General features: G+C 41.2%; 1 long non-coding RNA gene across 1 annotated transcript; it reads right to left on the reverse strand.

The window, feature by feature from the left end:
- Positions 1-52,432: 52,432 nt before the first annotated feature.
- On the reverse strand, positions 52,433-54,601 carry LOC120556302. The gene is made up of 3 exons (XR_005638837.1): positions 54,365-54,601; positions 54,146-54,252; positions 52,433-53,137 (listed from the first exon to the last, which is right to left on the reverse strand). It is a non-coding gene; the product is annotated as an uncharacterized LOC120556302 (long non-coding RNA).
- Between the last annotated feature and the right edge of the window lie 17,488 nt (positions 54,602-72,089).

The following is a 72,089-nucleotide window of genomic DNA, read 5'->3' on the forward strand; positions in this document are numbered from 1 at the left end:
GAAATAGGGCAGACGCACAACAGAGTTTCCGCTATGTAGCTACATGTAGTATATAAAGTCATAATTACACGACTTTATAGAGCCGTGTGCTCTACTGAACTCAAGCGAACCGTCATCCGCTGTCTCTCCCCTCAACTGGAACAGTGACAGGACGTCATCATTCATGAAGTCATGGCAACCAAATAAACAACAGGGCGAGTACACTTGTCACTCAATCTTAGGCAAAGTCACAAACAGCGACGAAAGCCGCAACTTGAAATCCGCACTCACTCAGCTGGTGCGTGGCAGGCACTAGCGGCGCCAGGATTTTGATTGTAGGTGGGCCTCCAGAAAACTGGATGGGCCAATTAAAATAAGCCAAAAAAAAATTTACTCAGGTTCCCCCTGCATTCAGACAGCCAGACACTAATAACGTTAAGACACTACTTGCCTTGCTGGTGTGAGGGGGTGGCTACGGGAGGACTTGATGGGGAGAGTGCGGCCGAGCAGGATGGTAACCGCGTTACTTAAAATTTCCTCCTCCTGCTCCTCGGAGCGTTTCTTGCTGAATTTAAATGAAAACAAGCTGCTGTGCCTCACTTTGCGTTTCATATTAGCTAGCTAATAGCTACACTCTGGGCTAGATTTATCAAGCCGTTTGCGCCTGTTTCCAGGCGCTAATTGGTCGCAAAGACGGACGTAACCGATGCAGGCTATTTACAAACAGGGCGCACTTAGGTAAAATCGCAGATTGTCTGCCATATGAGCGAGAAGAGACAAGTTGCGCTTTCAATATGCGTTCGTGGGAGGGTCGTGGAGAAAGTGGGAGTTCCACCCAAAAAGGTGGGAGGATAAGCGCAAAGTGCACCTAATTATATATTCCGTGGTATTTACAAAGACTGTCAGTAAGAGCGCGCTTCTATTCTGCGGGGGAAATTCTCGTAGACCTTTATACCGCTGGTGAAATGGCAACAGTAATTTGAGCAAGACGAAGACATAGGCGAGGCTGAAAATATTTTTAACACAAGAATCACACTTTGTCAGTGAACACAACATCATTTAGCGTTACAGATCAAGCAGCCATGCAATATTAGAGTTACTGGAAGAAATCAAAGATGAAATTGAATCTCCCACTCAGCATTCACATCCCATTCCAGCAGTTGTTAAACTCCTCGCTACATTACAAATACTGGCATCAGGATCATTTCAAACAGTCATAGCATCAGCAGTGGGAATATCGCAGTCTGCACTCAGCCATATCATAGCACAAGTACTGCTTTACTACAGCGCAATTTACGTATAGTGGGCGGAGAAAGACGCTGATTGCCTGATGGGTGTCAGGGTTGATAAATACTACGCAAAATGTGGAAGCATGGCGTGCGCTATTTCCGAACTCGCATAAACAGACGCAGCGTAAACTGCGCTAGTGTTAGTAAATTAGGCCCTCTGTGTCTGTCTCATTGAGCTTGCTTGAAAAGCTTGCGCGCAAACGTCATTCATTTCATTGGATCACTGGTGACGATGCAGCCTGTGGGCAGACTTAAGAGTCCACACGTGGGGTAGAAGCCGCTCAAAGCTTTCCTCGGGCTGCTTATTGAAAAAAAGCTTTCCTCGGGCTGCTTATTGAATGAACTGCTAGAATTAAAATCACTCAGCACTACAGGCCTGGGTCAAAATGGGCGGGCCCGGACCTAAAATGCCCAATGGTAGCAGGTGGTGGCAGGGCATTCTGAACTCTATGGGGAACTCACTTGATTCCTATACCTGTTCCACTGTTAAAAATAGCGGCGCAACTTGGTGGGTGTTATCCTGGTAATTTCTCTGCGTGAGAAATACAAGGTGTGGCGTGTGAGTGTGTGAACGGGTTGAAATGCGTGTGTCTCACGCCCAATGCGTGAGACTTGACAGACTGGTCTCACTGAATTCCGTAAAATGGGCACGGACTGGTAACAGTTCATTCCGTGGTGGTGGTACGGAATGTGTGAAAATTCCGTGTGGCCACCACGGAAAACAATGCCAATGTAAAGTCAATGAGAAGATGACGTAGCACGGTAGTGAGCAGTATGTAAGGCCGGAATTCCGCGTGAGGAGATTGGTTGGGGTGGTGGATGGGTAAAACACAGGACTTTCACCCAGGAGACCGGAGTTTGCGTCCCGCGTGTGGCGTTTGTCAGTTGTGTTTTATTTTTGTGGTTGTTTTTTTTTTTATAAACATGTCCCGCGTGTGTCACAGAACCGTAAGCCCACCCACGACCTTTTCCTGAACCCAACCGCTCCGTTCTTCTTGCGTGTCACGTAAGCCTGTGTTTCTTTTTCGGCAATCCGTGTTCATTTCACGGAATTCTTCCTTGGGCCCATCACAGAATTTGACGATCCGTTGGCAATCCGTGTTCATTTAACGGAATTATTCCGTGGCAGTTTAACGGATTTTGTTGCAATTCCGTGAAACTGCCACAGATTTAGAGTTAAGGGCCCGTGTTCATTTTACGGAATTCTGTGAGATCAGGTTGGACTTGAGAGCCCTGAAAATGTTAATACATTTATGAACTGTAACCAGGCTTTCCGTGGAGTCAAAAAGTTTAGGCCTTAAAAAGTCGCTGAAGTATTGTGTTCTAGGTGTTCAATAATTTCAAACAGATATTAATTTTACTACATCCATGCAACGCTAACTATAATGCTTTTTTTTTTTTAATTCCGTGGTAGTTCTTTCGCTAGTTCAAATATAATTTTGCTGTATTATGACTACAAATGAGACCAACATGCAACTTATATTGCAGCCAAAAAACTGGATTTAGGGCTTAGTTTATGTTGTGATAAGGTCTTAAATTTCATTCATAATGGTCCTAAAAAGGTCTTTAAAAGGTCTAAACTTTGACTTGGTGAAACTTGCAGGAACTCTGGTTACACTTGCACATGTACACCTCACCTCCGAAATCTCCGCACAGACTGTACATTTTCTTTGAGTACTTTGATAAGCGCTATATAAATAAAACTTGTAATTACTATTATATATTAAGTTTGCTTTGTTTAGGGCCAGGTATAGAAGGATGTAGCTACATACAATACTAAATACCTGGTTGGAGATTAGCCATGATGTTTAATGTGAAGCAATTATAGCACAGCTCCAGTTTTTATTAGTTTTTTAACCATTCAATATACAGCAGGGAAAATGAGTATTCGCGTCAACATTTTTCTCAGTAAAGATATTTCTGATGGGGCTTCATGATATGAAATTTTCACCAGATGTCAGTAACAACCCAAGTAATCCACACATACAAAGATATCAAAACAAATAAGTCCATAAATTAAGTTGTGTGTAATAAAGTGAAATGACACCAGGAAAAAGTATTGAACAAACTTGCTGAAATTTATTTAAAGTTGCCCTGCCATACAAAACCGTTTTTATTTGCATTTTTTGAAATATGTTAGGTCCATATGTATTTGTGTTATGTTGTGAATGTGAAAATGAACTGCTACCTCCTTTGTCAGCTCTAGCCACTGAAAAGAAATAAGCAGCGAAATCAGGCCAATTACAAAAGCTGGTCATATTGCCTGAGCTTATTACTATTCACTAGTTCGCCCAGTTGGGCTGGGTAAAGGATTCTGACAGCCAGGCTCTCATTGGCTATCTGTTAGCCAATCAGCTGCAAACAGTTTAGTTTTTTGAATATTAATGAGAACTGGCAGAAATCAAGCTAAGTCTTCCTGTAAGCTTTCTATACCACGGTAGAATGGCTTGAAATAAGGTAACCAAGGCATTCTTTCCACAAAAAATGTCACAGAGGTGACATGGTAGAACTTCAGACATTACCACAAAGTAATGAAATACGTGTGGCAGGGCACCTTTAATACTTAGTAGAAAAGCCTTTGTTGGTAATGACAGCTTCAAGACGCCTCCTGTATGAAGAAACTAGTCGCACACATTGCTCAGCAGTGATTTTTGCCCATTCTTCCACACAAACTGTCTTCAAATCTTGAAGGTTCCGGGGGGCATCTTCTATGAACTCTGATCTACAGTTCTTTCCAGAGGTTTTCAATTGGATTCAAGTCGGGTGATTGACTGGGCCTTTCTAATTTTCTTTCTCTGAAACCAATTGAGAGTTTCCTTGGCTGTGTGTTTGGGATCATTGTCTTGCTGAAATGTCCACCCTCGTTTCATCTTCAGCATCCTGGTGGATGGCAGCAGATTCTTATCAAGAATGTCACGGTACATTTCTCCATTCATCGTTCCTTCAATTATATGAAGTCTTCCAGTGCCAGATGCTGAAAAACAGCCCCACACTATGATGCTCCCACCTCCAAACTTCACTGTTGGTATGGTGTTTTTAGGGTCATGTGCAGTGCCATTTCTCCTCCAAACATGGTGTATGCTATGACAGCCAAAGAGTAAAATTTTGGTCTCACCTGACCAGATTATATTCTCCCAGTATGTCATTGGCTTGTCCAGATGTTGTGCAGCAAACTTTAAGCGAGCTTCCACATGCCTTTTCTTCAGCAGTGGTGTATTTGCGTGGTGTGCGTGCATAGAGGCCATGGCAGTTGAGTGCATTACTAATTGTTTTCTTTGAAACAACTGTACCTACTTCTTCCAGGTCTTTCTCAAGATCTCTGCAAGTGGTCCTTGGTTCTTCGACAATTCTTCTAAGTATTCTATGGACTGCTCTGTCAGAAATCTTGCGAGGAGGACCTGGTCGTGGCCGGTTAATGGTAAATTGATGTTCTTTCCACTTCCGGATAATGGCCCCAACAGTGCTCACTGGAACTTTCAGAAGTTTAGATATTCGTCTGTAACCAATGCCATCCGTATGTTTTTCTACAATAAGCTTGCGAAGGTCTTGAGACAGCTCTTTGCTTTTACCCATCATGAAATGCTTCTTGAGTGACACCTTGGTAATGAGAAACCTTTTTATAGGCCATCATTCAGGACTAATCCAGCTGATATTAATTTGCACTAATAGGGGACAGGATTGCTTCCTAAATACTTACAGATTTCAGCTGGTTTATTGGCTTCCCATGCCTTTTTAAACCCCTTTTTCTTCATGTGTTCAATATTTGTTGCCATTATCATTCCACTTTATTACACATAACTTTGTCATGGACATACATGTTTTGATTTCTTTGTATGCGTGGATTACTTGGATTTTTAATGACATCTGGTGAAAATGTTATTCCAATAGCCCCATTGGAAGTATATTTACTAGGAAAAATGTTCAATACTTATTTTCCCCGTTGTAGTTTCAGTTTCAGTTTTAGTCTTCACTGCCTATTTTAGTTTTCTATTATAACCCTGGTGCGTTACAGGGGAGAGAAAAGGTGCAGCACAGACGGACCGAAACAAGTTACATTATATATTTTAGCCTATAATTTTGTTTATTATTCAGGTTTTATTTATTTTTTATCTCGCGGCCTGATTAGCTTCCTAATGCTGGTCCATGGCCCAGTGAATAGGGACCACTGCTCTAACTGACAACATACAGAAATAGTGTTCTAGGAAAGCATGGGTTCCTTTTGCTATAAGTAGAGCTGGCCAGATAATCGTTGCATTGGACAGGTGAGGATGTTCCTGAATGAGGATATGTAAATAGTTCAGGGTGGATTCCTTTAAGTATGATAAGTAGAGAGCAGAGCATTGTGTGAACTCTGGAATGTGAAAATAGGATAAGGATTAATTTGCATTTAAATGACTGAGCCATACAATTTGAGATGTGAATAGACTTTATACGTACACAGTACTATACTATATTTCTTTTGACCTTTGACTAGCCTTTACAAAGTACAAAACAGTGAGCAGAATGATTTGCATTCTCTCCAACCTGAATGTTCGGCCAATTCTTTATGGATGAACAAATCCACAGAAAATGTGAATCTGTTCATCCCAACACTGTGTTGTACTTCAGTCTCTCATCCTCTGAACACCACAGGATGGCGTTAACACACAAGCTGCAGGAAGTAAGTTACACTGCCTTTCTGAACTGACTTTGTTTCACAGCGATCATCTTTCATCCCATTCACTGTCAGGTTGCTACTTCAGGCCGCAGTTGACAGTAACGTTACACATGGAGGATCATCTGTTCCTGAAAGTCTCGATATTGATTTGGGGACAATGACATGGCTGATAGCTAGATTTTCTAGTTGTTAAACATACTGTTACATTATATGTACTGATTTTCAACACCTACACAATGTTATTGACTTTGAATCTTGTTAGCATAGCGTTAGCTTTCTGGCTTATAGCTGTCTGAGCTTATGGAGGATATATTTATTCATAATTCAAATTGAAAGTCCAAAGAGAAACCAAAAAGAGATCAAATAAAAATATAATTATTTTACTACGCTACTGGGAATAATCATGCCATAATTCAATTTAAAAAAGAAAAAGGAAACTGAAAAAGCAAGGATGAAATGTAAAATGATAATTTGAAAATGTAAAGTGACAATGTAAAAAGTCAAATTCAAAATGCAAAGCTTAAATATAAATACTCAAAGTGAAATCTTAAATTGAAAGATGACATTTGAAAATTGCAATGGAAATAAACCAAGAGAAACATTTTCAAAATGTGAAATGGAAGAACTTTAAAAATTGAAATACTTAAATTAAAATAAAAAAAAACTATTTTATTTTAGCTTTTGCACTTTATAATTTTCAATTTTATCTTTTGCACTTTATAATTTTAAATTTTATCTTTTGAATTTTACATTTGGCAATTGCCCTTTGACATTTTAAGATTCACCTTTTCCATTTGGATTTAGCATTTGTCTTTTCAAAAGCATATGTAAATGAGGAGGCGTGGCCCAAATGCTGGTGGGAGGGACTGAAACAGAACGGGTGCAGAGGCGCCTTAGGGACAGCAGGGGGAGCTGACTGCTGGGAAGCACACAGTCTGAAACTACTACGGCAACAACAGCAAGTTGAGGGAGCAGGGCTGTATTTTAAAAGGCAATGGCTTCAATTTGGTGAAAGTGTTCTTACATGTCTGCTCACACACCAACTCACCAGGACTACAAAAGAGCATTAACAACTCCACGCAGTTCCCTATCGGTGCGAGAAAGCAGCGAGCCGTACAGCAGGTAACAGGCTGCCTTTTGCGACTAGCTAACATCAGCTGTTATTTGCTTACATGCGTGACTAGTTAAATTGATACCATGGCAACTTGCAGAATAGAACACAGGCAGTGTCAAGTCACTTAGGGCGCAATATGCTCTGTTAAAAATATAAACAATAATCAGCTTCCCACAATTGTCTGGGGCCTACCTGGAGATGCTGGCTGACAGATAGGACCAGCCGATTGGGCTAACGTAACTAACTAACCTGCATCTGATTCAGTTCTGTGTCATATCAGTGTTAAGATTACCTGTTTGGCTTCCATCATTAATGTTTATTTGATGCTAGCATTATAGCTGCTCTGGTTGAACAGTGTATCTGTAGAAGACACAGACGTTAACCAAAACACTTTAGTCTAAAAATGTAATACTGCCGTGCAAAGCGAAAAGACCGTAACTCAATTTTGGTCGAAAATGAGTTATTGTCATTTTTGGAATATTAAAGATCTGCTTTATCATGTGGACAAATATCTTGAGTCAATTTGATTGTTTTGGGGAGAAAATTGTGTGTTGTCTTTGCCGTAACTTCAAAAGCCATAGAGAAGCCAAGGCAGAATACCGTAACATCAGTTACGGTTCTTTGTCTTAGTTTCATGGCGCTTCAGAATGTTCAAATTGAGTTGTACGTACGTTGTAAAGCGCGCCGCGCTACACGCTACAACACACACACACACACACACACACACACACACACACACACACACACAACAGAGGACGACGCGACGCGCAGCACATGTACCTGACTGGGAAAAATATCGCTATGCTCGTTACTGTAAGTAGGCTACAATAAAACCTAAACGTAAATGCGTATCAATACCCACTCACCTGTCTACAGGCACACATGTAGGAAGTAGGGGTGCACCGATCCGATATTTGGATCGGATATCGGCCCTGATATTGCAAAAATAGCTGGATCGGTGGATCGGAAAACTTAACAGATCCACGGGCCGATCCAGTTTTTTTTTTTTTTTACACTCCGTCGCAGCACCAGGGCCCCTGTTAACTGCATACCCTTCTCACTCATGGTAGTAACTTTATAACACAACAATTAATAACCCACAACTAACTCTCTTAAAAGGATAAAACACCATAGCATATAACAATTTGAGACTTTTCTAACACTAAAAAGTTTACATTCACAAATGTAGCTACACCGCCGAATGGCATGCTGGGTAACATTACAGCTGCTAGCCTAGCTAGCCAGGTAGCAGAACAGTCTGTTAAGCTGGGAGAGGCTACGGTCGCTACTGCACAAGAACCTAGAAGAAAGTTAGCTAGAGGATGAAGAAAGACCGGAGATACACCAGAACAACGCGTGCTCAAGAGAGGAGCCGTCTGTTGTTCCCAAGTTTTTTTTCTTTCTAACAAATCGAACATAATTTAGCCACGGTTGTTGCCCGTCGCTCTAACGTTACTCGGCTGTGCTAACGTTACTGCGCTAACGTTAAAGACCTGTCATTAAGCATGCAGCGGAGCAACGTTATGAACGCAATCCACCTCCGGTCCTGCTACAGGCCGTTGAGAAAGACGGGTTCGGAGCAATGATTAAAACTCTGGATTTAAGATGTCTTGCCTCGCTGAAATACGTCCGCGTACGCGAAGGAGGCTGACAGCGGAGCTACGTTCAGTCCCCCACTACAACCACACTACTAGAACCTAACTTACCTGTGGCCAAGGTAGTTGTTATACAGTACTAGCTTACAACTATTTAGTTTTGAAAGGGAAACGGTTTTAAAGTTGTTTGTATGTGTAGGCTATTCATACGATTTGAGTTTATTTTACTACTTTGCAGTTTGCACAATACAAATAGTTTAGCTTCTGTAACTGTTTCATGGATTCCCCTTCATACAAAGTTATTGTATAATGTTGTGGAGCCAAGCAAACCCTTAATCAAAGCTTTTAGTAAACATGATGACATTAACATGTTTTTGTGATATTCTATGTACTCCTGATGGTAGAATAAGCCATTATAAACCTATATAAAGGTGGCCCATTATTGAAGGCCCATTATTATGTATTTAAATTTATTTTAAGAAGTTTGATTACATTATATTTTCGATTTGAATGCACAATTGTTTTTTAAATAACAAATAAATTAGAATTCAATACATTACATCTATGTTATTTTGTCTTAGTTAGGAAAGTAATGTTTAGTTAGGAAGGTCTGGTGCCTTTAGTGTCTTCCACATGGTGGAAGGAAGGTATGATGTGGAAGGTATACAGTTTATTATTAATTCATTAACGGTATCGGATCGGTATCAGGTATCGACAGATACACAAAGCCCTGGCATCGGTATTGGTATCGGGACTGAAAAAGTCGGATCGGTGCACCCCTAGTAGGAAGCGATATATTTAAATCTCTGTCTGGGCAGTCCACTCTTGTCCACCGCGCTGTTTATACAAACTCAGCTCTACTCTACTCTAAATAGCGAATTTTGACAAACAAGCTAAAACAAAAGCTGTCTGTTTGTAGTCTAACTGTTTATCTTAGTTTGCCACAAATCTTGAAATGTGGACAAATTCTTGTGAAGTTAACTTCTGGTTAAACTAACCATCCTCTCTGCAGAGCATGGATGTATTATAAGATCAAAACAAACCAACGTGGCTACTTAATATGCACGTGAATGACGGCATCTTTATGTTCACGTCTTCATTCTTGCAATGAGTCTAAATTAGTGCCTCATATCCAAACGAAGAACATGCTTTATATGCATTAAAACATCAAAACACTCTCATGCTTAATTCTGTCTGTCTGTCCAAGTGTGTGAATCAATCATGCAACTGCCTATGTGGTAGTATGAGTATGAAATACAGAAAAAAACGTATTGATATATAATTTTCATATGATGTTGATAAATGTGAAGCCATTTTTATCATAGTGAGTGCAATAGGATTAATATTGCTTACATTTTAAGTAAAATGTATCATTGTTATCATAACATTCTGCTATAAAATAGAAGTTAAGGTCTTTTGCCTTGGTATGACCGATTGTCATTTTGTGGGCAATGCTAAGGCAGAATACAGTAACTTCCGAAAAAGGGTCAAAGGTCACATTTGAGTTAAAAAAAAATTGTAGATAGATTAATACAGGTATACACTACAAAATGTGAAAATTACAATATTATACCTATAACTCAATTGTCAGGACATTGACATAACTTTAAAGTAATTTTTCTCAGTTTCACACTCTGGCGAGTTAAGGTCTTTTGCCTTTGTAGGGCAGAATAGGCCTGATATAATGCAGGCTGAGACTGATTAAGCAGTGCAGTGGATGAGGTTAAGACAAGCTTGACTGTTTTTCTGTTGCACTGACTTGTCCTTCTCTCTGCAGAAAGGTGTTTCACCTGAACATCACAGTGAAGGAGCTCTTGGTGTCACAGCTTTGGATCAGCGGCCAGCTGCAGAGTTTCCACAAGTGCTCACTGGGTCACATCACAAGCTGGACTTGGATAAACAGCTGATTCTGTAACCACTGGATCAATGGACACCACTAGACTCAGGACTCTCCCTCTCTCTGACACATTGCCACTTTATTAAATTCTTATATTTTATTTTAGCTTGTACATTTTTTATTTTATGATATAATTTCCGTACCCTTTTATATATTTATATTCCATACCACGGTTCATATCTGTAATTGCTGCTGTGACATCTGAATTTATCCTATAGGGAAGCAATGAAGTCCAATTTTATCTTATTTGGCTGCCAACTGTAACTGTTATAATTCAGTTATGATTATATAGTTAAACATTTGTTATGTGGAAGAATATCAATTTCTTGAGACAGCAAAAATTATATGTATTTGTATTTCATTAAAAGTGAAATTAGGCATAACAATACTGTTTTTTATTTTTTATTATGCTTCAAATTATAACAAAATGTTAAAATAAGTGTTCTTTAATAAACAATGAAAGGTTCCCACCTGTCTTGAAATCTGGTCTCCCAGACAACAGTGGTCTTTGCTAACCACTCAACCAAAGCATGCCTGAACTGTGAACTTTTATTTCATGGGCCAAGTTTACTTTTCATCCAAGACAATGCATTATTTCCTCTTTTTGAGAAGCACAATATAATATTCACAGTATATATACACAGTATACTGTATATACAGAATTGTTATAAAATAAAAATGACAGATCTATAGTAACTACAAGCAGCGATACTGTGGAAGTTGTGGAAATGAGAGACAAGCAGCTTCTTTCTGACTATACTTCATGCTACACCTCTGTGTAGTGAACAGCATGGCAGTGATACAATTTCTGAATTTCAAAGCAATGCTCCTTTTTAGTCCTGGTGAGTTTGTGTGTGAGGCCACATGGTCAGACATGTAAGAACACTTCCAACATCAAGTTGAAGCCATTGCATTATAAATAACAGTCCTCTCTACAGCCCTGCTCGCTCAACTTGCTCTGTTAGTTATCCTACAACTGATTTTGATACTGTACTGTATGGGTGGCCAGAGACTTGAGACTTGACTCGAACTTGCCCCTCAAAGACTTGAGACTTGACTTGGACTCGAGCTCAAAGACTTGAGACTCGACTTGGACATCCAAAAAATGACTTGTGAACATCTCTGCTGTCAATATAGCCAGCCTCTAACGTTAGCTACTCGGCTGTACTGTGGAGTAATGTCTGGCTATGTGAGACAAGCATCTAGCAACATTGTTGTGGATGCTGCTCAGCCTGGCAACCAATGTGAACTTTGAGTCTGGGGAGGAGGGGGCGGGGGGAGACGACTCTCTCCAGTATTTTGAATTTGTACTGCAGTGACTATTTTAAACACCAGCTGTCAGTATTACATATTGCACCTTTAAGCTTTGTATTTTAAATTTGACTTTTTACAGTGTCACTTTACATTTTCAAATTATCATTTTACATTTCATCTTTACTTTTTCAGTATTTTTCTTTTTTAAATTGAATTATGGCATGATTATTCCTAGTAGCATAGTAAAATAATTATATTTTTATTTGATCTCTTTTCGTTTTCTCTTTGGACTTTCAATTTGAATTATGAATAAATATATCCTCCATATGAGCTAAAGGGTTCTCTGAACTGAGTGGACTAGAAATATCTCCCGTTCCATTGTCAGGAACCATCCAACGCTCAATGGACACCTTGTTTTTCTTTTGCCTGTTCCTAACTATGTGTAAACATGAATTTTACTTAATCTTGTTGGTCACTAAATCGTGGTTCTGGTTTCAGACTGTTTTTCACTGAGCCTTTACAATTTGGTTTCTCCGTATGGACGACCTCAGAGGTTCCCAATCCCTGTGTCACGTCCCACGTCAGGAAATAGGTCATGTTTTCATTTTCTACTCAATATTTGTCACTTCCTGTTTTATTTTGAGACTCACACTATGGCTGTTTCTCAAACTCAAGAATGCAAAGAACAGACTCGTGTTCATGTCATTTTAATAAAATAGCGTCAGTTTCCCCTCATAATTAAGTTTTCTTGATTCGATTTGTACTGGTAGCTGACCAGTTAGTGAGCAAGTGAGCTAACATTAGCCACAATATCACAATATATTTTACATGTCAATGTCACCTTTTGGATGATTTCCAAAAGCATCGCCCCTGAGATACTCGGTGGCCGAGGATACGTCTGACTATCGGATAACTGTTAGGTCCAATGTCTGGTGGCATCCCCATGTGTTGCTGCCGGAATTATCCGCACCTTTGTTAAGGTTAGCTGACTTGGACTCAAATGCAGAATTTCAGAGACCAGGAAGTGAATGTGAACAAAACAAGATTTATTAAACTGAATAATCAATTGTGCTAGGGGCAGAGTTCAGTGAGGGATCCAGGTATGAGGGAACAGAAAGAGGGGTCTAGTGAAATACGGTAGATTCTGAGATTCCAGGGGATAGGTATCGAAAAGGGTCCAGGGGGTGTCCAGAGATGGAGTTTGAGAAATCCAGAGCTGTGTGTGCAGGAGTGGAGTGGAGGCAGGAGTCAGGACAAGCAACTAGGGTATAGGGAAACAGGATTAGAAAGATACAGGTTAGTGATGGGACAACCGACTCTTTTACGTGAGTCGGTTCAACCGGACGGTCGTTGGTTGGCCTACCAAGTTAATAGATTCGGTCACCAGTTCGCGTGCCCTCGGCGGCGGAGGGTGATCGCGTTCCCCCACCAGGAACCAAGACACCGTGGAAGACTCGAGCGGTTGCGGTTACATTCGGTCTCGACATATTATTTACACACTCATACTGACCGACACTAATACAGATCAGGTAACAAAATATATATATATAATTTTTTTTTCAAAGGCTGAAGCGTAACTGACTGGTAGAGTAGTTTACGATCTGGCGGCGAGTGTCGGAATGAACTGGGTATATACAGCAGAGCAGGATGAGGCTGATGAGTAGCAGCTGGCCTTAACTCCTGCACACCTGACTCCACTCCTGTAATCAAAAAACACACGGGGAAGGGGGGGAGGAGAGAGAGACAAGGCAGACACTACTACACTTCACTACACCAGGGCAGAGGGCCTAACAACCATGACCTTTTTCTTAACTTAATTAGTCGTTTTGGTGCCTTATCTTAACAGTTGTCACCGCAGGAAAGACACCTTTTGTTGGTCAAATTTAACTGTAAAGTAGACCGCTAAATAAGAAAGGGGGGAGAATTTTAGCACAACACCCCGGCCTGCCTGGGGTGAAATTGTCTGTTTCCCCAACAGATCATTAAAACTTTGTTACTGCCGTTAGCTTCGTTAGCACCTGGCGCTGGAGATTGTGCTTGCTGGGTTTGGATTGCTGTTAACGATATTGACTGGCTGCGGGCTAACTGTGGATGTGTCGTGTCACTGGGGCTTTTGTCTGCTCTCATCCCGACTGAAGTCCCTTAGCGGCGGGGAGTGAGGCTGAAAAACCAGGGTAGGATAGCTGGCTAAATTAGCATTAGATGAGTTGTCTATCTATACAGCTACAGTTAGTCATGAGTTAGACCAGTGCTGTTCAACATTACCTTTGTCAAAATAATCATACTTTATGAACGATGTTGTAATTATGTTACCCACCAAGCATTAGCATTAGCTTCTTGTCAGCGTAGCACGCAACAAGCTGGATCTATCAATATCAAAATGTATCAATAAATTAGGTCTCTATTAAAGTGTTGCAAAGTGACATGTAATCGATGAAAAATGATGCCGTATGGCAGAAAAAAGCAGAAATATGTTTACTGAGTATTATTATAAATAATACCGTGTTTTGACGGAAGTTAGAGGAACCAGAGGGATCAAAGGTTTTATGACACCATTGACAGGCGACCAAATGAAATGTCCCATATCATCATGGGTTTGAAAATTGTTGGAAACATTTAGGATAGTGTAAGTACACAACTCAACAAAATATAAACACATAGGTATAGTAGATTTAGACATTTTAATGCATAAATATTACATATTGTACCTTTAAGACCCTTCTGTCTGTTTTTTGGAAAGCCCATGTCTGAGTGTGCCTTGTACAATAAATCTGTTGAACTGATTTATTGGTAACACTTGAAGGTATCTACATAATAGTGACATGACACTGTCATGACACAGTCATGACACATGAACCCTTACCCTAACTCTAACCCTAACCATAACTTGTCATGACAAAAACAGAATGACACTTACTAAAAGAAACGTTACGTCATAAACGTTTATGACTTGTTTTTAATGTTTATGACACATTCATGACAGTCTCATGTCACTCTTATGTAGATACCTTCAAGTAAAGTGTAACCGATTTTTCTTCATCGCTCCCAGTCATGTCCACATCAACAATATACTGGTTTAATAAATATACTGTAGATCATCAGTAACCAGCCCACCGTTCAGCCTTCAGCACTATATAAGGTCTATCTGTATTTTTTATTTAGTAACAGCTTTGTTCCTGTTTAGTCAAAATTGGCTGCCAAACACTACACAACAGTTCCCAGAGAGGATTTCACAACTTTGGAAAGTTATCACAGTCGCAATTATTTTACTTTTTATCAAAACTAGTGCAGTGCCTGTTGAAAATGTGCCTGTTTGGAACGGGCGATTGCTTGGCCTGTGGTATTGCTGCTTGTAGAATTCTTCAAAACCAAATTGTACCCCAAAAGTACTTAAAGAAGGACATTACATTACATTACATGTCATTTAGCTGACGCTTTTATCCAAAGCGACTTACAATTAAGTGCTTTCAACTGTGAAGGTTCAAACTCCAGACAACAAGTAGTAAGTGCAAGTACATTAGCTTTAAATAAGCAAAGCTACAAAGAGACATATGAAAGTGCAGGTTCAAGAGTTTTTTTAATTTATTTTTTTATCCAAGGTGTAGGCGGAAGATGTGTAGGTTTTCGGCCATCCTGATGTCGATGGGGAGCTCGTTCCACCATTTGGGAGCCAAGACAGTGAACGGGATTTTGTTGAGTGATTAGTTCTCCCTCGCTGTGAGGGGGCAGCAAGCAGTTTGGCTGATGCAGAGCGAAGTGTGCGGGTTGGGGTATATGGTTTGACCATGTCCTGGATGTAAGCTGGGGCTGATCCGTTCGTGGCCCTGTATGCAAGTACTAGAGTCTTGAAGCGGATGCGGGCCGCAATTGGTAACCAGTGAAGAGAGCGGAGGAGCTGTGTAGCGTGAGAGAACTTGGGGAGGTTGAAGACAAGCCGACAGGCCAATCAGGAGGGAGTTGCAGTAGTCTAGACGTGAGATGACTAGAGCCTGAACCAGAACCTGAGCCGCCTTCTGCGTTAGAAGGGGACGTATCCTTCTGATGTTATGCAGCATGTATCTACACGATCGGGTGGTTGCAGCAATGATAGATGACAATGTGACGATTGACAGATGATATCTGACAGGCGAGGCGAATGCTGCTACTTGAGTTTCAGACTCAGGAAAGGAGATAATTAGTTGGGTGTCATCTGCGTAGCTGTGATAAGAAAAGCCATGTGACTGAATGACAGACCCTAGAGAGTTGGTGTACAGAGAAAAGAGGAGGGGACCCAGGACTGATCCCTGAGGAACCCCAGTTTTGAGTGGGCAAGGTTCTGAGCTAGATCCTCTCCAAGTTACCCAGTAGGTTCAGTCTGTCAGGTAAGATGTGAGCAATGAGAGCGCAGAGCCTGAGACACCCAGATTCTGGAGTGTCGAAATGAGGATCTGGTGGTTCACTGTGTCAAAGGCAGCAGAAAGGTCCAGAAGGATGATGATTAAAGAGAGAGATGTTGTTCTAGCGATGTGAAGCTGCTCAGTGACAGCAAGGAGGGCAGTTTCTGTTGAGTGACCAGCCTTGAAGCCAGACTGGTGGGGATCAAGAAGGTTGTTCTGATGGAGATAGGTAGAGAGTTGATTATAAATGGCACACTCAAGAGTTTTAGATAGAAATGGAAGAAGGGAGACGGGTCTATAGTTATTTACATCAGTGGAGTCAAGTGTTGGTTTTTTGAGTAGTGGTGTCACTCTTGCCTCTTTGAGGGCATAGTGGAAACAGCCAGTTGACAAGGAGATGTTAATGAGATGGGTGAGGAAAGGAAGGAGGTCAGGTGCAATGGACTGGAGAAGGTGAGAAGGGATAGGATCCAGGGGGCAGGTGGTTGCGCGGGCAGAGGTAATCAAAGTAAGAATTTGATTTGGAGATAGAGGGGTGAAAGAGGAAAGAGTACTGGATGTGATGGATGGTAAGGTGATTTCAGGAGGTGTGGTGAAGAATGAAGAGCGTATGTCATCTATCTTTTTTACAAAGTAGTTGACAAAGTGGGTTGGTAGGAGGGAGGAGGGAGGAGGGAGGAGGTGGACTGGGGGAATCTAGGTTAGAGAAGATGGAAAAAAGTTTTTTGGGGTTCGAGAAAGAAGATTCAATTTTGGTTTGATAGAAAGAGCTTTTTGCTGCAGAAATAGAGGCAGCGAAGGAGGAAAGAAGAGACTGATAGCTAAGCAGATCATCCGGGTGTTTAGATTTCCGCCATTTCCTTTCCGCTGCCCGTATGGTTGATCTTTCTGCACGTACTGAGTCAGATAACCACGGCGCTGGGGAGGACTTGCAAGCCTGTCGTGAAGTAAGAGGGCAGAGAGAGTCGAGAGAGGAGGATAGAGTAGAGACCCCAAACCACTTAATATGCACCTCCACTGTATAGCCTACTACTGACTTTACTACTGTATTTACCTGACAGAGAATGGGGCAGATTCAGAATGTAATCTCAAAATATCTCAATGAAAATGTGGAGTAATCAGACATTAGCGTCATGGACTCATGGCAGTGTCCTACCCATCTGACCCGTTATGAGAGCTAATCAGCACACATCTGCGCTCATCAACCACCAGAACCGGACCGTGTGTGTGTGCCCGTGCACGCACACACACACACAGCAGAGGTGCTCTTTTCCATACAGGTTTAGTGGCTTGACTGTTAACGGTGAAGTAGGGGATTTGATTTGCAGGGCTGTTTTGGCGACGGTAATGTTATTAGTGTTGTAAGTTAGCAGTAGACTTAATTAAACTGACCCAGGGCGAGTCTGATGAAAACTGATGTGTCTGCCCGATTCAACTCTGAGATTTTTTACGCATTGCACAGCGCTGTGAAGGAATAATCGCCGAGATTACGTTATGTTCTGACAGCTCACAGCAACTTAATACAATAGCAGGAAAAGAGACCCCCCCCCCCCCCGCCCCAGTGCGAGTCTGATGAAAACTGATGTGTCTGCCTGATTCAACTCTGAGATTTTCTCGCATTACACAGCGCTGTGAAGGAATAATCTCCGAGATTATGTTTTGTTCTGCCAGCTCACAGCAACTTAATACAATAGCAGGATTGTATTGTATGTTGTAAAGCGCTCTGCATGTGGCGTCTGCGTGTGATGTGCAGTTTACCTTCCCCCCCAAACACAGACACACATACACAGATACGTCTCGCTGCCACTTGTCTGTAGCTGGCTGTGCTTTGCATGTGTGGGATTCTGAAACGTCCTTAAATTCGGGAATTGTCGTTTGTTTATTCAAAGTCAAAGACAGTACAAAGTAGTGCAACTTTGCACATTTTTGTGGGTCTGAGGTGTATGTCACATTTTAGCTGCCAAAGCTCCGCTGCTCTCTGTCTCTGGTCCCCAGGGTGAAAGGTGGAGTGGCCAGCGGCTAGAGGGGCAAAAGCCAATGTGTGCTTCTTTTACCTATATATTTAACGATATCTTTTGCATTTCTAATCCAAACAACGTCAAACTTGGCACTGCACTTACCCTTGCCTGTAGCAAGACACCTGTCAAGTTTAAAATCCATCGGACTAACGGTTCGAGAGATATGCGCGAGCTTAACAGCAGAAATACAGCGTCCCAGTGCATAGTGTAGCAGAGCCTGGCTCAACATTTCTGCCAGACAAGTCAGCAGGTTTTTTGCTGAAGCCTTCTGTGCTGGTGACCTTGCTGCCCTGCTTTACTGGCTCCATTCAGATGAATGAGAACGCTGTTTCCTCAAGCAGGGTTAAAGTTGGTCTGTACGCAGCCTTACATGTACAACACGAGCCATTTGTGCTGGCTGTGTAGACTGCTGTGTTGACTGAAAATGACTGACTGTACTGCCAGAGGTGCGTGAAATAAACTACACTCCGTTAGATGTGCAAATCTCCTTTAAAGCGCCCATATTATACTCATTTTCAGGTTCATAATTGTATTTTAAGGTTGTACCAGAATAGGTTTACATGGTTTAATTTTCAAAAAACACCATATTTTTGTTGTACTGCACAGCTCTCTCTCACTGCTGTAGATCCTCTTTTCACCTGGTTTCTGTTTTAGCTACAGAGTGAGACCTCTTTTCTTCTTCTTCTTCTGTACTATCTTTGATTGCACTCGCACATGCTCAGTAGCTCAGATGTAGATCATGTCAGCTAGCTAGCTCCATAGAAGTAAAAGACAGGCTGTTTCTCCAACTTCAGTTACAAGGCAGGATTAGCTGGGAGCAGTGGTTAAATTGGCTTTTGTAGGGAGGGGGAGCCCTTATTTACGGGGAATGGTCGTCATTCAAAATCGCGCCGTAAAATGACTTAATGTGTTTTTACACCAAAGGGGCACTTTTTCCAGTATTAATGTGTAAGGTAGGGTTGATTAGTTCGAACAAAGAGAAATACTTTACAATTCACTTACTTTATTATTATTTCTTACCTTTTATAGGCTAATGTTAACAGGCAGGCAACGGATTTCACCCTTGGAAAATGTATGAAATTGAACATGTTTGAAAATATTGGTTGGCAAATATGTAAACATCTTTTTAAACAAGAAAATTATGTTGATTTAAGAGAATCAGAAACCACTATTATAGCCTTTTTATCAGTGATTGGCTTGCCCAGCTTGTTAATAGCCAGTGTATGTTCATTTTAGCTTCCAGTTTGTTAGATGGCACCAACATTTGGTCTAATCATAACTGGCCTGGCAACCCAAATGCCAAGGTTTTGCTTACAGATTTGTGTGCTGACTTATGATGTGGGGGTCTGGGGGTCCTCCCCCAGAATTTTTTTTAGCATTAAACACTATATTTCCTGCATTTTGGTGAATTTGTATGCATCTACTTCTACCTTTTTCTGAATAAATATGCCTGAAATATCTTTATGTAAAGGGAAACATTACAATCCAAAAATAAAAAACATAATGGAAAATATTGCAGTAAGGCTGTCAGGCATTCTGTATTGCATTCATCTATTTATTCTCCTTTAGATCGACTTTTCTAATTATATCTGAGTCAGCACACATGTAGCTTAGGCCTAATTTATTCTTCTCTCTTTTGCATCTTTTGTTGGGGAAGTAACCTCTGTAAATGTGCATATGACAATTTTTCACCTCAGTGATACATTATTCATTTAATAAATCCCTGGACTGTAATATTTCAGATGTTTGAAGATTTCTGCTCATGTCCAAAACTTGAGTTGACTTGTGCACATTCAAAATATAACTCATCCCACCTGTGCTCTCTGAGATTTGGGAGGCGTCGGTATTTTGTGAAAAATAAAGTTATAATAGGCTATTAGCCTACAAGAATAAAGTCACTATATTTCAGAAAATAATGTACCTGCACCGTAGTCTGCTGCGTGCATTGATTGGTCTGCTGATACGGTAGATCTCAGACCGTCTGACAGACATAGAGGGCCGTTTGAGACGTTTAGGGAAGTGGCTGTACGCTGCTCTACACGCAGGTGGAAACCCGAAACTTATAGCAGAAATGCACTGAGCACAAACGCACACATTTGCCGCAGCATGTCGCCAGCAGAGCGCATCCATAAACCTGAAGCTGCCCAGCTTTTTACAGCGAGAATGGGCACAAAGCGACGTCCAGTTTCATATTTGTCAGTCAACACTTCAAAATACATTTGGGGCTGAAGCCCCGGCAAAATGTTTGATGCTGAAGGAGACGGAGCTGAGCTCCGGCAGGGTGTATAGTGGACCTGAGGAGGCGGAGCTGCGCTCCGGTGCGCTCCGGCCCAATTTAACCTCTGGCTGGGAGACTTCTAAATGAGGGCGCACATGTAAGTAGGTCTTTTGTAGATTATGGTGAACTTGTGTGTGTTGTAGCAGTGCTTTGCTATTGAGAACGAGGTACAATGCTAGTGTTAGCATTAGCGTTAGCATGCTAATGCTAACGCTACGAGCTAACGGTTGCGGTTAGCCAGCTCATTTCGGATTGTGACGTCACAGTCCGAGCCGATTTTGAACAGCTCACCAGGAGACTGAAGGCAGGACACATTCAGAAACCGTATCTCACTCAAAACAGCATGGATGGATTTTTTTCAAAGTTTGTATGTGTGTGGAAGCACCAGAGACACAAAAGAACACCCCAAATACCAGAAAAAGTGTTTTTTTCATAATATGGGCACTTTAAGCATTTCCAAATGATTGACTAGAATTTCACCATCGATGGCAGATGTATACTGGCTGGTTATACCAAATCTCTGCTCCTTGTTTTGATGAGCTGCTGCATCTCATTGAGCCGTAAATTCAACATAAAAGGACCAACAGCAGCCCAGTCAGTTTGCAAGAGCGAAAGCAACAAAATTTGTCAACGGGACAGCAGCTTCAGGAGAACCTCTGCCAGGTGAATGAAGGAAGCTGGTGGTGGGACAACATGCTTGAGCCAGGACGACTCTCAACTGCGAGGGCATCGTGGGCTGTGATTGCAGTCTAAAAAGACCTAAAGACCTGGCAGAACAACGTGATATGCAGAGGCTGTTTGGAAAATGTTGGATCATTGTGATGCCTCAAAAATACTTTTTAAATAGGCTGCACACAAACTTACTTAAGAACTTAAACTTAAGAAGCTCAGTCATCCGTGAGGAGCTCGGAGTAGAGCCGCTGCTCTTTCGCGTTGAAAGGAGCCAGTTGAGGTGGTTCGGGCATCTGGTAAGGATGCCCCCTGGGCGCCTCCCTAGGGAGGTGTTCCAGGCACGTCCAGCTGGGAGGAGGCCTCGGGGAAGACCCAGGACTAGGGTATTATATCTCCAACCTGGCCTGGGAACGCCTCGGGATCGGAATTTTTTTTTGTTATTTATTTTTTTATTTATTTATTTCAGGACAATGCACATTTAATGAACATGTACAGCAGTACACGTAAAAGTGCCAGATTGTAGCCGAAAGGCTAATTTCCATCTGTAGTCCCAATTGGCAGATATAAATTACAATAACAGGACATAAGATAAACACTATTAACATTTGCTATATAAAACAGGATAAAACCGGATGAAAGAAAAGAGAAAACAGGACAAATTATTAGTAAATGTTAAAACAGAGACACAACATACATATGCTTCAGTAAGCTAATACGGTACAGCATACAAGTAGGGGTGACCCATACTTGGTTAATTCGAAGACAAAATATATACAGTAATAACATTTGTTCTATGAAGCAAGGAAAAACAAAATGAGAGAAAAGCAAACAGACAATTTATTAGTAAGTGTTAAGATGAAGACACAATTCATTAGCACACTCTACTGGGCTAATACGATACAGCATGCAGTCAGATGTGATTGCACGTTTGGTTAGCTCTGAGCCACACCTTTACCTGACTCTTAAAGGTGGCCAGAGTGGGACATTCCCTTATAGTTGGGGGTAGTGTGTTCCATAATGCACTACCTTTAATAGATAGTGCATTTTGGCTAAAAGAAGTTTTTCTAAAAGGAACCTCACTGTCCCTGTTTACAACAGCTCAAGTAATCCGAGTCTGTCTGTATTTAATAAATTCTTGCAATGGGGGTGGTGCCAAGCTATGTAGTACTTTATAAACTAAGCATATTGAGGAAAATTGACTGAAATTATCAAAAGTCAGTACGTTGTATTTCTCTAAGATTTTGCAATGATGATAAGAAAAAGTTTTTTTTATCTAGAGTTTTGAGTGCCTTTTTGTACAAAAGCTCAACTGGTTTTAGGATAGTAGAACCCGACATAGACCAACTGGTGATACAGTAGTTTAGATGTGAAAATATCATTGAGTGCAAGAACATCAGAGCAGCCTTATCTGACAGAGATCCTCTAATTTGCTTAAAATTACAAAGACTGAATTTAATTCTGTTGGAAAACATTTTAACATGATTTTTGAAAGAAAGTTTGGAATCTATAATCACGCCCAAGTATTTAAACTCATTAACAACTTCCAACTCCTCTGTACCCAAAAACACCCCGGATTGAGAAGGCGTAATGGTAGAAGGTTGCTTCGACAAATATAAACAAACAGGTTTTTTTGCATTTAAAATAAGACATGATCTATTGAGCCATGTTTGTATATGTGTAAGAGCTGTTGAGAGCACACGTGCTGCCTCCTCAGGATTCTTTCCTTCAGTAAAAATTATTATATTATATATATAGTATTATATCATCGGCGTAAAGCTGGACATCAACATTTAAACAATATTCAGGTAAATCATTTATATATAATGAAAATAAAATGGGCCCCAGTATGGACCCTTGAGGGACCCCCACTGGACAACCCATGTAGACAGAACTAACCCCGTCCACCACAGTGCATTGCTCTCTGTGAGACAGAGAGCTTGAGAGCTTGGGAAAGGGAAGTTTGGGGTCCCCTGCTGGAGCTGCTCCCCCCGCGACCTGATACCGGATAAGCGGGCGAAGATGGATGGATGGACAAACTTACAATCTATTTTTGTATTGTTTGCACACAGAAATGTTCAAACGAGCAGCTGTCCCTTGTTCAATTCCTTTGGTAAGTGTGGTACCTGACGTATAATAAACTTTTTTTTTTTTTTTCCTTGCCGTGGAATTATTATTCCCATAATTGTATGTGCATGGGAGAGCAGTCTCGGTTTTTATTGGCATGGGAAGTCCTTCTGTGCCTCATATGCTGTCTGATAGTCTAAACTTCAGGGCTCCCCTGTGCGCAGGGCGGACTTTGAGCAGCAGCTCCCTCAATGCTTCTGTAAAACCACCTTCAGATTTATTCTCCCAAGTTCTCTCTGCTTGTCAATTCTTCCCAGTCTTTCCACAAGGACTTCCTCTGTGTTGCGTCTCATCTTCTTTGTTACTGTGAATGGAGATGCTTGGCGTTCAGGACAAGGGGAGGACATGCATGTCTTCCCCCTTCTCTCCCCTTTCTCACCTATCTGTCCTGTCAAAAATTAAAGGCGGAGAAGCCCACAAAAAATAAAAAATAAATAAATATGTGCGGCCGGACGCTAAAGCCGTGGTGACGTCATTTTCTGGCTGGCACCCATCGCCTCGGGAACATAATGGCTACAATAGACCTAGTTTAACAGTGTGTATGGATCGGACTCACTTAATGAATAATCCTATGCAGAATATAGGTATTGTAAAAATTGATTGCATGCAGTTCCAGAAACAGATGCATATAAAAGAAAAAGGAAATGCATCTGCCTCCTGACCTTGCTGATGGTATAATCTGTTGCCTATAGCCAGACTGAGCTGGACTACTTCCTGATGACAGTAAGAGGATTCCTAACCTCTGTCTCTGAGAGCAGTGTTCTCCACTTGTCACTGTTCTCCTCGAATGTAAATAAATCTGCTCACGCTCTGTGTTCTCCCACCCCTCCCTCTCGTGTCCCCAGTCAGTGTTGTGTAACTGACAGACAGTCGCTGTCAAGTCACATTCATCAGAAAATGCTTTTAACTAATAGCTTTGCTGCCAAGTGATTTACATGAAGGATACAGAAGTGTCATCACAAATTCAAGCAAGATGCAAAATTATTAAATTAATACAAACTCACTTGTGTGTTTGCATATGATTGTGTGTGTGTGTGTGTGTGTGTGTGTGTGTGTGTGTGTGTGTGTGTGCACGCGTGTGCTTAAAACTTCCCTGTGATTTAATGTGCAGAAAGGATTTGGCAATAAAAAGAATGTAATCCATTGGTCTGGGATATTTTCCTTAAAGGCCGACCCCCAGCCCCGGAGTGGAACTGCATCACTGTGAGTGAAGCTGAGCCGCCAACGAGTCAAATGGCATGCCTCACTCTGCTTCACCTATCAGCATTAATAACATGTTTTCCAGAGGAGTGCAGATCAGTGTTAAGCTGTTCCCGGTGAGCATGCTTTATCTGGAGGATCAGCAGCAGCACCAGGACTTAAATGGGTCAAAAATCACTAACCTATCATCCGGAGCCACGTGTGGCAGACGGCACACAGTATCTGAGCTCCACAGGAAGACTTTCACTATAAAACTAAAGAACATGGTTCTCACTGCAGGTCTATTTCACCAGTGAATTCTATCACTTCACTGGAGTTCTTTAAATTTTAAATTGCCACTGCACCTACTTGCTTGTACCAGTTATAATATACCAACTCTCCCTTGTGTTATACTTCAGTATATCAAATTCTTAACTATCGTTACGAAATTGATATATTGTTGGTGAATTATTGGACTTGTGTTTAGAGAATCTACTGAGGCTATTTTATGCTGCTGCTGTCCTGGCGATCTTGAGTGAGTTGAAGATCGCTGTTTACAGGATTGCAAAAGGTCCTGCTGGGTGAACAGACTTGAAACTACAAATTTGCAAATACGCGGAATGACACTGAGCCTCGCATTGTGCACAGTAACACTAGGTTACAAAAATATTGCAATATTATTTATAGGCTATATTTCCCAGCCCTAATTTCAATGCTGTCTGGCTTCATAATAATAATAATAATTACAGAGAGCAGAGATCAACGACTGGCATCCAGGGCACTACATAAATTAGCTAACAATCACAAAGTTGCCATATGATGAATCCTTCTACAAAGAAATTTTCCTTTTTTTGGTAGATGAGAACCTTTTCAAGAATTTCTATATATTTATATCTGCAAAACTCTTTTCAGTGACATCCATAGCACCGATATGATTCCAATTTGGCTGTCTTATGTACTTTTTCTCCAAGAGCTCGTCATCCTAGGGCTGCCTGCTGGCAATTCAACAACACCCTACTTCAGAATGACACTTTAAACAAGAATATGAGGCTGAATTGAAGGAATTCATCAATATAAATAGTGCCTTAGTTGACGACCCTTAAGTATTATGTGATGCAGTCAAAAGTTCCAGCAGGAATAAAACATATCCTTTGCATCAAATGTTAATAAAGTTAGGAAACATCAGACTGATGCAAAATAACATTTTACCTGAAAACATTTGCAAGTGACAGAATTTATTAGCATGAACTTATTGACCTGTTGAGACAGGAAGTAGAATGAATTATTCATGCACTAGGCAGAAACACTGTAGGAACAGTGCTCGACCCAGCTGCCTGCTTGCTCTTAAGTTAAGGACGAATGATCATTTAGAAAACTCTGCAATGAGGACCAGAAGGGAAATTAAACCTCTGATCCCATAAAGATTAATAGCACTTTTGAACTATTCTATAAAAACTTGTATAAGTCTGAGGTTGTTCATGATAAAAAAACATATGTACTGAATTGTTAGAACATTACATCTATCTAAGCTTCCCATGGAGGCTGTCTGTTTATTTGAGGTGCTTATCACTCCAGAAGAGCTAAGAAAAGCCATTAATCAAAGGCAGATCTCTAGGTCTGAATGGATTACCTCTAGAATGATATGATTGTTTTTGGCCCCATCTTGGCCCTCTGCTGTTGATTATGCTTAATTCTTCCATCAGTAGAGGTCCCTTTTCTACTAGCTCTAATATTGTGTAGCGAGTAATGATGAAACATTTAAATCTTAAATGATTAACTAAAACTAAGACTTCTTTCAGAAATGGCTCAAATGACCCCTAGGGCACTAAATGTAAGTTTGAGTGACAAATCCTCAATTAACAGATAAACTTTGTAGTAGCTTTTTTCAGTCGGCCCTTTGCTCCCTGATTTGCTATTATTGGTGTTGTTGTATAGATGAGGAGTAGAAGTTGATCCAGTCGGTCCGATGACCATTTATTGTTATTGATGTAGATAGAATGTTACAAAAAACTTGAGGTAAATTAAAACAATTAAATTAAAGGCAAGGCAAGGCAGCTTTATTTATATAGCACATTTCAGCAAAAGGGCAATTCAAAGTGCTTTACATAAAACATGAAAGAGCAGTTAGAAAACAATTAAAAACAATTTAAGAGACAAGAATAAATTTTACAGTGCAGTATAAGAATTTAAAGAACTGAGAGATAAGAATTTAAAGAAAGAGCAGTTAAAACAGTTAAACATATAAAAGCAGATTAAATAGGTTATTTAAAGAAAGGCAACATCAAAAAGATAGGTCTTCAGCCTTGATTTAAAAGAACTGAGAGTTGCAGCGGACCTGCAGTTTTCTGGGAGTTTGTTCCAGATATGTGGAGCATAAAAACTGAACGCTGCTTCCCCCTGTTTAGTTCTGACTCTGGGGACAACAAGTAGACCTGTCCCAGACGACCTGAGAGGTCTAGGTGGGTCATAGTGTAGTAGCAATTCAGAAATGTATTTTGGCCCTAAACCGTTTAGTGATTTATAAACCACCAAAAGTATTTTGAAATCAATTCTTTGAGGCACTGGAAGCCAGTGTAGAGACTTCAGAACTGGAGTGATGTGATCCACTTTCTTGGTTTTAGTGAGGACTCGGGCAGCAGCGTTCTGAATCAGCTGCAGCTGTCTGATTGATTTTTTAGGGAGACCTGTAAAGACACCGTTACAGTAGTCAAGTCTACTGAAGATAAAAGCATGGACAAGTTTTTCCAAATCCTGCTGAGACGTAAGTCCTTTAACCCTTGATATATTTTTAAGGTGATAATAGGCTGATTTTGTAATTGTCTTAATGTGGCTTTTAAAATTCAGGTCTGAGTCCATGACTACGCCAAGATTTCTGGCTTTGTCTGTTGTTTTTAACATTGTCATTTGTCATTTTTGAGCTCCAAAAACAACCACCTCAGTTTTTTCTTCGTTTAATTTAAGAAAGTTCTGGCACATCCAGTTGTTAATTTGTTCAATGCACATATTCAGTTGTTGTATTGGGCTATAGTTCCCTGGCGATAAGGTTATGTAAATTTGTGTGTCATCCGCATAACTATGGTAACTTATTTTGTTGTTTTCCATAATCTGAGCCAGTGGAAGCATGTAGATGTTGAACAGAAGAAGCCCCAGAACTGAGCCTTGGGGAACTCCGCATGTCATATTTGTATGCTCAGATGTATAATTACCTATAGACACAAAGTAGTCCCTATTCTTTAAATAGGATTCAAACCACTTTAGTACTGAGCCAGAAAGACCAACCCAGTTTACCAATCGGTCAAGTAATATGTCATGGTCGACCGTATCAAATGCAGCACTGAGATCAAGTAATACTAAGACTGAAATTTTGCCACTATCTGTGTTTAAGTGGATGTCATTAAAGACTTTAACAAGAGCCGTCTCAGTGCTGTGGTGTGGTCGAAAACCTGACTAAAAGGCATCAAAACTGTTGTTAGTGATAAGAAAAGGTTGAGTTGTTGAAAAAACGCTTTTTCTATGATTTTACTTAAAAATGGAAGGTTTGATATCGGCCTATAGTTGCTCATTAGTGATGTATCTAGATTGTTCTTTTTTATGAGTGGCTTGATGACTGCAGTTTTTAGGGCCTGTGGGAAAATACCTGAGAGCAGAGATGTGTTTACAATCTGTAGAAGATCAGAAGCCAAACAATTCAATAAATTTTTTAAAACACCCGTTGGTATAATATCAAGGCAACAGGAGGACGTTTTCAGATGTTGTATAATGTCCTCCTGGTTTTTATGGTTGATCATATGAAATTGTGTCATAGTGGAATTTGTTTTGCGTGAACACTGTGACAATACATATCCTGTACTTGATATGGAGGCACTGACTGTTTGTCTAATTTTCTGAATTTTTTCTGTGAAGAAGGAGGCAAATTCATTGCAAGCCTTGGTAGACAATAGTTCAGATGCTACTGGTACTGGAGGGTTTGTTAATCTATCGACAGTAGCAAACAAAGCATATGAATTATTATTGTTTCTGGCAATAATGTCAGAGAAAAAGGACTGCCTTGCATTCCATAGTTCCAAATTATAAATGCGAAGTCTCTCTTTATAGGTGTTGTAGTGGACCTGGAGATTAGTTTTTCGCCAACTGCGTTCAGCTTTTCGACACTCTTTTTTCTGTTCTCACCACTATAAAATTTCTCCATGGAGATCTTTTCTCACCAGAGACAGCTTTAATCTTAGTGGGAGCAATGGCATCAATAACATTTGTAATTTTACAGTTGAAATTATCTACAAGCTCAGTGACTGAGGCCCAAATGAGGGTGGGTGTAGAAGAGAAAAGCTGAATGAATGATTCACTGGTGTTTTCAGTGATATACCGTTTTCTGATTAACTTTGTTTGAACACTTTTGGGCACCGAGATAGTGCCGTTAAAGAAAACACAGGAATGATCAGAGAGAGCAACATCAGTCACCACAACCTTGGAAATGTTTAGACCCTTGGAGATAATCAAGTCCAGTGTGTGCCCCTTATTGTGCGTGGGCTGTGTCACATGCCAAGTCAGTCCATAGCTCTCAAAAACACAACACAGTTCTTTGGTCCCTCGGTCCTGGGGGTTGTCAACATGAATGTTAAAATCACCAGCAATAATTACACGGTCAAAGTTAATACAGATTATAGACAGCAGTTCAGTACAGTCGTCAAAGAAGTTTGCACAGTATTTAGGTGGCCTATAGATATTTAGAAGTATAGCTTGAGGGGAGGATCTTAGCTGAAGAGCCACATATTCAAAAGAAGCAACATTTCCGTAAGATAATTGCGTACATTGGAATGAGTCATTAAACAAAATGGCGACTCCACCTCTTTTCTTATTCACTCTATTCTCACTTATAAAACTGAAGTTAGGGGGGGCTTTCTAAATGAGAACAGCAGCACTGTTATTATGGTCCAACCAGGTTTCAGTTAAAAACATAAAATCAAGATTGTGCTTAATAATGAAATCATTGATTAAAAATGATTTTCCTGCCAAAGACCTAACGTTTAGTAGGGCTAGTGTTAGTGCGTTTTCATTTTTTGGGACAGACTGTGGCTGACAAGGAATGGATGCTAAATTTGCAAAGTTTGCAGGTAAGTGCTTAGTCGCCGTTCTTTTTCTATTACCTATCACACCATAAATTGTGGAAGAATCTAATACGCAGGGCCCAGGCTTGTCTTGGAAAGAGTCATGAGTGCCACTAGGCATGCAGCCTGGACTCGGCCCATATCAGTTAATGCTTGCTGCATTTTGCACACAAGCATCCTTATCAGTTTGGGGAGGAGTTAACTGCCATCCTTGAGGGGGCAGAGGTGCCTGGCGTTTTACGATGAGAGAAGGAAGGGGGGCATACTTGGTTCCAGCATTCACCAGCTGCTTCATCTGGTCAGTGAACTCCAACATGGGGATGGGGGAAGGAGGGGAGAGCGACGTATCCTCAAAGGCGTCCTCAACGGCGTCGTGGTTGTCAAAGGGGTTTGAGGAGTGTTGGACGGGTGAGAAGGGGGGTTGAGATTTCTCATCTCCGCTCTTTGGTCTCCCATGGTCAAATCTTTGCTCAGGTGGGGGCTGTGGTGGATCACTGCCGCACTTTGTTGTGTCTTCCTCTTGTTTTGGTTCATCTTGTCTCGTGTTCTTGGCCAAGGGAGCAGATGTGTGGCGCAGAAAGTAAAGTAGGCTAGAGGTAAGGAAGAGTCCATCTGCTTTTAAAAGATGTCTGCAGCCCCAGAAAATGTTAAAATTGTCTGCAGAGAATGGTTGGTACATGCAGTTGAAAGCCATCTGTTCAGTGCCAACAGTCTGCCGAATCTCTCAGCTCCTCTTCTGACTGGCGGTATAGGGCCACTGATAAACACCTTTGCGTTTAGGGAGCTGACTGTGTTCAGCAGATTCATAAAGTAACGATTCAGCACTTCAGACTCTTGCTTTACAACATCATTTGACCCTATATGCAGTATAATGTTCTTCACAGTTGGGTGTGCTGCTATGATATCCTGGATTCTTTGGGCCAAGTCAGACACCATGTCTTTGGGAAACAGAGTATTTTGGTGTTTTTACTGCTTTTTATATCTTTCACAGCAGAGTCACCCACAATCAGAGTTTGGGGCCCAGTCATTAGCTTTCCCTGTAGCTTTTTACTTTTAGAATTGCTTTTGGTCCTGCAGCAGAGGAGCAAATCTGTTCTTCACCTGCACACTCAGTTGTTGGGGAGGCATTTTGTTGGTGATTTTCCCTTTTGCAGCTGTCCACGGCTGTGTCCTGCTAAGTACAGGGGTTGAAGAGGCACTCTGCCTGGATGATAATGCAGGCCAGCCGGTTGTATCACAAATCTCAGGGCGCTGTGCCCTGCCCGTTAGTCGTCCTCCCATTTCCCAGGAAAATGATTTACTCTTAGGCTTTGCACCAAAAGAGTTCCAGGGAGGACTGCCACTTGTTGATTTATTATCCGTTCCACAGCCCTCCTGTTTCTTTGTGGTCTTGCTGGTGCTAGTTAGCCATGTGTTAGCATGCTTTTGTCCATTGTTTTGGGTCACTGGTAAAGTGGTGTCATTTCCACATGATCCGTTCACTTCCACGTTTACTTCTAACCGCTAAATTTTGGTTTCCAGAACTGCAATCTTCTGAAGGAGTTTGTAGTAGTCCTCCATGGATAAGGGTGGCATCTTGCTGCTAATTAGCTTTAGCTACAGTCACTTTAGGACAGGCTTGAGCTATTGGTAGGCCACGCTCACGCAGAAAAATGTTAAAATATGACAATAGCCTACTATGTCTATAAAATATGTATAATCCAGTGATTTATTAAGTATCCAAGAGCCGCTGCTCAAAGTTTCTCTCAGAGGAAAAGCAAGATTATCAGCAGAAATATGCAAGCAGAAGCAGGAGCAAGCAGTAGAGCGTCTGCACTGTAAGAAGCAGTCTCTTATATGGTAGCAAACGGATTGTCTCATCACGCCACCACACGGCACACCACCACACGGTCAAAAGACTGTTTTCCCTCTCAGGCAGTGCCAGATGCTGTAGCTTACTGTCTTTAAGGCCTTTCCCCTTGGGCTCCACCTTCAGCCTCCCAACTGTCCTTTAGGTGGGGGTAGACAGACCTGTGGCCATATATACTCACTCATTCATTCATCCATTCACACACACACACACACACACACACACACACACACACACACACACACACACACACACACACACACACACACACACATACACTACTATTTACAAGAAAGAAACATGAAATCAACCCAAAGCTCAATTTGGCTCCTACATACCGGCCCCTAATTGTGTTTGGCTGTTTGAGGCAAAAACAATTACTTTTTTAAAGGAATACGCCACCGTTTGTTGATATAGGGTTATTCACCCTCTCCTCTATATTTATATAGGTAGGCAAACGCATTTTTGTCTCAGTGCATGCATTGCCTTAGTCTGCCAGCCCTGCCGCTAGCTTAGCTTAGCTTAGCTTAGTGTAGTGAATGCTTTGTTGCCGTTAGCATGTCGTGAGTAAAAGTGACCTAACAACAACAAAAACAAAACCTAATTACTTCTTGTGGCCTGTGTATTCACAACAAGTACAAATAGCAATGCAGATTAAGACTAGACGATTTCCTAGGCAGATATTGATTTGGGACTATACTGGGTGGAAGCACAGCCGAAGCACTGCTACTCGTGCACAGAGATATCACGCAGCACCTGAAAACCCCCAACTTCCGTCAACATACCGGCGTGAATATTAGCTGGCTATTTCTCCTACAGTAGACAGTGAATGGCGATGAACATGGCGGATTTTGTGAGAGATGAAGAGGATGACTTCTCAGACAGTCAAGATCCAGTAGTATACCTCTACGAACCAGAGTTTTCAGAAGAGGAGCTGCGTGCTTTGGAAATAGAACGACAGGAGGAGGAGGTTGCGATCGTTCAACAGCCCAAGGACGTGAGGATTAGAGCCAACGCAAACTGGTGGCGTGAGTGTGGGGGAGTATGCCAACATATGCCGACTGAAATGAACGTGCCTGCAGTTGTGTCACAGCTACCGAGGATTTCTCGCTGTTGATCCATCCTGCAGTCCTCGACTTTTTTTTTGGTGCGATAAAGTCAACTGGAAAAAAACGCTGAATTGACCCAATAAACAGCTGTCCACAGAGTAAGTGATTATTGTAAACGTGACGCATGGTTATTTTACGGGATAGATGGACCCTTATTAGACCTGTACTCACAGAGTTGCTGCGTGATATCTCTGTGCCCGAGTAGCAGTGCTTCGGCTGTGCTTCCACCAAATATAGTCCCAAATCAATATCAATATCCTTTGTTATTCCTCAGTCCCAAAGCCATTCTTTAAAGAGGTGAAAGAGTACATACAAGAACTGTTGATGAGAGGCTTGCTAGTTAAGTCGAAAGTCCCTGTATGCTGCTCCATTTGTGTGCGTCAGAAAGAAAGACAGCAGCCTGCGACTATGCATCAATTATCACCTCCTTAATAAAAAGACTCTCTGATTGACACCTGCTGCCCAGGATACAGGACCTGACAGACACACTTGGTGGCAATGCCTGGTTTCGCATCTGGACTAAGGCAAAGCCTATCACAGGGCTTCATCGCTGAGGGTTTAGGCCAGTTCACCACATTCATTACTCTTAAGGTCTCTATAAATGGGTCCATATTCCATTTGGACTTTCAAACGCCCCTGGAGCATTCCAGCGGAGCATGATGGAAAGGCAAGGGCCCCTCAGAAGCTATGTTTCTATCCACACGTTTTTATCCGAATTAAGTGATATTGAATGAAAAATGCCTTATGGAAACAGTAAAATCCGATTGAATTTCATGAATATCGACTCAAAGAAAATACGTTCAGTCTCATCGGATTTTCTCTTGATCGATATACGGCTTATGCGATAAACGCTGATGGAAACGTTATTTGCCGAATAAATAATGAATTGCGATTAAGTTTTAGGTCATTTTATGGTTGCAACCCGCAATAAAACGAAGAAGAAGAAGTTTCAGTTCATTTCTGCCCAGTATTTCCGCTCTGTTTGCAAAACAAAAACAGATGTAAGTCGAGATACTTTTTTAACTTAATTTACCAGAAAAATATAACGACTATTTTAGATAGCAAAAATCTAAGAAATGCCATCATTTATCAGGAGCTCGCGAAGGAAATGACCAACAGTTACAACAGGGACATTACGCTTAACGCTTAACGTGAAAAAGCTTAACGTGGTTTAATGTATCTAAACAACGATCAATCATCACCAGATTTATCATGGTTATATCTTGTCATGAACACTTAAGCCTGTCAAAAAAACTAAATCGAAATCCAACGATTATAGAAGTTATCTCACGTTAATGTTTTCTTCATCATTAGCCCTATGGCGAGGAAAAAGCTTAACGTGGTTTAATGTACTTACACAATGATCAATGATTACCAAATTTATTTCTCATATTGCTCCTCATAACCACTGAAAACTGTCAAAAACTCGAACCCAAAGTCCAATTATTATGGACATTATCTGACATTAAGCGATTCTGCTTCATAGAGCCTATGGAAAAAGCTTAACGTGGTTGAAAGTACCTAAACAATGATCAATCATCACATAATTTCTCTCTCATATTACCCCTCATAACCACGGAAAACTGTTAAAAAATCGAACCCAAAATCCTATTATTATGGACGTTATCTGACATAAAGCGTTTCTGCTTCACAGCAGGGCAGCGGAGCGGCTGGGGGTTGAGTCTCCATGGTTCTCATTGGCTTTATAAGTCCTAATGTAAAAAAGCTTAACGTGGTTTAATGTACCTAAACAACAATCAATCATCACCAAAAAAAATCCTCTCCTATATTGCTCATCATAACCACTTAAAACGGTCAAATCTAACCCAATGTCCAAATATTATGGACGTTATCTGACACTATGATGAAGAAAACATTAACGTGAGATAACTTCTATAATCGTTGGATTTCGATTTAGTTTTTTTTGACAGGCTTAAGTGTTCATGTCAAGATATGACCATGATACATCTGGTGATGATTGATCGTTGTTTAGATACATTAAACCACGTTAAGCTTTTTCACGTTAAGCGTTTTAGAATGTCCCTTACGACAAGCCGTGGGACGTCCTGCGGAGTAAATGGAAGGCGCTCAAACAGCGATACACGGCTCAAAAAAGAGAGTTGTCTCGCAGCGGTGCCGGAGGGAAAATAAAAGGCAAGTTCCACCTTTTTGATGAGCTGGATCAGATCCTCAGCCAAATGCCCATTGGAGATTAGCTTAGCTTCTAATATTAACAACAACGACTACTTTTGTCTAGCAAAACTTTGTTCGCAAAAGTTTGCTTGAATGTTGTGCGATTCAGTGCAAAAATGAATGGAAACACCTTAAAATGTCTCAAATCAATTCGATATACCAATTTAATCGCAAAACAGCATGTGACGTCATTACGCACAGGTTTTTATTCACTTTAAAGCTGTTTGATGGAAACACACTTTCACCAGCTTTATTCGCATAAGTTTTTTTACCGAACTTAAGATAATTCGATTGACAAGTGGATGGAAACTTAGCTAGAGATGACTGCTCCATCTCATATTTTGATGATGTGCTCTGCTGCGCGGAAAATTTGAAGAGCATGTTAAGGCACTCTGCAAAGTTCTCCAGGCCCTCCAGCACTCCATGGAGTGAAACTGAGGCCTGAGAAGTGAGAGCTGTTTAGACAAGAAGTCAGGTATGTGGGTCGCCTCGTGTCAGCTGAGGAGATCTAAATAGACCCACATGACCTGGAAGCTGTACGAACCCTGACAAACATGAGACCAAGGACAGTTGGAGAAGTAAGGAAGCTGACCGGGTTCCTGGGTTATTACATCATCCTGCATCCAGGTTTTTTCCCGGATTACAACACCGATCTATGAGCTACTCCAAACTAAACCATGGAAAGCCCAGATTCCAGCACGAAGAAGAAATGCAAAACTCTCTCCTGACAAATCCAGGCATATAGCATATCCAGACTTTAACTTGTCTCTCATATTACATACAGACCCATCAGACAAGTGCCTAGGAGCTGTCCTTTATCAGAGCCAGCATGGAAAATTGAGTTCGTCAATATGGTTCTAGGACACCAGCCGAACGCAATTACCATCTGTACAGTGAAAAACTAGTCTTGCATTGCCAGACCTACCTAGCGCTGCGCAGGAAAGCTTGGCGAGTCCACACAGCATTCCGGGATGGGAGAAAAATGTGCTCTGGTTTATTGACATTTCTTTAAACCAATCACAATTGTCTTGGGCCATAAGGAGCAATGGTGCCTCTGCAAACTAGCCTCAGGAAGGAACTTGTTTTGGTGGAACGTGTACGTTCAAAAGTTGTTTTAGTCATGCAACAGAAAACTCAGATTGGACAGACAGTCCAGCTAGCTGTCTGGCGTTCAAAGTATGTGCTTGCACTGGCTGAAGATTTAGCATCTCCTCTACTAACAAACCTGTTAATTATAGAAAACAGTAAGTCTTATTATTATTAACCCATTCAGACCGGCTAACCCAGATTTCCTTTTATACATTTTCAAATATAAAATAGTATTTATACTATGACTTGGTGGATTATTTGATGGGGTAACACTTTATAATAACCATCATTAATAGATGGTAAATTGATAGTTAATTAATCTTTAGTTAATTGTCATTTAACTGTTAACAAACAGTCATTTTACTGTTAACAAACAATGAAATTATAATTAATAATGTTTACTAATTATTAGTAGTGCTGTAAATTAACAGTTTATTGTAACACACATTATATCCCTCATATACTATATTAGGTATCGGGTAATGATTAAAAAATGTTTGTTAACCTTTAAGAAACCATTTTTAAAACATCTATAAACATTACATAGATAGATGGACCAGATATTCCTAACACTTTGTTAAGGGTTACTAGTTGGTTTGTAAACCGTCTATAAACAGTGTCTGGATGGTTATTATAAAGTTGCAAAAGATGACAAATACCTTGTTAAATAGTTAATAGTTTGTAAACCATCTATAAGAATTATTGGAATGCCTATTATAAAGTTGGGTAGTTTATAATTAGTTAATTGTAAATAAGTGGTCTATAAAGCATAAAGTTACTTTATTTGGTACACTTAAATCTTTTATTAGTGGTCCATAAAACAGTGATTATTTGTGATTATTTGTACACTGATAATATAGTCTGATCAGTAAATTGAACCCATTTGTGAAGAAAGTCATTGTCATGCAACAATGGACCGCAGATGATAACAGTGGGAGACGAGAACAAAGGGATTACTAAAACATAGTTAATACAAAAACTTAGCAATGGCACCTTAATTTTTTTATTAAATTAATGATACAAATACAATAATGTAAATACAGGGGTAGGGGTACTTTAGAGGCCCCAATAACAATAAAAGACCCAAAGTGATTAACATTACAAGCTCCAGAAACTTGAAATCATTTATTTCTATTTATATTGCTTAGTAATATCGTGGAGCAGGCATCCTAGTGGACCATTATGGTGTTTTTTACCCAACCATTCAGTCCACTCGATCACAATCAGATGGTCTCTGAGCAGGTCCTCCGTGTGATTCCCTCTGAGTCTACTGATTGTCTCCTTGTAGCTCCTCCAGGCCCTCTCAATGTGTTGAGTGTGGCAACCCGTTTCAGCATTGACATTTGTCACACAGTGGTTAACTGTGTAATGCCTGTATCCAAATGCAGGCAGAACCTGACGGTAGGCCCGCCACTCATCACTTAATATTGTGGATCCAGTACTAACGTGGTGGAGAATCAGTGGGACCAGCTCTCGTCTGGTCCGTCTTTCCACCAGGCGGAGAACAGGCATGGTCCTCTGTGCTTCACACCAAGCATCCCAAACACCCACTTCTTCCTTTTTCACCCACCAGCCATTCTTCCATGTCTGTACTGTCAAAATATTCAAATTGGACACATATTAGAAATGGTAATTATTCACATGGTGATGTATAACTAATATTTACTGTAATTATTTGACCATTAAAACATAGAATGCTGCCAATTGATTAACTTTCCTGAGTTATAAAATGATTATATCCCCATAAGTATGGATTCACCCCCACCACTGCGTCCACAGATGCTTACTGTTGGTGCCATAACTGGAACAGATTTCAATACAATCTTTTATAATTTGCTGTGACCATTTATGACCCCTTGAGGAATAACTTTTTATTTGTGGTGGCAATTACTGCATCTCCTTACAGCCAAGCAGTGATGAAACCTAAAAATAAATCTATACATGGACAATACATTTGTCATAATGACCTAGTCTGGAAATTTTGAATTTTCTGGTATTTCATATATTTTTTTCAAAATGTTGTTTATTTCTCCTTTTTATTTTTCATCAATATTTTTTATTGATTTTTTAACATATCAAAACTTTTTTACACACATAAAAAGCACATTCAGCATCTAAGAAAAACAGATGCCAATGACAGAGACACCTAGAATAATAAAAAATTATAATAAATAATAAAAAAAGTAAATACATAATATATAAATAAAAAAGATAAGTAAAAGCTTTTCATCACATCTTATGTTTGACACAACTTCTTAATCAGCCATTGGTACGTCATTTCCCCCACGTTCAAGAAAGAATAAAAAAGGTTCCAGACCTCCTCAAACATCCCATATTTACCTTTCACAATATAAGATACCTTTTCCATAGACATACTTATTGCCATTTCTTTCAGCCAGTTACCTATACTTTGCGCCTTTATGTGCTTCCAGTGTAAAGCAATAAGACGTTTTGCTTGTAATAGACACGTCTATTAATGCATATTCTTTACTTTCCAATGGTATTTTATGAGGTTATAGATGTAATATAAATAATTTTGCAGAAATTGGTATATTGATATTCAGGATTTTATCTATTATGCATTTCACATCTTTCCAAAATTTCATTATATGTTCACACTCCCAAACGCAATGGAATAGAGTGCCTTTAAAAGTGATACATTTAACACACATGTCCGGGATATTTTCATTATATTTGTGTAACGTGGTGGGAGTTATGTAAGTTCGCATCAGCCATTTATATTGCAATAGTTTCAGTCTGACATTTACTGTCTGGGTTTGAACTTCCTTGCACGTCTTCATCCAGTCATTCACATGGATGTCCTCTTTTAAATCCTTCTTCCATGCTTCAAGTTTGTTATCTGAGCAGTCCTGTGACCCTGACACTATAATGCCGTTATATATCGTAGTATCGTAGTGAAATCAAGCCTCTGCTATAACAATCTTTTACCACTTCCTTCTCTAATATTGATAAAGATGGCATATATAAAGAGTAACTTTGAGAAATGAAAATGAAATTCCTTATTTGTAGGAATTTAAAGAAATGTTGTCTAGATATATCGAATGTACGAACCAATTCCTCAAACGACATAAGTTTACTGGAGGAATATAGATCTGCTACTGTCTTAATCCCCTTATCTGCCCATATTTTAAAACCTGCATCCAGTCGGCCTGGTTTAAACCTTGTATTGCCCCAGGTGGGGCTGTAACAAGACCTAAATACTTCTTAATTTCATACCATACGTTTATCATATTTAAGACTATTGGGTTAGAAATGTTTTTTCTAAGGTCCTTGAGTTCTGAGGAATATAGATACAAACTTAGAGGCAGGTCAGATGTGATTGCAGATGATTCCATATCCACCCAAGAGGGAGTAGCTTGGGAAGAAAAGTGAAACATGATGGTTCTTAATTGTGCAGCCCAATAGTACCACTGCAAATTAGGACACTTAAGCCCCCCTCTATCATATGGTAAATATAGAAGTGAAAGGCGGAGTCTAGGACGTCTGTTATTCCATATGAAATTAGTAAATGGTTTATTCATTCTTAGAAAGAGCTGTTTAGGACGCGCCAAAGACATATTTTGAAATAGGCATAAGAGCTTGGGCAGAATATTCATTTTCAAAATATTTATACGACCTATTAGAGATGTGGGTAGAGATGTCCATCTTTCGATGGAATTATTAATATTTTCATCCTTGCCCTCCCTGCAACCAAGTTCATCTGCTGCATCCATTCCTCTGTTTCCACCAACCACAAGAACATAATTAGCATAGCTAATTAGCAAAAATTTAATTTAAGGTGGTTAAGAATAAAAATACAGAATACAACAGAAAAACAAATTGAAAAAAATATAGAAAAAGAGCAGTGCAATAAAGTCATTAGATGATAATGAAAAGGCAGAGAAGTACCATACTATATAGTACACAATAAAATGTATAGGCCTATGACATCTTATGAGTTGTTGGCTTATGAATATGAGTAATAACTTAAAAGAAAATTAATTATCCCTACATTGTTTTCATTTATCAACTATTTGACCTTCTCTTTTCAAGATCCTCAGCTTTATAGTAGGCTACAAAGACAATTGAGCCCCAAGTCATATCACCTACCGTTTGTTTTTCATAATGACTAAGTTGTAAAGTTACGCAGTGCAGTGTATATTAGTCTACATATATGGCAATCATTAATGAGAAGTTTTTTGAAAAAGACAAAGGCTAGTGTTTCAATTGTCCAAATCAATAGCTTTATTTTTTTCTTTGAATTAATACAGGTTATGGATGGCTTTTTGTCCTAGATTTGGACAGAATAAATCAAAGCGCAACATAAAAGGAAAAACAGAACAAAAATGACAAACAAAACAAAAGTTTACTATATAAATAAAAACAATATATACTATAGACAAGGAATTCTCCGCAGGGATCTATCCTATCAATAACCTACCAAATTCATGTCCAAACGTCTTCTCGCAGATGTATGCGGATGACGCAATGATTTACACACAAGCAAAAACCATCCAACAAGCAGCTGCTGATCTCACAGATGCCCTATTCTATGTGCAGGACTGGCTCAAGGATTCATGCCTCATGTTGAACACCAGAAAAACTGTGTGCATGTACTTCTCAAAACGCCAGGTCGAAGTAACCAGATCCAATGTCTTTATGAATGGAGTGGAACTTGACGTGGTCTCAGAATTTAAATATCTTGGGGTAGTCCTTGATCCAACACTTTGTTTCAAAAGTCATGTAAAAAAAGTAGCACAGGTAGTCAAATTTAATCTTCAAAATTTCTGACATATTCAAAATAATTTAACCATGGATGTTGCTAAAACATATTTTTATTCAATGATTATTTCTCATTTTGACTATTACCTGGTCTCTTGCCTGCCCCAAAACACTTGCAACCATGGAAAGTCTCTATAAAAAGGCATTAAAAACACTTAAAAAAACGCTATCCCACCACTATTGTCATGTTATAAAAAAAACATAGGCTATTGGATTTTCGAAATATGATCAATTTGAAAATGGCCTGTTTGATATACAAGGTTCTACACTCCCTCGCTTCTCCACCATTGAAGGACTTTATCAAATCTAAAGAAAATTTGCAGAGGACCACTCGAGCCTCTACTAGAGGAGACTTGATAATACCCCACTGGCGTACCACCTTCGGTCAGACGGTTTTGTCTGTACGAGGTAGGAACCTGTGGAATAGTCTTCCTAACGTTGAGAGAATGCCCTACATATAGCTTGTTTAAAGCTAAAAAATTGGCTATGGGCAAACCAAAGTTGTACACATTAGTGGGTATGTTGTATCTTTTTCTGAATCTTTTTTTTTATTTTGTAATGTGTATATGGATATTTGAAGTTGAATGAATTTTTAAGTCTTATGTGAATACTGTATATAGGGCTTTTGTTAATTTATTGATAAACGATATACTTACTGTAGATGTAAATTTTATTCTGCAATGTTTTGTTACCTGTGTGATCTTAGCCCGTGGAACTACGGATGGAAATTAGCCCTTGGCTACAATCCGGCATGTTTACATGCATGTATTCCATGTTTGTTCATTAACATGCACTGTCCCAATCAAATAAATAAATGAAAAAAAAAAGAAAAAATAATTGATTGATTTTACGTCATATTGTTTACTAATTAATGCATTTGTGAGGAAAGCGATTCAACCGGAAGTGCATTCACGATTTTATTTTGAAATGTATCCCGTGCATTTCCTGTCCTGACAGTGGAGGTGGCTTGAGAGTGCAGCCTGCGGCGGTAGCGACCTCACAGTGGAGGCCGGGTGCCTCTCGCAAATGTTGCATTTCATCTTCTGTTTCAGAAGTTTTCTTTTCTTTAGCCATTTTATTAGTTCCTTGTGGTGTTTTCTTTTCAATCGGCTACCTTCAATTAACTCCCTTAGTTCACTTGCTAAACCAGGCCTTTTCCATTAAATGGGCTACACACGGAAAGGTTATTCAGACCAGACTTGTTGGAGCCAAAAGCGTGCCCAAATTCCCACAGCCCGCCCGCCACTGGTCCGCGAGTTCGTTCTCTAAGCTGGAACCCGCCCCTACTCTGCCTCTGATTGGCTCTGACCCTACACAACCATTTCACTCCTCATGCATATCCGACTCTGAACATACCCAACCTAACAAACTTAAGGTAATGACTACTAGCCAATCAGAGGCAGAGTAGGGCGGGTCTAAGCATAACCAGGTAGCGTTAGCAATATTGCTGAAATCAAAAAGGGTTCGAACCGAGCTAGCTACAGAGTATCTGTAGCTAATATTTCTAACTTCACCATGTCGGGAAAGAAAAGACATTTTACAAGATCTGTCAAATCATTAAAAATGGATCACAAATTAGGGACACTAACGCCATCGGCGTCGCTGAAAGAAACTGTAGCACCAGACATTACCATCAGCAGCATGGATGATGCTAAAATTGCACATGGACAGCATAAAACCTGGAGGACACCGCCATTAGCAAAAACATTAATGCCAAAGTTACCAGTGATGAGGATTACCCCGCAAACAAGAAGCGTCAAGGTTTTGAGAGGGATAAATTCAGTATTTTTTTTTATACCAGCGATGACAAAGACTGTGAAGAGCAATCTCTGAGTACAGGTAAGTTTGGTAACGTTAACCTGTTGGCATGTAGCCTACTTAACTTAGCTACTTAATTGTAGCTAGCCCTCTGCTCACTAAGATTTCTAAACAGTAACGTTATGGAAAAGTATGGAATTTGATTTTAGAAATGTACAGGTCTGGATAGCATTGAACAAAATTTGTGCTTCCAGGCTATTTCCCATATTCTGTTTTCTTAAATATACAATTCTTACATTTCTAAATATTGATCATATAACGTTAAGCACAGTTCATGGCATTTTGAGTTAGATAGTTCTGCTAAATTTTTATCTGTAACGTTACTTTTTAGAGAGTGCGCAGGGCAAGGCACTTGTGACTTAACACACACTCCTACGCAGAGCTGGCTCCATGCCTGTTTGTCACAGTTCTGCTCCAAGTGCTTTCTAACTTATACCTGTACCAAATCCAGACATCCAAAACTAAATATCCTAAGTGTGAAAGAAATGTGGCAAATATTGTTAGTTTTCATATATACATAGCATCACAAATAACCAAATACCAAATATTAAGATTGTCTGAGTTATGCAGTGATGTAGTTATCATTAAATTAAACAGACTGTGTTTTCTGTAAGGAAAGCATAAATTTATGTCTGCGTAATCGTGTAGACTGAATGGTCACAATAGGTCAATGCTATTTTTCTGAGGGCAGACTATTGTACTCAGATGTCAAATATGGTCTAAAATAATCTACTGAGAAGTTTAAAATTTCGGAATTGTTCAGTGGAAATCGTGTTGAAACATTCGTAATCACACAGAGCTGGTTTCACTATTAACCAGCAGTTCACATAAAGAGAACATGTATTTAATGTTTATGATTTTAGATGCACTTAAGTTTATTTCTCTTATTTCCAGCCATCAATATGTCTCCAACAGGATCAGTGCTGCTCCAAAAGACAAATCAAGCAGTTGAAAAAGGACATTGACTCCCTTCACCAACAATTAGCAGGTGTTTTTCTCCCTATGCTGCATATTATATTTTGCTGTAGTGAGTAATTGCATCCTAACTAGATTATATTTTTTGAAGTATTAAACTTTGGAAGCATTTGGCAGACTAAATTTAAAATACATGTGATCTCACAATAGAATTTCCACTTTCCTCCAAATTTAAATTTATAATGCAATTTTCACTACTAGAATGGGCATTTTGTAGTTTGTAGTTGTAAAGTGTGGCTACGCTATTTGATGTTAATATTAACACTATTATTTTATTGATACTATTCCCTATTGTTTTAGCCAAGAACACTGCTGTAGGGACAGAGTCTAACCAAACTACGTCGTCATCTGCATCTCAAAAAGCACAGAAAAAAGAGCTACATCCAAAAAGGGCATAAAGAAAAGAAGACAAAAGAAGAAGGTGGCAAAAGGAAGAACATCACGTGGCAAAAGAGGTCAATTAAGGGGCCGAAGTCTTATTAAATTTTTTTTTAAATTGTGGTTAAAATTAGAAATCTGAAAAATTTCTACTTAGGTTTGAATTTTAGATTGGAATGCAAACCATTTCATAACCAAAGTGGTTTTACTCATCAAGGATATACCATTTAAAGGAAAGTTCACCAAAAGCAAAAAACATGTTTTTCTCTTTCCCGGAGTGCTATTGATCCATCCAGATAGTATCAGTGTGATTTGGTGAGGTTTGGAGATATCAACTGTAAAGGAATGACATTGGGTTTGTTGCGTCAAAAAATATATTGGAAAAACTCAACAGCAATGTTTCTTTCCAGAAATCATGACATGGTTACACAGGATAATCTTCAGGTATGGTTGTGAGCAGTTTTATTGGGAACTGTTTTCCAACAAAGTACCCTGCCATAATAGTTTTATAATAGGTCTGTGGATTATTGTTTGTTATTATGTCATGCTTTCTGAAAAAGGTGTGGACATTTTTTTTATTTATTTATTTAATTTTATTTAGTTATTCTTGATGCATTGAGCTACATTGTATTAAAGCCGATATCTCCAAACCTCTGCAAATCACACAGAAACTATGCTGGCTCAACAGATGTACCTTGCTGGGTTAAAGCCTGACATCCAGCATGTCTCTCACGTGCCAGATGTCCCTCCCCCACCACTGCTACATCCGGGATAAAACAGTATAGCCAGACCTTACTAGAATGCTGAAACTGCGCTGTAGACATAGGTCTGGCAATGCGAGAGTACACCAAAATTATCTGGATGGATATATAAAGCTCAGCGCAAATTCTTTCAGGAAGACGTCATTAACTCAATCACTACTCATTCTTGAATCAAATCAGCTGTTTAGAAGTGACACTTTCAGTTAAACCATTCAGACTTGGCCACGAAATTCAAGGGCCAATCACAACCTTGCTTTAAATCTGTTCTCTCCCTGTGCCGTCAGCTGTCGTTTCAGGCAAAGCACTCGACCCTCCGCCTCCCCTGCCGCCTCCAGTTATTGTGTTTCTCCTGGCTGACTGATCCGTTGCCTCTTCGGTTTGGACTCTGGTCTCCTTCTCCGCCGCCACCAGTGTCTAGGCTCCGTCGGGGGTTATGTTCCTGTTCTCTACCCCTTTAAAAAGGGGTCATTAATTTGATGGCGTCTAATCTCCAAAAGACTTTGTACATCTTATTACAGTTGTACAATAAATATTTTTGCATATCTGGGTAAAAGGAGCTTTATTTTTTTATATTTTGAGTAAGCTTTAAAAGTGAACTACAAATACGTAAGATGGTTAAAGACATCAGTCACATCTGTAGAAGGAGAATTGGATATGGCAAATTATTAGTTGCCAATTGCCATAATTTAGGTTTTATAGTTTAATCCTATTAAATTTCTACAGGGTTAACTGTTTGTTTTTTGTTTCGTCTCATAGGGATACATACCCCTATTTATGCTGTATGCATGTATGTATTTTAAGTAGTTGTCAAATGATTGACAAGTTTATCTTTATGAACTTTTCTCTACATTTGCAGAGGGTGAGAGGGTGTTGAGGGCATACAACCATGGCATGAAATTGGGAGAATCGTGTGCACATGCTGGAGTGATAGAGCTGACAGGGAGGTCTAAAGCAGCGATTCCAGAGCTTGCCATATCTTCCCCACATAAGTTTGAAGAACTAATGGCAGGATATAACAAAAGACATGCGATAGCTGACTTCCTCAGCAGATTGAAGACATCATTAACAACAATCCACAAGTAAGGGCCAATATAGCTAAAAATAAAGTGGTGGGTAAGCTCATACCCTACAATAAGAGGGAGCAGAAGTAATCGGTTGGGCAGCTGACTGGAGTGATGTTGAAATTGTAATGTGCAGAAAGGACTGTGCAATGTAAAGGTTTGAGCATGTTCAATTATTGTTCATGTATGGTCATTGTTCTTTTTAAAATTTAGACCACACCGTAAAATTGGAGGTGCACCAATACCACTTTTTTTCAATACAAGCATGGAAAACTTACGAATAGCACTTGATGTTTTCGAAATTTAAAGTTTCAGTAAGTAACTTTTGATTATATTTTTTGTCAGATTTGCTGAAATTTACCCTAGTCACTTTATCCTGACAGCAGAAAATGAGACAGATAATCTGTGAAGAAATACTATTTCACATTCTCCCCCTAGTGCTCCTAATGGCATAGCAAGTTTCCACCGGGCCTGAAGAAAAGAACCAATCGTAGCTAAGTCTCAACGCAGTGTCAATGAGAGTTTGTGACCTGAGATCAAACTGTCAAACTAGGCAGTGCTGATCAAATTTGAATCAAGAGTTTCCATTAGTTTATTGCCTATTTCTTGTCTCTATTTTTTCAGAAACATTTTTTAGTGGTGACTTTCTCATTTTAAACCTAACAGTACTTTAAAATATGTTTCTGAAAACATTTGAGGCAAGCAATAGGCAATACAGTAACAGAATCTTGATTCATAATTGATTAGCGATGCCTACTTTGACAGTATGATTAAGAATCACAAGCTCTCATTGACACCTCAGCTCTGATTGGTTGTTTTTTTATGCCATTAGGAGCACCAGAAGGAGACAGAGGAACATTATTTTTTCATAGCTTATCTGTTTAATGTGCTAGTGTACCCAATGGATCTTGAACAGTTGTTATGGTTTTGGTGTTTAGTCTTATTTTGGTAGTCTGTTTTTCTGTCTTGTATTTTGCTCTGTTTCCTGTTTTATTTTGACGTTTTCTGTCTTGTCTTGTCTTTTGGTTTTTCCCGCTCTTGTGATTGCCTTATGTTTTTCACCTGTTTCCCAGCCCTTGTGTCACCTTCCTCTTGTTACTTCGTTACCCTCTGTATTTAGTCTTTGTGTTTCCCCTTGTCTTTTCTCAGATCATTGTGTGCCTTGTTACCAGTTGGTATTCCTGTGTGGTTTGTCTCTAGTTTGTATTTCAGTTTGTTTGTCTTTCCGGTTCGTGTTTGAGTTTCTGTTTTACTTGGACTTTTTGGAGATCCAGTTTTTGCCTGCTTGTTTTCCAGGACTCCTGTAGTTTTTGTGCATTTTTGAGTTTATTAAATCATCTAAACTATCCTCGGTTTTCCGCCTCTGCATTTTGGGTCCGCAATTCACCAACCCTCCTCTAACAGAATTATCTGAACACTTGGACCCAGCAGAGAGGCTTCCTTAACGCTCTTAGATCTAATATAGGCCTCAACCTCTTTTGCGGGATGATGAAGTACCTCGATTAGTCGCTTTGGCTCTGGGCCGGAGGTACTACCTGAATTGCTCCTTTCTCTAGTAGAGAACTGATTTCTGCCTTGAGAAAGCGAGCCGCTTCCCCCAGCGCCTGTGAATGTATTATTTTCGAGAAACGAGGGGGAGAGTGGAGTCTGTACCCTTTTTCAATAGCTTTGAGCACCCAGTTTGATTCCACGCACGCCTGCCAGTGGTGCACCCCTGCAGCGAGCAGCATTGCCGCGCCACGGCAGCTGCGAGTATGTGTACAGCCCGCCGGCCCCAATGCTGTGGGAGAGGTGCGTGCATCTGGCGGACACGCTTTCCCTCCCCTGGCAGCGAGCTAGGTCGCCCGCTTGGCCTGGCAACGAGCTAGGTCGCCCGCTTGGCCCTCTTGCCCGGTTGCGAGCGAGGTGGCACTGGCTGGCTTCCCTGCTGGTCCACTGGTGCAGCTGGCTTGTTGGCCCACGTGCCACCGCCTTCAGTTTTAGGATGAGTTGGAGGACTGGGTTGCACAGCGGAGCATTTCGGAATCCTGAAGCCGGGCGGAGGGCGAGCTACCGCCTGTGCAAAGGATGGTCGGGGGGTTGGAGCAGGAGGAGGCTGCGTTTTGCTGGACAAACAGGTCTGCAGGGCTTCACCATCTCTCTTCTTCTCCTCACAGTGGTGTTGCATGGTAGCCATCGCGGAGCCGAACAGACCCTTCGGATCCACAGCAACGTAGTCCAGCGTAGCTCCCCCCCTGAACCGGGCTCTTTGACGAAAAGGGCTTCTCAGGCGGAGCGCTGGCCCATGCAATTCCCAGCTTTTCGGCAGCACATTTGCACACCTTGTGAAGGCCAGTTTACATGGGCTGGCATAGCAGGCTAGTGTTCTGGCATGAAAATAATGAAAACTTAGCGTGAAAAACAGAATATCATCCTACAAAATGCAGCGGGCTAAAGAAAACATTGTCGGCCCATACCGCCTAAAACTAAATCCGAGATATGACGAGAAAATAAAGGGAATCAAAGGACTGGATCCTTACGAGCATAGCGACTGGTCAAGGGACGTCAACCTGTTGCCCAACTTCCACCACCCATATATATACAACTACATGATATTAAGTGTTAGTGCATACACACAAAGTTTTCAGTAACTTCAAGTCGCTGCAGCAGGCCCAGGTCTTTTTACAGATGGATGGGTCCAGGACCTGGAGATTGTAAAAGTGGGGAAGAAAACTGTCGTCCGTTCAAAGGTATGCTGATGTTTTAAGGACCACACTCATAACTTTCTCTCATCTATCTGCATGCAGTCAGAATTCAACAAACCAACGTAACTTACTAAGACAAACACATCATGCATAAGTTAAATGGTAAATTCTGAAAACTTTGACTTGTTTACTGCTCTTACTAAATGCGCTTTCTAGTAAAACACTGTTGGAGCTACTGGTGCATGAGCCTGTTACATAAAAGCTATTTAAAAGACTGTTAAATAAAAGATACTTAGCATAGTGACTGTATTTCCAGCTAGAAAACGCGCATCTCTCTCCTCCCTCCATTGTTGTTTACCTTTGTGTCGCTGCGTGGTACACGTGAACTGTCCACATGCTGAAAATGTGACCTGTCCTCATGCTGAAAACGTGACTTGTTGCATACGTGACTTCACTCCCTGAGACGCAAGAAGAAAGCAAAAATATATACTTTTATTAAGGACAATGACAAAAATAGTAACGCACAGTGACTTGGATAAGTAACTTTAATCTGATTACTGGTTTGGGAATAATAACACTGAGATTACTCGTTACTGAAAAAGTGGTCAGATTACAGTACGCGTTACTGAGTAACGCGTTACTGGCATCACTGGTTGTATGTATGAAGGGAGTGAGTTTACTGGTGTTCAAATCAGTGTAGTATGCAGGTAAGCCCATCCATCCCCAGCCCACTTCCAACCACATTGTACCCCTGATTGGCTGCATGCATCAAATAGCTCAATGCGTCTTGCTAGTACTGTTTTGTAGGGCTGTAACGATTATAATCGTGATTAATCGCGTCCAAAATAAAAATTTATATTTACATAATAAATGTGTGTGTACTGTGTATAATTATTTTGTATATTTAAAGGCTAGTGTTCTGGCATGAAAATAATGAAAACTTAGCGTGAAAAACAGAATATAATCCTACAAAATGCAGCGGGCTAAAGAAAACATTGTCGGCCCATACCGCCTAAAACTAAATCCGAGATATGACGAGAAAATAAAGGGAATCAAAGGACTGGATCCTTACGAGCATAGCGACTGGTCAAGGGACGTCAACCTGTTGCCCAACTTCCACCACCCATATATATACAACTACATGATATTAAGTGTTAGTGCATACACACAAAGTTTTCAGTAACTTCAAGTCGCTGCAGCAGGCCCAGGTCTTTTTACAGATGGATGGGTCCAGGACCTGGAGATTGTAAAAGTGGGGAAGAAAACTGTCGTCCGTTCAAAGGTATGCTGATGTTTTAAGGACCACACTCATAACTTTCTCTCATCTATCTGCATGCAGTCAGAATTCAACAAACCAACGTAACTTACTAAGACAAACACATCATGCATAAGTTAAATGGTAAATTCTGAAAACTTTGACTTGTTTACTGCTCTTACTAAATGCGCTTTCTAGTAAAACACTGTTGGAGCTACTGGTGCATGAGCCTGTTAAATAAAAGCTATTTAAAAGACTGTTAAATAAAAGATACTTAGCATAGTGACTGTATTTCCAGCTAGAAAACGCGCATCTCTCTCCTCCCTCCATTGTTGTTTACCTTTGTGTCGCTGCGTGGTACACGTGAACTGTCCACATGCTGAAAATGTGACCTGTCCTCATGCTGAAAACGTGACTTGTTGCATACGTGACTTCACTCCCTGAGACGCAAGAAGAAAGCAAAAATATATACTTTTATTAAGGACAATGACAAAAATAGTAACGCACAGTGACTTGGATAAGTAACTTTAATCTGATTACTGGTTTGGAAATAATAACACGTGAGATTACTCGTTACTGAAAAAAGTGGTCAGATTACAGTACGCGTTACTGAGTAACGCGTTACTGGCATCACTGGTTGTATGTATGAAGGGAGTGAGTTTACTGGTGTTCAAATCAGTGTAGTATGCAGGTAAGCCCATCCATCCCCAGCCCACTTCCAACCACATTGTACCCCTGATTGGCTGCATGCATCAAATAGCTCAATGCGTCTTGCTAGTACTGTTTTGTAGGGCTGTAACGATTATAATCGTGATTAATCGCGTCCAAAATAAAAGTTTATATTTACATAATAAATGTGTGTGTACTGTGTATAATTATTTTGTATATTTAAAAACACATACATGCTTGTATATATTTAAGAAATATTTGCATGTAGTTATATAGTTTTATATATAATTTATTTTATATATAATTTATATTATATATAAATATAAATATTTTATATGTAAACAATTTTTTTTAAAATATATACATGCAGGTATGTGTTTTTAAATATACAAAATAATTACACACAGTACACACATTTATTATGTAAATACAAACTTATTTTGGATGCAATTAATCACATTTATGATCGTTACAGCCCTACTGTTTTGTATTTCTCTACAAGCCAGTGTTCGAACTATACCGTGGCCTTCTGGGGAGCCCACTTTTTTTTCCACGGGGGGGTGGGGGGGGGTCGTGCGCTTCCGACTTACAATGACTTACAAAAATACATAACAGCTACAAGTGTATGCACTACAGGATTTACCCTATTATAGCCTACTTTATCGACAGGAATACTGTAGATAGGTCAAACAGCAAACAGCCAGCCACAAATAGTCTATAAACAAAGCATCAGGCTGTCTTTGAGATTTCATATGAACAACGGTTAAAGTTACTCAGGCTACCGAAGAATACCATAATTCCTCCATTCAATTAGACCTTAGCGACGCACCCCAAGCTTCCATCCTTAGCAAACAGCCATGTATATGGGCTCTTTCAGTCTCTCCACGGCTGGCTGTTCCAATTTAACGGGAGAGAGAGGAGCAAGAGGGGTTAGGATCATCTTCAGCCAGAGAGGACATTATTTCTTCAGCTTCTTCTTGCGTTGTCACCCCAGTGGCAAATGTGCCAACAGGGCTTGCAACAGGTGAATTAGTCGTGCTATTAACATCATCGCTACACAATTTCTTAGTAAAACCAAAATTAATTAAACTGCCTTGTTTTCTTTTTGCCATGGCTATATGATGCTTACTGCATAATGGATTTCAAGGACTTTGTGCGCCGATAATGGCCTCCAACGGTTATATTCTTTCTGCGAATCTTTGAGTTAACATGTAGCCTACTAAGCATGAGTTGAATTTGCACCGCAGCGCCGCCAAATTTGGTGAGGTGGTGAAGTGCAGTCATGCTGCGTTCATGAGCGTAGGGTAGGCTCAGGTCGTCCGTAGTAGCCTATATTTTAATTTAATGTCTTTAATGGTAAGAGATCGCACAGGAATGGACAATGAGCGTTGATTAAGATTAAATTACAATGCCACATATTGCAGACACCTTCAGATATGAGTTACCCCCTCAGATCTTTGACTTTGGTGCTTTCAGCCAGTCCTCACTCTATGGGAGCTCGGCTCCCTCTGGCTCCCACGTAATTCGAACACTGCTACAAGCTATTAATAATGCTTTTATTGTCTTAGGTGAATCACTCCATGCGACTCAGCCAGAAGCCCCTACAGCCATGGGTCATACTTGGAGCATGTGGGGAAGTGGAGAGCGCTCACTGCACTTGTATGGCTGGCGTGGCAGAGAAGTGCGCACATGTGGCAACCCTCCTGTACAAGATCGATACAGCTGTGCGTCTGCGGGGAAATGTGACTCCAACAGATGTTGAAGCGTACTGGGTGATGCCCTCCAATATAACCTAAGTGCAGGGAGTGCCGGGCCAGACACTGCAGCCAGGTAACACCCCCCAGCCCAAAAGAAGGGCATGTGAAAAGGCTGTGTTGTGGTGCTTTTGCAGACAGCCTGAAGAGCTTGATGACATGGTTGCTTGCGATAATCACAACTGTCCTATACAGTGGTTCCATTTAGGTTGCATGGGACTCAGCAGTGCACCAGCCAGAGAAGAGCCATGGCAATGCGATGCTTGCACATGTCTGTGACTTATAACCCACAACCTACCTCATACATTTTATCTTTATCTAAATGTATTTACATGTTAAATATGCAAAGAAACTGAAATTAAGTTGGTTGTTACTACTATTTAAGTTTATTTATGTAATTGTGTTTGCAACCAAAGAACACTGATTTTGCACAATTCTTCCTTAATACAGATAAAGGAGGCAGAATTTCATTCAGTCTTTGTGTATTTTATTTACAGAGATGGCTAATAATCATTACATGTGAGAAGTGAAGTTACAAAATCTTTTGGGAAACAAAAAAACATTTACATATTAGATGTGAGTATGGTGTATAATTCTAACACGACGGCTTCACAACAATACTTGGACACATATTGGTCAAAGCACAGCACACAACCACAATTTTAGCCAGTAAAGTCTTATCCTCACAAGGCACCACAAATCCCAGGCATATTGTGTCATTTAATATGTTAAACTTAGAGCGCATACACCCTATCACTCGCTCCACGTGGATCCTGACATGAGCTAACTTCCTGGTCTCTTCCACATCTTTTGCATTAAGTTGGCTGTGGCCCCTGGTGAAGGCAGGTATTTTCGTGTAGCACCCACAAGGGCAACACTTTCTTTAATATCAAATCCACGGTCCGCTAACACTAGGTCTCCAGGCGAGATCTTCAGAAGAAAGCCACAGTTCTTGGTGATCTGCTTATGATGATAATTCTCATCCAGGGCCTTTTTGGAGAGCTCTCCCTTCAGTTTTCGATTCTCCTCCTGCAAGCGGATTATTTCTTTGAGTCTGAGGCCACACATGGTGCACTTCTGCTGTTCATCTGCAGTCTCCATTGGGGCACCATCATCCCCTGATGTTTCAGTTTCCATATCTTCCTCTCTCCCTGCATTGTCTGGTGCTGGTGGTAGGGGCCGAGTCTCTTGTCCTTCCATCTCAGCCAGAGGTGCAGAGTAGTCTGATTGTAATAACAATAAGAAGAATAAACTGTAAATCTCTGTACTTGCCTGATGCCCAGGGCCCACTGTTTTCAAAACGGTGTAATCTGGATAAAAATGATCCCGATTTGAAAATTCCATGTTTTTGTATCTGTGATCAGGGACCAGTTTAAAAGTAATCCTTGATTCCACTCATCAAGACATGGGATTTATCAATCTGGATCACTTTGATCCAAATGACACTTTTGAAGAACTGGGCCCAGGGATGTGACTTTCACACCATACTTTTGTTACTGATAGCTGCTCTAAGTATTTCAAGACATTAGCATGCCAAATGCCTAATGACCTCCTAGAATGACTGGCCTTTGTGTCAGAAAAGCTACAACTCTGTGTGAAAGGTACTTACACTTACACTACCGTTCAAAAGTTTGGGTCAGTACAATTTTAAATGCTTTTAAAAGAAGTCTCTTCTGCTAACCATGGGTGCGCTTATTTGATTAAAAACAACAAAAATCAGTTATACTATTAAATATTATTACAGTGTAAATCATCTGTTTTCTATGTGAATATATATAGTAAAGTAATTTATTCCTGTGATCAAAGCTGAATTTTCAGCATCATTACTCCAGTCTTCAGTGTCACATGATCCTTCACAAATCAGTATAATATGAGGATTTGATGCTCAAGAAACATTTATTATTATTTTCAATGTTGAAAACAGTTGTCGGTCTGTCAGTTGTATAGTTTTTTTTTTCAGGATTCTTTGAATAGGAAGTTCAAAAGAACAGCATTTGTTTGAAATATAATCTTTTCTAACATTATAAATGTCTTTACTGTCACTTTAGATCAATTTAATTATTCCTTGATAAATAAAAGTATTGATTTCTTCCCTCCAAAAAATAAAAATAAAATTCTCACTGACCCCAAACTTTTGAACGGCAGTGTAGGTTCAATCCTTTGTCTAGATAAATAAACACCATTGGACATAAAATATATTGAGTCTACTTGCGTCTGTTACTAATATTTACCTGGGAACAAATGTGCTTCTTCATTCAACTCAGTCTCATGACCGGTGTGGTCGGCGATGGGGGTGTATTCACGGGACCTTCCATCTCAGTTGCAGGTGTAGTGTTGTCTGACAGTAACAATAAAAAGAAAGTTTGTGTCATATCACAACCTCTATTCCTAAGGAATCCAGATTAGCTATACACAGGGGGCAACATATATTGTATTCTTTTACTATTTACCTGGGTATAAAGGTGCTGCATTATCCAACTCAGCCTCAGTACCAGTGTGGTCAGTGCCTGGCGATGGGGGTTGATTCATGTGAGCTTCCAACTCAGCCTCAGGACCAGTGTTGTCAGTGCCTAGCGATGGGGGTTGCTGTTTGTAGCTTTGACCTCAGTATGGCCGAGGTACAGAGAAGGGGCCCAGTCAGGATCACACTCCAACATTTCATAGGCAGGTTTGCCTGCAAACACAGTCACCAAATAAATTGCTACGTAGCCTAGATGTACAACATTTAAAGATGCAGTAGGTAAGTCTTATAAAACTAACTTTCTGTCATATTTGCTGAAACTGACCCTATGTTCCAGTAGAACTACATGAATTATGTAATATAAAAAAAATCCAGCTCCTCTGGCACCACTTACAGCCTGTAGTGCGATTGGCAAAATTCCACCGCTCCCGGTTGATTTTCTCCAATCAGGGCCACAGGGGGTGTCTATCTGCCTGTCAATCACTGCTCATGCACACACACGCATATAAGAGCGTTCTCCCCTCCCCCTTTCCTGCGCACGAGCTGCAGAAAGGTTTCCCTAAACTCGGGTGAATATTGGAGTGGCTTTTCAGAGGTGGCGTGAGCTCCGGGATTTTAAAGATCTGAAGAACGATGCAGATGTAGCCACATTTCTTCTTGACAGGTAACATAATTACGATGAATGATTTATCTTTCACTTGGTTATTAGTAGTCAAAAGTCCACAAAGCTATATTGGTGAGGATAATAGTAACGTTTGCACAGTGGTCGGTCTGATATGATGCTGAAATGGCTAACGGTAGCCTGCTAGTTAGCATCGTTTTACGGTTGGTGAGTAAACATTGTGTTAGTGTTTAGTTATTGAAAATGTTGTCTGACATGCCGGCTGGCAGTTCTGTCAAACTCCCTTGTGTGGGAGGGGCTTAGGAGACGGTTTGGGCTGCAGCAGAAAGGGGGGAGGGACTGAGAAGTTGTCGATGTTCAAATTTGTTGGCAAAGTCCTGGATCTTCACAATCTTACCTACAGCGGCTTTAAAACTACGCTTTAGTACATTGGTAACTTAAGCTAATTTTCTAGCCATTTCATGCTAGTTAACAGTTAACATTGACTTGACGTCAAATCTAATGGTCTGGTTAAGTCAAACAAAACACGCTGGTTATTTACCCACAACATAACATTTACAGAGAGTAATTGTAACTTACCTTTGTGAAAAGGCTTTGAACACACCATCATGTGTGGTGGAGTGTTATCGAAGGTAATCTTGGGCCTCCTTACTGCTGCTATCCATGCCATTTGTCGCCTTTGTCACATCTGAAACATGGCTTGTACTATTATTTTTCCACACTTGAAAACGATAAAAGGATATTCCGTTCTTAAGCTTTATGCCACTTCTATCGTGAGAACGACTATTGCAGTTTATAACACAGCAGGTAGACGGCATCTTGAACACTGCTTTTTTCCCTCCATGCAAACAAGTCTAGCGCCTTATGTTTGTGCCGCGGATTCCCAAAATGCTTTGCGTTCACCACGGGAATACGTCATGATGACGACACATTAGCAAACTCTATAGCCGAGGAACCCCCATCGCCGCCTCTCGCATCCTCGCATGCTTAGGCTATATGGGGTCTCGGACATCGCTGCCCCTGAGGCCGGCAGGAACGGATCATCTTCATCGTCGTACGAGAGGATGTTGTCCGACCCGTCGAGAGAATCCAGCTCGGCGAGAGAGTGTCCTCGCAGCCCCCGCGCGCACAGCTGTACTCGAGCAGTGGAGCCACTTCATTCATCTGCTCAGCCCAGTCTGCACTTGTGGTAGCTGGGGCTTCTTGGTTCTGACCATCTGGTGTGGTGAGCTCTGCCAGCATGGGGTCCTGGTCAGTCAAACTAGCAAGGCGAGTGAGCTGACGACGGAGACTTTTCATGGGCAGCCGAACGCAGTGAGCACAAGAGCCCGCTGGGGCCAGCGCTTCTTGGGCATGTTTTAGTCCCAGACAGTCGTTGCAGTAGGGGTGAGTGTCCCTCACGGAGACATTATTCCCGCATGAGCACACCCGCGCTAGCATGGCTTCCTTTGTGGCGGGAGAGGAAGCCATTCATTCTAGCTTAACACCAAATGCAGTTTGGAAACTGGCCAATATTGTGTTGCTCTAGTATAGCTTTTCAGCCAGGTAATGTAGCTTTGCAGCTAGGGATGTGCTATGGCTAATGTTTGGGTAAACTAGCTGATAGCGTAGAAGCTAGTTCAGCGAGCTCTAGTTTGGGGACTAGCGAGCTCGGCTGAGGGTAACCACTGTTTGGGGACAGGCCGGTTATGACAGTTGTTGGAGACAAGCCTATCTATTGAATATCGCCGAATAGGGACCAGCGCCCGGCAAGCGAGTTTTGAGCTCAAATCTATGGACAGTTAGCATAGACCCTGGCAGTATCAACAATGTTCGCTTCTGAGCGAGAAGAGGTAATTGAATGATGGTAAGACGCACAGGCTGTGGATTATATAGAGGACCGCCCCTTGTACGTCTCGCATCAGATGTGGCCAGCCAATCATGGCTGGCTGGCGTCGTGAGAAAGTGCTTCTGAGGGATACGCAGGAAAATCCAGAGGTGGGTCCTCCGCCAGCGCGTCGACCCCATACGCCACAAGTGGCGGATGCTGACCATCCCTCCCTCTCTTCAGTCAGACCTGGCATATTGGGGAAACCCCCGGACCCTGTCAGCCGGGGTTCCCCTGGGCAAAGTGACGTCGTACGTGACAGTGTACACAGACGCGTCCCTTATTGGCTGGGGAGGAATGTGCGAGTCACAGGTGGTAGGAGGTGAATGGCCACCTCCCCCCCTCCCACACATAAACTGCCTGGAGCTGTCCACGGTGCTGAAGGTTTTAAAACACTTCACCCCAGTGGTAGCGGGGAGACATGTTGTCGTGCGGACAGACAACATTACAGCAACAGCGTTCATAACCCGCCAGGGCGGCTTGCGATCGCCCGGCTATTGGAAACAGCCAGGAGCCTCCTGCTGTGGGCCCACAGTCATCAGTTGTCCCTCAAAGCTGTTTACATCCCTGGGGTTTTGAACTGGGTGGCGGACCTAATGTCGAGGGGAGGGCCCTCTCACAACGAGTGGAAATTGAATCCCTCTATTGTTCAGAAGCTGTGGAGCAGGTTCGGGAAAGTGGAGGTGGATCTGTTCGCCTCACGAGAAAACACACAGTGCGCACTGTGGTTTTCCTTGAGCACACAGGACAATCCACCCCTCGGCGTAGACGCCTTCTCTCACCAACCCTGGCCCAGAACCCTCCTATACGCTTTTCCCCCGGTCCCTCTGATCCCTCGCCTCCTGGAACGGATCCAGGAGGAGAATCTGTCAGTCATCCTTGTGGCACCGGAGCGCACGAGCGCATCCTGGTTCCCGACTCTGGTTCAGCTGCTGGCGGGTCCTCCCTGGCAACTGCCGTGGCGCGAGGACGCTCTGTCACAGCTGGACGGCGCAATATTTCACCCCCCGGTGATAACCCAGCGGCTGTGGGGCTGGCTGCTGAGCGGGAACGTTTGCAGAAATTAGGCTTGCCTCCTGCCGTGGTGCGCACTATCCAGAACGCAAGATGTGATGGTTGGGGTCGGCTGGCTGTGAGTTTTCTGTTTTGTTTACTATTCTTTGGTTCATTTCTCGGTTGGTTTTCTCCTCTCCTGTGTTGTCCTGTTTGCCTGCCTCTCTCTCTCTCTCTCTCTCTCCCTCTCTCTTTCTCAGCGCCTACTCTGCTCTCACCTCCCCACCGCTGCTGCCAGCTCACTACACACTCCTGCTGCCAATCAACAATCATTGCTCTCCCGCCACACACACCTGCCAGCCATCTCCAATCAAGACCAGTATTTCTACCCCGGCTCAACAGACCATCTCCGCTTGATCGTTGCTCCAGTCGCGCTGGTGACACACCAAGCTGAACTTCTCAGAAATCCTCATTGTTTCTTTCCTTGCCTGTATCCTAATGTCCGCTTACCTGTTGTGTCTCTCTCTCTTCCCCAGTCACCATCTCCTGCCGTCATCTCAGTCAGCTGGCTCCACCACACGGACCCCCTCCCTCGGCAACCAGCTCCAGCCTCTCCTCGCTCCCTCTGCTCTCCAGCCCCTGCGCCTCTCCCGCGGCTCCCCGGTCACAGCTCCCCCGGATATCTCCACCCTACAGCCCCTCTAGCTTCCACTCAGCTGATCCCCTTTTCCCGGCGTCTGCCTCCCCTCTTCCCCTTCCTTTTCCCTTTACCGTTTAAATAAACCTTTTGTTGTGAGCTCTGCACTTGAGTCCGATCTGTTCCCATCATAACAGCAAGAGCCCCTTCCACTACAGCGTGTTACGCGGGGCGTTGATCTGCTTTCCAGCGCTGGTGCACAGAGAAGGAAGCGGACCCCATATTGTGTCCCCTGCCTCTCATGTTGACTTATCTCCAAACATTAGTGGATAATGATTTGGCTCCATCTACAGTCAAAGCCTACGCAGCAGCCATCTCATCCTGCCACGAGGGCTATGGAGAGAGGACGGTTTTTGCGCACCCCCTGGTAAAGTGTTTCTTGAAGGGGGTCAGACGACAGAAACCCGCCATGCGCTCTCTCACACCCCAATGGGACCTAGCCCTGGTGCTTCGAGCTCTGGGGAAGCCTCCTTTCGAGCCTCTGGCACAAGCATCTCTCAGGTTGCTGTCACTAAAAACGGCGCTTCTCCTTCCCTTGACGTCAGCCAAGAGAGTGAGCGACTTATGTGCGCTGCCAGTTTCGCCGTCCTGCCTCTCCATTAGAGGGGACGGGAGCCCAGCCACCTTGCAGCCAAACCCCTCATTCACACTGAAAATCCTAACAAATTCTTTTTGGGCGAGGGTGTTTTCCCTTAAGGGTTTTTTCCCCCCGCCTCATGACGACGCGGAGGAGGGTTTCCACCGGTTGTGCCCAGTGTGCGTGCTATCACAGTACATTTTACGCATGGCGGACATAAGGTGGACACAGCAGCTGTTTGTACACTATAGGGATCACTCCCAAGGAGCGGCCCTTTCAAAACAGCGTCTGTCTCACTGGCTGTGCAAGGCTATCACCCAGGCCTATAACACGGAGGGGGCGGAGCCCACTCTACAAGGGCATTATCGGCATCAGCGGCTCTGGTCAAAGGCATGACAGTAGCCGACATCTGCGCAGCGGCCTCCTGCATGCCCTTTCATCCGTTTTCTATCTGCGAGATATGTCCGAGCCGTCTCTGACCCACTCGGAGAGCGGTGTCCCACATATACACACACATCTATCTATCTATCTATCTATCTATCTATCTATCTATCTATCTATCTATCTATCTATCTATCTCTCTCTCTCTCTCTCTCTCTCTCTCTCTCTCTCTCTCTCTCTCTCTCTTATCATGCACACCTACAATCACGGATTGTGCGCCTTGCATATGTTTTTTCCTGCTGTCCTTACCCCGCCTGCATTGAGCGCTGGGTGGAACGCGGTGACCTCGTAATTTACCAATCATGGTACATTCTCTCTCACTACCATGCACGCATACAATCATGATATGTGCCCCTGCATGTGTACTCGTATCCTCACCCCCCACTCTGGGTGGCTGTAAGGAACACGGGCGTCCCATAATTATCAATCATGTCCTACCCTCACCAATCATGCACGCCTACACTCATGGCTTGGGCCTTGCAGCCAGATAGGCCAAGTCATTACCATGGCAGGCTCTCTTATCAGGATAACGGCTTATCTGATACAGTCTCCTGTCAGTGCATGAGAGAGAAAACTTTAGTCTATGTTCTGCTTGTGGGCTCTGTGTCGCAGGTGGCATTGACTACATCAGCTTCGTCCTAACCCAATAGTGTAGCCTTAGAGGCCGAAGCCTATACGAAATAGAACAAGAATTGTAACTCCAGATTCTATGAGTATAGGCGCAGCCCTCTAAGATTCGGGCCACCTGCTCTTGTTACATTAGCTGAAGAAAAGCTGATGTTGGGAGTAGAGCAACGGGTCCGCTCTGTTTATATACAGTATCTGCGGATGTAGTTGAAGCCCGACTGGTACGCAAGGGCGGGAAAGAAAATCTTCACGACTTCGCATGCGCGAAGGAATAAACCCAATAGCGTAGCCTTAGAGGGCTGCGCCTATACTCATAGAATCTGGAGTTACATTTCGTAACTATCGGTTTCCGTGCTCCCTGTTTCTCCCTTCCTGGTTTTTTGTATCCCTTTGGTTTTTCCTGAATTGGTTGTTGCCTGTTGAAGCCTCAGGACTCCCTTGGTTTGTTTGTGTTTTTGCTCAATAAATCCCTGTGTTCAACCTTCTGCCTGCCTGCCTGCCCTCTCCCTGCATTTGGGTCCTTTAATTCCCTACAACGTAACACAAAAGTGACATAAATACCACATTTAGGGAGTTTTATCAAGAATTGTATACATCTCAGGGTGGCACACATTTGATCAAAAACCCCTCATTATGTCTTCGGGGATTACTACCAGATAATGTTCAAATGTCAAAACGCCAAAAATCATGGTGTCGTTTAGCTATGATAACGGGGTGCAGGATAACCTTGCGCCACTGGAAATCTTCCACCCTGTCCACTTTTAAGGAATGGATAGAAATACTAAGCTCAATGGCAAGCTATGAGCGGGTCACCTATAGAGTAGCTGTGAGGGAAGATCTATTTAATGAAGTTTGGGGACCATTCCTAGCTCAATTGCTTGATATGAAAGGATGACGCTACCTACCTCTGCATAATCTTTTATTTGGTTCAGGTACAGGATGTGTATACTATGTAAACTTCCTAGGGTGTTGTGTTTTCGATATGCTTTTTGTTTTGTGGATCTATGTTTTTGTTGGAGGCCTGGCTTGAGTTGTACGTTGTTGCTGGACGGCAAACTCCTTTTTATTTTATTTATTTTAATTTTTTTGCTGTTTGTGAAGAAATACTGAAAAAAGACAAAATGTAACTCCTATTAATGTAACTGTAATAATGTAACAGTTATGGTTTTGTATTTGTCTGACCAAAACATCAAAAAAAAAAAAAAAAAAAGATGTGGATATTTTTCTGCCGCCCTCTGTTTTCCAGTTCGTCTATGGTTTTCTATCCAAAGATACTATTTGATTAGCTTGCGGCTCGTTAGCGGCCTCAAGCTGTAGCATCCTAGTCTCTGCTTCATCCAAGCGGTCATTAGCCCTCTTCAGCTCAGCAGTATGAGAGAGGACTGTTTTAGCCAAAGGGTCGAGTTTGTTGTCAATAGCCACCAATAGTTTAGTGATCATCAAATCCATCGCTTTAGCGAGTCTGGGTTCAAGTTCCGCCTCCTCACCGTCTTCATCATGCTCGCTGCCATGTTGGGCTAGCTCCACAGCCATGTTGTCGGTTGGCTTTCGCGACTTAATCTTTCCCTTTGGCATTGTTTGGTGTTGTTTTGTCCAGAAGTGTTCAAGAGTCATACTACTGCACTGGCATTATAAAAAGACAGCGTGGTTTAAGAGAGAATGCAAAATATATGGAGGGTGTTGGCGGAGCTCCGGCAAAACCGACCGTCTTCTAGGCCGTCATCACGTGACCATGTGTACAGTTTTATGTCTACGAACTGTGATGACTGAGTTTTTGTAAATTAAATTCTAAATTAAAAATAAATAATAATAAAAAAACACAAATCTAACAGGCAATCGGCGGTGATCAATTCTGCACAGACACACCTCATCTCGAACGAGCCTAATGTTACAGCAGGTGGAGCAGTTCTGCACATGCATGGTAGCATTACTTGAGAGGGGATTTAATACCTAACCATGCAATTAAAAAAAAAACATAAGATATAGCCTAATAGAATGTCTAATTAATGTTAAAATACGCTCCCTATAGTCTTGTGCTACACGTAACGTTACCCCTGTTTGTAATAAAAAAAAATCTATTAAGATATCATAATACTGACTGACTGAAATACACAAACACACTTTTCGACAAGGCCACATAAATAACCATAACACTGAGAAAAGATCCCGGAATGAAACGTCTGTTCGCCGTAAGCTTACAACTGCTGTCATCAGCTATAGCTAAGTCCAACATTAACCACAAAAAAGTACAATTATGAATAAAATCAGTCGATTACAGGCAGGTGTGTGCAAGCACCACCATGTTAACATCGGCAGGTGTTTTAGCAGATCCCAGAACAGTTTCTACGTAGTACACAACACTATATTAGCTAGACAAACTGCCCCAGGCAAAGCAGTTAGTCAGCTAAACAAGCATCTTCATTTAGCGGACATAAAACTAAAGCAAAGTTAATTGATATACTAATGTCAAAGCTAATAGCAAATAGTATTGTAGGTATTTTCCTGTATGGGTGTAACATTATAGACAGCCTGTGGAAAAGAGCCACATTCCACATTTCTTTACCTCTCGTGTAACTCCTGTAGCTTCCTCCTCGTGTTGTAGCTGGGGATATCTGATTTTGGAAGGTCCGAGCCTTGCCGAACGTGTGAGCAAGGTCGCAAGAGCCGCGTGCATATAAAACGCACCGGTCTCCCTTAGTATTATTGGAGCGCTCCGCGTATCTACTGCACGCAGAATTTGACTTTGGCGTACACATTGCACATATTTTTAAAGTGTAAACCCGTGTCATTTGTATGCTTTTGGGTGAGACTGGGTTGATATTTCAGTCTCAATCTCTAATTTCATACTATTCATCAAGAAGGAAATATTAGACATTAGATATCCATGTCTTAATCGATGACATGCAAAATGGGCACATGCATGTGCTTCACTATCTGTTTATTTCATGATACAATACTTGATCAAAGGAGACATTTTACAAAAACAAATTCCTGTAGTGTGTTCGCTTTATTAGTGTCATGAAGTACTGCTACACTTGCTAATATAAAATCACATTGAAATCATGTAATTAAAGATCAGAGTATTTTAGGCATCATCAGGCATCTTCAGGGAGGATTGCCAGCTGTATGCGCTGCTTGGCTGAACAATGAAATAACAGTCTATTGTTGAGTACATACTGTACTATACAGAGTTCACCACTGTTTCAGCATATAGTACAATATGTACTGGAGCATTTGGTTTTGTTCCCTGGATCTTCCATTAGTTCAGCACTATTGACTTTTAATTTGATTATGGATATGATTTTCATGTTAATTGCCCCTCTTGGCTTTTACATTACATTACCATATGTTTCTTCTTCCTGTTAATCCAGTGAGAAGCCCTTCTGGTCAGACATGTTCCCTCCTTCAGCTTGATCTCATTTGCTTAGTTTTGTTACAAGTGGCGTTTTTTATATGTTAAAAAAAAATGGTGGGGCACTAACCATTTCAAAAGATGAGCTACATACCAGTAAAACTAGAATAGTCTGTCTTGCAGTCTGTTAACATGTCAACAAACCGCATGGCAGCACAAAACAGTTTCTCAAGATTCCAGATTCCTTTATTTGTCATTTTTATGCACCATGTAAAAATGAAATTGTGTTTCCACATCCACTAGAAGGATAATTACAATGAAAACCTTTCGCTATTGTCAGCAGAGGTATGCAAGCATCAGTCACACCGCCAAGGGTTCAAACCTGTGCTCAATATGAAATCCATTTCATCAATTTTTTTAAAAGTTAGCTAGCAACTATAAGACAATCTCCCTTCTTCGCTCTTCTTGCCGACTTGTTGCATGTTGGCACCGCGCCAGACAGACTGATTGCCAATCATATCTGAAATATGAAATGATGATGTTGTGGGGCTACAGGCTGTCAGCCCCACTGGGCATCAAATTTGTGTTATCTACATTAAACACACTACACTCTCAGTCAGTGGCGGATCTAGAAAATTTTACATGGGGGGGCAAAGGGGTAGCAAGAGATCTTGGTAGGGTGGCAGGGGAAGACGGTACATGGAAACCCTCATACATAAACTGATATGCCCTACTACGCCCCGCAACGCCCTGCTATGCCCTAAACTGCTACGCCCTAAACTGCTACAACTATTATTTCTATTCATAGTTCCATTATCTTTTTTGTTACTATAATTACAATTATTATGAATCATAATTCTCTATATCTGTATCCATCTGTATGTAACCAGCGACCACCAAGACCCTGGATATGTCTGATGTTTCTGTTGCACCAAATGCTTGCTCTTGGGAGAATTGTTGGGTCATTGTAACTTAAAGAGTGTGGTCTAGACCTACTCTATCTGTAAAGTGTCTTGAGAAGAGTGAACTGTTGTTGTATATGTAAATATTTACATATCTAACCCTATAACATATACAACAGAATGGAAATAGCCAAAAACTGAAAACACATCATGTCACAGGACATGTTATGTTACTGTACTGCAATTTATATGTAAGGAGAATATAAACCAACCATATGGTCCAGGGGTTACTGCAGCCTCCTCTTCCTCTCTGTCATCTTCATCCTCCTGATCACTCTCTGCCTCTGTCCCTCTCTCTGAACCTGCAGCCTCCTCTTTATCCCTCACTGTCAATTCTTCCTTTCCCTCTTCTCTTTCACTCATTTCTGCATCTCCTTTTGTGGTCTTCTCCTGCTCTGACCTGCCTGGTCTCTCCAGTTTACTGTCTTCTCCTTCTTCATTTCCCTCCTCCTCTTCCTCCTGTGCACTACTCAGGATTTTCTTGGCTGGCAATATCCCCACTTTTAGGCTTCAGCTAATATCTCCAGCTACTCTGGCCTGCAAAAGTCAAGATGTGAAAAGCTCTTGTTATTATTGTATTACATTACACTGTATGGCCCTGTAGCTAATAAGTAGCCTAAAAAACATAACATCAGACGAGATTTATTACATGCACACATCAGTTATGTTTAGACTAGCCTTCTTAATCCCGTTGTATTTGTTGTTTGCCCAGTTTGACAGTAAAGTATGTTGCCTGGTTTAATTTGTGCAGCCGTATTGCCGTGATATGTGAGAGGAAGTGGATTTTATAGTAGCCTACTCCTTAACTAATCATATACAAATGATCGGTCTCAGCAAGCACTGTGTAGTGTGTTGTAACGTAACGCCACCGAAACGGCGACCCTCTGTAAACGTTATGAATTCAAACATGCCAGTTTGTAATATTCTGTATTATGCTCTTCTTGTCTTTACTGAAATCAAACTAATCAAACAGCAGAATGCGCTTACAACCCACGAGGGAGCAATTTGACTTTTGGCTAACAGACGCGCTGTTGTTGATACTGACTCGCCTTTAGCAGACATTATAATTATTACAAATTTAACTTTAGATGAAACGTGTGTTTTAACTTCACCTGGGAAACAGACTTCACTTTGAGAGGCTCGGGGAGGGGGGGCAGCTCAGTCGCTCCAGTCTTTGCCGGGATGCAGGGCCCCCACACCGCAGCAGACTCGCTGTGTGCGAGCCTGAATGTGCGAACGGCGCTCTGCACGTTTGATGCAGGGACGTAGCTAAGTATTTGAGGGGCAGGGGGCTAAGATTACATCTACAATTATTATTTATTATGAATTAATATAAATTAATTGTTTGTTTCAATGTTTTAAGAAGCCTGTGCACATAGTGGCAGTTTGTTTTTACAAGCAAAGTTTTTTGAATGCCAAAGTTAGGGGGGCAGCTGGGGGGGCAAGGCCCTACAGTGGGGGGGCAGCTGCCCCCCCTTGCCCCCCTGTAGATCCGCCCCTGCTCTCAGTATGCATATTAATAATTTCCCATGTACAATGCAAATTACATTGTGTGAGAGGGGCTAGCCCCACTCATTCAGGCTACCATAGCATACCGCAAACACAGGAGAACACAGTCTGAAGCAGCAAGGCAGGGGCAGAATGGGCAATAAAATCCTACGACAAATGATGTCCAATTTAGGAAGATGTTATATTCATAGAAGATAACAAAAATCATAGATGATAATAATCTTGAATTACTTAAAAATAACATAACATTTGTTTGCATTTCTTTCTGTGCCCCACTAATGACCAGTTGCCACTGTTTTTTACGACCCTTGTTTGGCTCCTCAGCAAGGTTATTACAGTAAACTAAAGCTCAAACGAAAACAAGCAGTGAAAAATATTTTTAGTAAACTGAAACTAAATAAAAGCTAAAACCTCTAAGAAAAATTCAACTGAAACTTTATTGCCAGGTTAAAACTAAACTAAACTAATAATAAAATTCAGTTTTATATTTTTATTCAGTTTTATATCACTACCAAAAAACTCTCTGACATAGAACCACAGAAACTGAACAGACATGAGATGGCACTGTGCTGTAGTTGTTACACATCGGACACTAAAGTATTTTATGTATGTATGTATATGTAGCTACATAAGTGTGACACATTATATCTGGCCCTGACAAATCAAACTAAAACTAAATATGTTATTGAAAACCAGAAAACACTCTGAAAACTAACTGAAACTAAAATAAAATGAAATTGAAATGTCAGAACTAAAAACTAATTGAAAATTCAAAACTGTAATAACCACTGCTTTGGTCCAGACTGAAATATCCTCTAAATTAAATTCTTTTGGGACTAAAGCATCAGAGTTTACAAGTGGTAGGCCACTAACTAGAAACAATGATGAATGGGGAATGCATGCCCGTTCACATTGCCTAGCTGTGTTGGTACAAATGAAACAACAAAGAAGTGTGCAAGGTTGTGACAAACCGAACAAGACATTAAAACCGCCTGAATACTTAATGAGGAGCCATCAGTCAGTGCCGATCAACGAATCTGGACAACCACTGGGCAGTAACCCTGAAAATTACATTCTTATTGGATGATTCTGCACCTCACAATGCAAATGACTATTAGGGCCATTAGAAAAGAAAAGAAGGGGTAGTATTTTGAGATTAAAGTCGTAAATTTCAAGAATAAACTCTGATGTTCTCTGAGATTAAAGTGGTAAATGTACAAGAAAAAACGTATACATTTACAAGAAAAAAGTGTGAAGTTTTTTTGTAAGGAACCACATTGCTTCAGGACCACAAGAGAAGCTGCAGCTTACCATGTATTATGCCTGCAGTTGAAACCAAATCAAATAATATATTGCCTTCAGATTTTGCAATAAGGAAACACTAGTGATTTTAGCCCCGAGTCCCCATATTATCATAAGCGTTCGAATTGTGCTCCAAACGAGTTTGGGCTGTTTTTGTATGCATGTAAAAAACGTATAAATTACATAACATAATATTGCTGGCAGAAAATGAAATAGACCTGCAAAAAAGGCTTACATGTGTTGATTTATGGTGCAAGACAAGGCGTCTTTCTATTAATCCTAAAAAGACAGATGTTATAGACTTTCGAAAACTGGGGAGGAAAAGAAGTGAATTCCAATTCAGACTTGGCAATTACGACCTTGAATTTACAAATACAAATAAATAGCTTGGCCTGGTCCTTGATGAACACATTTAATTTTTACATGGTTCATCAGTATTAGCAGAGTCTGCAAATAGAGTTCTACATATTATAGGTAAAACCAAGACTTTAAGATATGGGCTATGCCACCCATACCCAATTATATCAGTCTTGTGTATATCCTATTCTAGACTATTCGTCTAAGGTTTGGGGATCTCAATGTTGTAATAAAAGCATAAGTGGTTGGGGTAACCCACCCAGCTTATGATCCAGAGCAGACAAGAAGGAGAAGAAGACCCTGAATGGAGCAGGGGGGGCTACAGAGTGCAGGTCATGGCGCAGGGGCAGCAGGGGCACTTGACAACATGGGAGGGTGTCATGATTCGAGCAATCAGCTGGGCAGACATCTGGAAACTGCCACCGGTTCGCTTTCTCATTAGGGCAACTTACGACACCCTACCCTGCCCTTGCAACCTCCATCAGTGGCTCGGTACGGAACAAACCTGCAACCTCTGAAAGACCGCACTGACACAGTTCAGATGGAGACATGACCAAGTGCTCAGGTTGGATTCTTTAGGTTTTTAGAACAAACTGAGCACTATGTCGCGACTTACCTTGCCTTCCAGCTGCAGGAGTTGTCTCTTTCTGAGCAAGATCCGGGAAGCTGAACAACTCTTGGGCACTATCATCTTCAGAGGGACAGGGCCCCATCTCCAGTCTTGAAGAGCGGACTAGCAATTCTCCCGATCTTGCGGACGCTGCAACTGCTCCGGCCGCTGCTGCTGGGTAGCTGCTCGACTCCATTACACCTGGAGCGCCAGGAGGTGAACAGAAGAAAAACATGGGCAGACTTTCCCCTCTGAGTCCTGTTTCTCAACACAGAACGTCCAACTAGTGAACTGCTTCGACATCCACCTCGTGTGATTGTATGTTTACATCTTACACCCTTCACATCCTCCAGCTTTCTCCACCAACTACCGTGTCTCAGAGTGCTCTCTCCTGTGCTAGCTCCCCCTACCAGCCTCTCATGTCATGCCCCTCTATGGCAGTAACCCAATCATTGTTCCATTATTATCCCGTACAGGCTAGTTTAACAGTTAGGCCATCTCCCCCAGGGGGTTCCGCTGTGCATTGCAGATCAGACTCCTGGTATCTGGCATCCCCTGGCGCTGGCCTCTGCTGTGCCTAGCAGTGGGTCTGTGCCTCTTAGGATGGCACTGATAAATGCTCTGAATGAAGTGATTTTTTTATCTTATATTATTGGGTTGGTCACTGATGTTTATCGCACCTTTGCTGCTGATTTTCTTAATGTCACTGAGTCTTTAAACTTTATTCAACATTTGTCTGGTCCCACGAGTAAATCTTTACTCTATCTGCTCTGAGGAGCCCATGAACAGAAAGTGTAGCTCTGCACTGAGTCTCTACTGTAATCATTCAATCAATCAATCACAAAAAAATCATAAAATACAATACATTAGGCATCTACGGTGAAACACTCTCAGAGCAGGAACGTGAATAGACAAAATCTCATGGAAATTCATCTGATCATTCCTGAGACATTTCACAAACCAAAAATGTCATCCTGCTGTCAGTGCGGGATGAAGTGTCAGGGGGTCAGGGGTCATGCTCTGGTGACCACGAATGTCTGAGCAAAGGTTGATGGCCATAAGATAGATTTTATTGTCCCCAATGGGCAAATATGTTTCCACAGAGTGCAAAGTGGAATAAATTGTACTGATTGAGTGATCTTGACATACAGAGAGCCCCATTGCTGGATAGCATATTTAGCCAGAGACATTGTTGATACTTCTTTTCCAGTTTTGCTATATAATCATCATTTGCATTCATTCATTTAAATACTAAAATCTAATGTGACCATGAACCAACAGATCACACAAAAAATAACATTGAGGAGCAGTGTGTTTATGGAAGTGTTTGTGTGTATTACTGTGTGTGCACTTTCTTTGTATTCTGTTGGCTTATTTTCAAATGCATCTTCCAGACTTATGCTTCCATTTTGTTCTTGATTTCTTGCTCTTTCTTCAGCAGAGTCCCTCATGGTCTTAGGCCAACACTCATGATAAATCACACAATCCCCCAAAAGTGCAACTTCAGAGGTTTACTCTGTCAAAACATCACATTCATTTTTCATGGATGTGGATGCATGCCACTTTCTCTAAGTCTTGTTTCTGCAGCCCAGAGGTGGGCTGAGAGAGAGAGTGACATTAGCAGAGAGACAGCTTCCAGCTAGCACATTCATAACTAACATCCCAACACAAAATAAAAATAAAAAATTGACATCCAAAACAAAATGTCTTGGTTTTCTGGTTGTAGTGCTGAGGGGGATAGTTGGATTGGCAGTTACCACCAGTGTTGGGAACTTTACTTTAAAAAAGTAATTAGTTATAGTTACTCACTACTTGTTCCAAAAAATAACTGAGTTAGTAACTGAATTACTCTATAATAAAAGTAACTCGTTACCAGGGAAAGTAACTATTTGTGTTACTGTTAAAAAAAAAAGTTGCTATATGTCAAAGAATTTGGATTCTTTTGAGCAGTTTTCACAAGTCAGTTGAAATGAGTAGAACAGACAGGTGTTTGTACATAACTTTCGATATTTATTGCACGTCGACAAGACAGCAAAAGGTTTATCTTGCACTTCAAGTATTATCTTTGTAAGAAAAGTAAACAGTTACACCATATAAAGTGCATTTAACTCTAGCAAATTAAATCAAATTCTCTCAACATGAGATAACTGGTCAAGTAAACAACCTGTACTTCCAAGTGTTTTGTTCACAAGAAAAGTCAACTTTTCTCCGAGTCATTTTGCTAGTGGATGGCGAGCTATCATCTGTGGTGGAGGTATCGGTGTTTTTGGCCACTAGCTTTGTAGATACGTGTGTCGTTGTGAGATGCTTCATTAAATTAGAGTTGCTTACAACGGAAGTCGACAAAGTCTTCGTTCTTGCCTATGACCACAATTTGAAGTAGTGCTTATATCTCCACCTTGAAAATGCCAACTTTTCATCGGATTGCTCCTGACTCACCATCTCTGCTGCTTCGTCGAATCTCTGTTTAGCTGTTGTGTGTATGTGAGTGTGTGTGTGTGTGTGGTGCGTGTGCTGGCATGTGTGTAAAAAAACTGTCTCTGATTGGCTACCATGAAACTCTGCCTTAGCAAATCATAATCGCTTACCTCGTTATTAACCCACCTCCTCACTAGCTGCGAGCCAGGGGTGCGTTCGTATTACACAGTTTATTCAATCAATGCATAGTAACGCACCGCATTTAACGTCCAGTAACGTTAACGGCGTTGTAACGACGGGAAAAGTAATTAGTTAGATTACCCCGTTACTGAAAAAATAACGTTGTTACCTAACGCCATTCTTTTAAATGGCGTTATTTCAAACACTGGTTACCACAAGGCAGTTGTCAACCAATAAATTACAATTTATAGTGATGTCTGAGTAAATTATGAAGCATTAGTTGTTGAAATACTTCATTCTGAACCAACATGTTGAGAGAAAAGGTCAGAGGATCACCAAAGGTCAGTAGAATCCATCCTCTGGGAACCATGAATATATGCAACATGTTTTATGGCAATGCACCCAATAGTTGTGAAGGTATTTTTTACTCCAAAAAACATGTCCACATTATGGTGGCACTAGATAAAAAGTCCGAGGATCAGCCAGTCAATCAGGTACCAACTGAAATAGACAGACACAAGCCAAAACAGGTTGTCAAATGGCCCTCGGTCTCATTTATAAAACTGTGCGTAGGATCCTTACTAAAAGTGTACGTACGCCTAAAAGCACCACAAAAACTTCAGACTTATAAAACCATGGGTACATCTGTAAGCAGTGTTCCCTTTATAAACCACATATTACCCACAAGTGTGAGTGTGTGAATCAGCCTCTTATCCCACCCTGTACAGACACATTTTTAGCCATAAATAGTCAATGCAAAGTACCTCATGAATGCTGATCAGTATGCTAATGATCTTGGCATCAAATTGTTCTTTCGTTACGCTGAATCATGACACAGGTGCAGCTTGTTCTCGCACAGTGTAGGGAAAAGTAATCTATAGACTACCTATATTTATAATACCGTTCAAAACGGCAGGCGTTATGGCATTCAGGGACGGCTGTGATTTACCAGACCTATATGATAAGATTTACCAGAATTACATTATATCCAGACAATGATGAAGTTGAAGATACTGTCTATGTATATAATAGTTATATAAAACACTTACTCGTCCCTGAAGTCTCTTTCTCTCCTGATTCTTCCATTGGCATAGTCCTCCTGCAGTGCCATCATGCAGCAGTACGCATTGGGGTCACCACAGTACTTATATGTTTACAACAATTTGTGATTGTTAACCACCTTGCCAAAATCACAGCATC

Source organism: Perca fluviatilis, chromosome 3 (assembly GCF_010015445.1).
Source record: "Perca fluviatilis chromosome 3, GENO_Pfluv_1.0, whole genome shotgun sequence".
Classification (NCBI taxonomy): domain Eukaryota; kingdom Metazoa; phylum Chordata; class Actinopteri; order Perciformes; family Percidae; genus Perca; species Perca fluviatilis.